This window comes from Populus alba, chromosome 10, assembly GCF_005239225.2.
Source record: "Populus alba chromosome 10, ASM523922v2, whole genome shotgun sequence".
Taxonomy (NCBI): Eukaryota; Viridiplantae; Streptophyta; class Magnoliopsida; order Malpighiales; family Salicaceae; genus Populus; species Populus alba.
The window spans coordinates 7,863,323-7,926,964 of NC_133293.1; the positions used below are offsets into that span (position 1 = coordinate 7,863,323).

At 34.4% G+C, this 63,642-nt stretch overlaps 7 protein-coding genes across 32 annotated transcripts; 4 read left to right on the top strand and 3 right to left on the bottom strand.

The window, feature by feature from the left end:
* Window positions 1-3,088: 3,088 nt before the first annotated feature.
* Window positions 3,089-6,294, top strand: LOC118048811 (uncharacterized). 3 transcript variants are annotated; one of them, XM_073411850.1, is made up of 4 exons: window positions 3,089-3,570; window positions 4,188-5,243; window positions 5,356-5,437; window positions 5,996-6,294. In XM_073411850.1, exons 2-4 carry the CDS (start codon window positions 4,423-4,425, stop codon window positions 6,203-6,205), a joined length of 1,113 nt encoding a protein of 370 aa, XP_073267951.1. In that variant the 5' UTR covers window positions 3,089-3,570; window positions 4,188-4,422; the 3' UTR covers window positions 6,206-6,294. The 3 variants fall into 3 exon arrangements, with proteins under 3 accessions (XP_073267951.1, XP_073267950.1, XP_034914521.1); XM_073411849.1 differs by having other exon boundaries at window positions 4,192-5,243; XM_035058630.2 differs by lacking the exon at window positions 3,089-3,570 and having other exon boundaries at window positions 3,590-5,243.
* Window positions 6,295-11,635: 5,341 nt separating this feature from the next.
* On the top strand, window positions 11,636-19,523 carry LOC118048809 (cyclin-dependent kinase G-2). 23 transcript variants are annotated; one of them, XR_012170799.1, is made up of 10 exons: window positions 11,637-13,916; window positions 14,497-14,632; window positions 14,773-14,861; window positions 15,054-15,165; window positions 15,271-15,377; window positions 15,473-15,895; window positions 16,071-16,143; window positions 17,009-17,202; window positions 18,922-19,037; window positions 19,210-19,523. XR_012170799.1 is itself a non-coding variant. In XM_035058628.2 (6 exons), exons 1-6 carry the CDS (start codon window positions 12,133-12,135, stop codon window positions 15,570-15,572), a joined length of 2,328 nt encoding a protein of 775 aa, XP_034914519.1. In that variant the 5' UTR covers window positions 11,637-12,132; the 3' UTR covers window positions 15,573-15,986. The 23 variants fall into 23 exon arrangements, 1 of the variants encoding a protein (XP_034914519.1); XR_004687530.2 differs by having other exon boundaries at window positions 17,009-19,037; XR_012170797.1 differs by having other exon boundaries at window positions 17,259-19,523.
* Window positions 19,524-22,404: 2,881 nt separating this feature from the next.
* LOC118048808 (4-coumarate--CoA ligase-like 9) lies at window positions 22,405-25,003 on the top strand. Its single transcript, XM_035058627.2, has 6 exons — window positions 22,405-23,558; window positions 23,757-23,946; window positions 24,101-24,246; window positions 24,406-24,473; window positions 24,582-24,684; window positions 24,786-25,003. Exons 1-6 carry the CDS (start codon window positions 22,533-22,535, stop codon window positions 24,909-24,911), a joined length of 1,659 nt encoding a protein of 552 aa, XP_034914518.1. The 5' UTR covers window positions 22,405-22,532; the 3' UTR covers window positions 24,912-25,003.
* A 201-nt stretch (window positions 25,004-25,204) lies between these two features.
* On the bottom strand, window positions 25,205-29,730 carry LOC118048807 (lipoxygenase 6, chloroplastic). The gene is made up of 9 exons (XM_035058626.2): window positions 29,095-29,730; window positions 28,356-28,633; window positions 28,027-28,264; window positions 27,596-27,928; window positions 27,404-27,489; window positions 27,203-27,310; window positions 26,674-26,975; window positions 26,324-26,590; window positions 25,205-26,169 (listed from the first exon to the last, which is right to left on the bottom strand). The coding sequence occupies exons 1-9, from the start codon at window positions 29,501-29,503 to the stop codon at window positions 25,410-25,412; spliced, it is 2,781 nt and encodes a 926-aa protein (XP_034914517.1). The 5' UTR covers window positions 29,504-29,730; the 3' UTR covers window positions 25,205-25,409.
* Window positions 29,731-33,815: 4,085 nt separating this feature from the next.
* LOC118048806 (probable pre-mRNA-splicing factor ATP-dependent RNA helicase DEAH4) lies at window positions 33,816-44,229 on the bottom strand. 2 transcript variants are annotated; one of them, XR_004687527.2, is made up of 17 exons: window positions 43,924-44,229; window positions 43,743-43,835; window positions 43,551-43,655; window positions 43,224-43,441; window positions 42,052-42,104; window positions 41,843-41,959; window positions 41,305-41,396; window positions 41,033-41,119; window positions 39,624-39,838; window positions 39,365-39,457; window positions 38,461-38,584; window positions 37,482-37,632; window positions 37,058-37,127; window positions 35,402-35,562; window positions 34,757-34,932; window positions 34,172-34,430; window positions 33,816-34,095 (listed from the first exon to the last, which is right to left on the bottom strand). XR_004687527.2 is itself a non-coding variant. In XM_035058625.2 (16 exons), exons 1-16 carry the CDS (start codon window positions 44,124-44,126, stop codon window positions 34,277-34,279), a joined length of 2,112 nt encoding a protein of 703 aa, XP_034914516.1. In that variant the 5' UTR covers window positions 44,127-44,229; the 3' UTR covers window positions 33,816-34,276. The 2 variants fall into 2 exon arrangements, 1 of the variants encoding a protein (XP_034914516.1); XM_035058625.2 differs by having other exon boundaries at window positions 33,816-34,430.
* A 1,101-nt stretch (window positions 44,230-45,330) lies between these two features.
* LOC118048805 (uncharacterized) lies at window positions 45,331-50,833 on the bottom strand. The gene is made up of 4 exons (XM_035058623.2): window positions 50,409-50,833; window positions 48,553-48,828; window positions 47,878-48,015; window positions 45,331-47,152 (listed from the first exon to the last, which is right to left on the bottom strand). The coding sequence occupies exons 1-4, from the start codon at window positions 50,730-50,732 to the stop codon at window positions 45,608-45,610; spliced, it is 2,283 nt and encodes a 760-aa protein (XP_034914514.1). The 5' UTR covers window positions 50,733-50,833; the 3' UTR covers window positions 45,331-45,607.
* Window positions 50,834-55,770: 4,937 nt separating this feature from the next.
* On the top strand, window positions 55,771-60,083 carry LOC118048804 (NADH dehydrogenase [ubiquinone] flavoprotein 1, mitochondrial). The gene is made up of 3 exons (XM_035058622.2): window positions 55,771-55,994; window positions 57,114-58,587; window positions 59,810-60,083. The coding sequence occupies exons 1-2, from the start codon at window positions 55,992-55,994 to the stop codon at window positions 58,572-58,574; spliced, it is 1,464 nt and encodes a 487-aa protein (XP_034914513.1). The 5' UTR covers window positions 55,771-55,991; the 3' UTR covers window positions 58,575-58,587; window positions 59,810-60,083.
* The last annotated feature ends 3,559 nt before the right edge of the window (window positions 60,084-63,642 follow it).

The window sequence follows — 63,642 nt, forward strand, 5'->3', positions numbered from 1 at the left end:
ACATATTACCACCACAGAAACTAATCTCCTGGCATCATTTTAGTTCTACAGCACCACCATTGTTAACAAGCTCTTCTTATCAAACTAGCTTTACTACCCTTTTCTTTATGCTCGAGTACAATATGAAAAACATTGAGGTCATTGTAAAATCTCGTCCAGAAGTCCATCTTAAATGAATTGTAAGTTGCCTCCTGGCTGAAATCTTCAGGGCTCTGCTGGGGTGCTAGAGATCATGAGCAACAAGGACCCCAATAGCTTCGGTATTGAAGATAAAGAACAACACTCTAGGTCTCTCATTGAGCAAGTATATATTGCCCAAGGTCTCTGCTTAAAAAATGAACACTGACGAGCTTTTGCAGGTCTTTTTCACCTCAGTCCGATGTATTCCGGGTGTTAGAGAATAATATAAATCATATTTTAAGATTTTACTTAATAGTTTAAACTATTGGATTGAATTGATTTTTTGACATAATATTAAAACTTTAATGACTAAGCAGTCATGAGTTTGAATCTCACCATCTCTATTTATTTGATAAAAAAAATCAAATACAAGGTAACATAGACATGTATAAATTTCAAATTCAAAAAATTTTCATTTAAAATGATATATTAAAAAATAATACAAATCATTATTTCTACAAGAATATTGCAGCTAATATTCCTCTATGTGTACTTCCCTTCCTTGAGATGAGAAGCAGTTACAGTTACAGATCGACCAATGGCACTGATCTTAACACACTCATGCCCCATTAATAATTCCCCATCCCTGAAGGGCTCGTCATCAAGGCCTTCAGGCTTACAGACATGGAAGTTGAGATCTTCTAGCTTCTTTAACAATACTCTAATTAATTTTAAAATGATATTTTTTATACTTTTAAATTTTTAATATTAGTGTTTTAAATTATTGAAAAACACTTAAAAATTAATTTAATATTTTTTTATATGAAAACAGTTTAAAAAACAGATTAAATTGCCAAAAAAATGCGTAAAAAATAAAAACTAAATACATATCATATAGGATTTGTATTGTAGTTCATAAGATTTTTTTTTTTAAAAAAATACAATAGTTATGGCTTGTTTTAAATGTTGTCTCTAGAACCTTAAAAATAATTAAAAAAAAACATAAAAATTAATTGTTAGCGAAGGGATATGAAAGTTATTTTATTAAATATCTAAAAAGTGTTTTTGTGTTTTAAAAATATTTAATTATTTTATATTTTAAATTATTTTTTTAATATTTTCAGATCATTTTAATATATTAATATTAATATAAAAAAATATTATTTAAATTTATTTTAAAATAAAAATTTCAGCATAGACTTTCATAATCCATCTTTTCCTGGAAAAAAAAAAAACCTTCTATAATTGTTTGGGCTCACTTTTGTGAAGCCCATTTAGTATGACACCCATGAAACTGGAACTCCTGATATGGGTCTGACAAGACCACCCTTTTTGTAGGCCCAAGACATCCCATGTGGTCCCACGAAGCAAATCACGGAGACCTGGTCCCCACTCGCTCCATGCCGACTTGGAGCTTCTAACGCCATGATAACAAGGACACGACATGATGGGAGACAGCGTCCTCTCCTTGCAGTGCTTCAATTCATACAATAAACCAAAAAAAGAAAAGGAAAAGACATACAAAATACTTTTGTAGAATACGATGGATACGTTACATGCATGATTGAGGGTTCTCAATTATTACGACTTCAATCTAACTTAGGTTATACAAGTATAATTTATCTTTAATTAAATCATAAAAATATATTCAGTTATGTAAAAATTGTATCATTAAATCTAATTTGAAAAGCAAATATATTTTCATTTAAAACAATAATTTTTTTTTTCTACATGTTAATCAAGTTTATATTGAACTTAGTTATAAATTTAATTAATGATGTTTAGAAAAGTAATAGCTTTTATTTTTAAGTGTGTTTTAAAAATTATTAAATTTATAATTATTTTAATGCTTTTCAATAATTTAACATGTTAATATAAAAAATAAAAAGAATTAGAGAAAAAATTTCTTTAATATATTTTTTAAAAAATTACTTTTACATGGTATTAGCTTTTAAACTCCAAACACACTTAGATCACTTCTCTAACTTTTCATGATACTTTTACTTTTAAAAAGGATATTTTAATATATTTTTAAATAAAAAATATTTTTTCATAATACTATGGGATACTAAAAACATATTTAAATTAATATTATCTAATTTTTCAACTTTCCATAACGTTTTTATTTGAAAAGAGAATGTCTTTGAAAAAGTGCTTTTAAATTTTTTAAAAATATATTTCAATACATATAAACTTATGCAAATTTCAAATTTAAAAGACTTTCATTTGAGGATGCGTGTTAAAGAATAATATAAATCATATCATGGGATATTACCTAACAATTTAAGCTTTTCAATTGAGATAGTTCCTTGATATGATATCAGAGTTTTGATGACTAAGTGATCTCGAGTTTAAATCTTATTATCTTCATTTATTTGATAAAAATAAAGCACAATGTAAGATGGATCTATACAAGTTTTAAGCTTAAAAAATTTTCACTCGATGGGATATGTTAAAAAATAATATATATTATATTCTAGAAACTCTTAAAATAGTTTAAGTTATTTGGTTTAATAATTTTAATTAGCTAAAATCAAAAATAATTTTTTTAAAATATTATTTTAAATGAAAAAAAAAAACTTTAAAAATGACAAAGCCGCATTCCTCTCAATCACCCTCTAAAAAACACCAGCCATGTAGTTCCGCCGCCCTGGTCAAACCGTACACAATTACAATTAATAAAAAAGAACAGTCAAATCATCTCATTAACCCAGAAACTGTAGCCCCACAGACCCAGCCCATCACAGTCACGTGAACAAGTCAGAAAACCCACATTCTTAATCTTAGCCCGACACCATCCTCCTCATCAGCTGGCACTTTAGTCAAATCTCTGCTGTCCACGTGTCCCCAGCACCCCCCCCCCACCTCACCATCCCGGTTACCGTTAGGAGGACAACCGTATTTTAAATGAAGCACTCACCAATAAGACAGTGTACACAAGAATCAATGCATTAATTATTACAATTTACGATCTTTCCTTTTGGATCACCACTACCAGTCCCCTAATTACAAAATACTCGAAAGAACATCACCAAGCTCTCACTGGTTATCCATGTTAGTCCTTCACAGGTATTTGCAACAGCGAAAGCTAACTTGTTCGTGTGAACAATAGGGAGTCTGGAGTTGTCTCTGTAGATGTGAAGACAACGACAGTTGTGTACATTGCTTAAATGAAAGATGCATTGTTTTCATTTTATACATGGAGGAATCCTTGGATGTATCCATGTTGAGATGTAACATGCTAGTTTTTGTAGTTAGAGGACTGGTTTGAGATGTAATTAAACGACTGGAAACCTCTTTGTAGTTAACCTTTTCTTACTATTACAGCCATACATTTCGAGTTTCAACCGTGCAGGTTAATTTTTATATTGTTTTTTTGGTGTGCAATGGATCTGAACTTTTCATGAATGACTCTGCCAGTCTCAAAAATTCATGGTTTCAACTTTCAAGGTATTATTCCCTGCCCTGCAGATGAGCTCTTCTTTCCCTGCAAAATCCAGTCCATCTCTGGTTTTCCTGTTGTTTTTGCATAACCAAGATGAATTCTCCGCTCCATCTTTTTGGTGGCTCCAGACAATTAACATGATAGTTTCTGATATTAGCTAGTCGACACACTAAACATAAAGTGCACCACTGCTATATGCTTTCCGCTTCTTGGGTTTTATAAGCTACCATTATTATTAGCTTTTCCTCTCTCTCTCTCTCTCTCTCTCTCTCTCTCATGTGTCGCTGATTTCAGATAGAGTTTTAGATGGGGAAGTAGTTATCCATTTGGATATCTTTAAATGGTCCCTAGCTGTGTAATGAAGGAAAGGAAGGTGAAGATATTTTGGACCCTGAGGGGTTCTGTCTGAGGTTTTATTTTTTTGATATGGCCATTTTGGCATCTGTGTTTTAATCACTTGTAAAAGTAGACCATACACAGCACAGGGTGGGTGGTTAGATTCAATGTCTTTTGTGTTTTAATCACTGAAAAATCTATTTATCAATCCTTGGATTAGCTAATGTCACGCAAATAATATTTCTAATTTTGCTATTAGCTAATGTTTCAATATATTTGTCCCAAGTCAGTACTGACTTGCTGTACAGGGTTAGAGATCTAATGCAGCCAGCGGTTTACATCTCCAGAGAGGATCTGGACCATTTTGCTGACTAAGGATCTACTGTTCAAAGATATGAATTAGACTTCTTGACTCGCATGGCAAGTTAAGTGGGACTTCTGTGCTTTTTAGTGGTACTCACGCGTCATATTTTTGCTTGTCCTTGTGAGTAACTGTGAGAGTGAGAAGATTTGTTGAGAGAATGAGATCTATGGAGGATAAAGGGTGTTACAATCATGGACCAACTCAGGAGATTCCAAGTAGTAAAGCAACTAGCTTTGAGTTTCATAAAGGCAATGGAGCTAGTCGCGGTGGTCATCACCGAACAGCTTTAGGCAAACCAACACCATCCAAATGGGATGATGCACAAAAATGGTTAGTGGGATTGTCAAGAGGAGGGGGAGGAGATAAAAAAGACAGCCAGCCACGAAACTCAAATGCCGACGATAGGAGACTTATAGCTCCAGTTCCTCAAATGGAACATGACTATTCAAGTGGAGAAGATGAAGTTGGAGGAGAAGCAGCAAATGGGTGTTCTATTTCAATCACAAATCAGTATGAAGTAGAAACAAAGAAGGTAGATTGTGATGAGTCAGTGTGGAGAGTTAATAAGCCTGCACAGAACTCAACAATGAGTGCTGTTAGATCAATCTGTGTTAGGGACATGGGGACTGAGATGACCCCTATTGCTAGCCAAGAGCCTTCAAGAACAACAACACCGATTAGAGCCACTACACCGGCGGCGAGGAGCCCTGTATGTTCAGGATCTTGCACCCCAGTGAGGGGCCTGAACGGGTTGCCGGGCAATGAAGGCTATCAAACAGGTTTAGCAATGGCTGAAAGTAGAGGTGAGGCCAGTTGTGCTTCCAGAGGGGTTAGTGCAACAAGGCATTACTATGGACAAGAATCCAGTGGTTCTAGGATACACGAGAATATGAAATCGGATCAGGCAAGAAAGGTGAGTACTCTAGAAACAAGAGCAATGGCTTGGGATGATGCAGAGCGAGCCAAATACATGGCGAGGTGATCCACAGTGACTCTTACCTCTGCACATTCTTTTAATCTCGATTAATTCAATATCTTTATATCTGAGTCTCATGCACTTAAGATTGGTCATTCGTTATGTAATATGTAGGTACAAGCGTGAAGAGGTGAAGATCCAAGCCTGGGAAAATCATGAGAAGAGGAAAGCAGAAATGGAAAAGAGGAAAATGGAGGTATGGTTACTGGTCCATTCAAGACAGAATTACTTTATTTTTGATCCGTTGCTTTCTGAAATGTTTCTGTTTGTACTTACAATTTTAACAAAAAGTAGGGTCCCAAAAAGTTGTGTTGCCCCTATCGCCACCTTGCTTGAAGAAATGAAGACCAACAAGTGGCTAATTGTAAACAAACACTTCCTCCAAATTCCAAACTGCAAGAAATTAGGGTGTAGTTGATTACACGTCCTAATTAACCTAACTCCAACTGCATCAATAGCTTTTATAGTTTTGCTTTTCTTCATATCAAGAACCCTACATCAGCACATATCTCAATTCTCATGGCCTGGGTTCCTATTGCCATGAAATGATGAATGTCTAAAATGCCCCTGAACAGTTAACCCAGGTTAGTCAAATGACAGTGAAATCCAGGCAAGGCCCTTTTACAGGCTTGAAAATATACAAATGGAGACTGAATCACAAAAGAAACGGCAATCTGGTAGTTTCACCTAGGTCTCTATCTCTATCTCTGTGATTTGGCTCGTCTGCTTACTGGTGCATAATCTTTATATACAGGTGAAGGCTGAGAGGCTGAAAGCTCGAGCACAAGAACGGTTGGCAAACAAACTGGCCTCGACGACGAGAATAGCTCAAGAGAAGCGTTCAAATGCGGAGGCCACACTGACTGAGAAAGCCGTGAAGACTTCTGAAACGGCGGATTATATAAGGAGGACCGGGAACTTGCCCTCTTCATTCTCCTTCAAGTTTCCTTCCCTGTGCTGGTAGCAGCACACCACTCTGTTTACATGTAACATATGCTAGCGTTCAAATGTGGATTCATTTTATATGTTAAATTCTGCGATTGATTGCATTCATAGTATAAAAAAACTTGAACTGCCCACTTGGAGTAATCCTTCTTTACAATAATTAGTTGCTTGGAAAATGGAAAAGGTGAAGACAATGGTTGATTAAATAGTTCAGGAAAGCAGAACAAATGCTATTACGCTTTTTGTTTTTCTTAAATTTGCTTCCATGGCTGTTCTATTTGTAGCTTAAAGCAAGGCTGCAGAGTCCCTTTTCTGCTCGTTTCAATTTAACAAGCTTTCTGTCACCAATCCATTGGCGTCTAGCTTTGTATCAGAATCAGAGGAAATTATTTTTAGAGGAAGACTTATAAACGATGATGAACGTCACATTCTTGTCATGAATTCAATTCTCAACTTCTTCTCTTGAGTTTTCGAACCCGACGATATCTTCAGCATAAATAAATTGGTTTTGAGAAGAACATTTTTGACATATCCTCCACGATTCTTAAAAAAGTTCTTCATGTGTGCCAAAAAAATCACTGCAACGCAGTGTATGCAGCCCGGCAGTGCGATAATAATAATTCTTTAGTTTTATGATTTATGTCAGTCATTGTGTTCAACAGAAGGATGGGAGGGGAGATGAAGAACAGTGGTGTGCCTGCATGTTCTTCTCTGTTCCCTTTGTCCTGGCCTGCGATCACTGGATAGGGATAGGTTTTATTATATTTCTTATAATATCTTAACAATGCGTATGAAAAACTGCTATCTATCTTCTTTTTTTATTTTTCTTAGAATAAAACTTTACAACACGCTTTGATTGTGTTTTTGGTAGTTTTTTTTAATTGAAAATTATTTTTTAAAATTCTTTTAATTTTTTATATCATGATATCAAAATTATTTAAAAATATTAATTTAATTTTATTTTTATATGAAAAATAATTTGAAAAAATAAGTTATAAGCTATCATAATGCAAAACAGGTGATTGATATTTATTTGTTTTGCAATTATAATTTGTTTTTGGTTTTTTAGCCTATAATATTTTTAAATTCTTTTATTAGAAAAAATTAAGGAATCACAACCGAAAAGTTTTATTCTCGTTGATTAGCACAGTACTTGAAAAGGAAATAGAGCACTTCCTAAACATTTTCTTATAAAAAAAAAATGATTTACATATAATTAAGAAGAACTATATTTTTCACTTTTATAAATAAATTAAGAAATCTAACCTGACTTCACGGGTCGATCCTGAGACCAGGAAACATAGAGTCTTAGCAAGGTTTTAAACCAAAAAAATTCAAAGATGTAATTTACTCAGTTATATCAAGGGTGACATTTCTGATTTTTTTTTAATATTATTACTTTTTTAATAAACTCTGAAAATATAAAATTAATTTATAAATATTTAGCCACATGTTTTTTTGTAGCTTGTATTTATATAAATTGTTTCTTAATTTTTTGATGCGGAATAATTATATATAACATGCATCCATATGAATTATTTCTTAATTATTTGACCTGGGATAACTATATTATACTTTCTGCCTCATATATTTTTTTTATAGGTTAAATAAATTGTTTCTTAACTTTTTGATGTGGGGTAAGCTATACCACACTCCATAACTTGCATTTCTTTATAATCTACATTCAAGTGGATTTTTTTTTTTTTATGTGAAATAATTATATTATACTTCATGCCTCACATTTGTTTTTTTTAACTTGCATCCACATGTATTATTTCAAAAACTGTTTTATTAAAATATTAAAACCTCAAATATATTTTTTTAAAAATTTCTCGAAGTTAATATAAGACAACATGTATGACACTCCAGGCTATATTTAATAATTATGTTTTTATGATCATAATTTTATTTGAATTTAATCAATATTTAAAATATAATGCATGAAAAAAAATATCTTGCAATCTCAAAAAAATTTTTACAAGTGAGAAAAATTAAATGCTCACAAAATTATAATGATTTTTTTTAAGCAAACAAACAAAAAAATAAAAAATAAAGAAAAACCATTCGAGAAGTAAGTTTTGAAAATGAAGGGAAACTTCCAATGGCTAAAAGTGCAAGGAAAAAGCCTGGCAACAAAGACCGGGTCAACAAGAGAAGGCCTAGAAAAACTAATATTTTTATTATAAAACTTCACTGTCCGGGAAAAAAAAAAACCCTAACATTATTTTATGGATTTTTTTTCCTCTTAGTTGTTGTTGATTTAGGATAATTAATTATAATTTAAAAATTATTTAAAAACATAAAAATTTTTTCTTTAGACTTTTTTTTAACATTTCTTGTAGGATTAAAAACTCCTTAAAATAAGCTAATTAACCTGTTATTAAATACCTCTAGTCTTTTTTTTTCTTGTGCAGCTATGATGAATAAAAAATCATTGTACGAAAAAAAATTTAAAACATTAATGAATTATTGTAATACTTGAAAATTATGTTACAATCCATTGAAGATCCTTAAATAACCAGGAGATTTCCACAACAAGCTGTGACATACTTGTAAAAAAAAAAATCACTACTAGATAGAAAGTCTACAAATCAAAAGGAACTAAATAACAAAACTCGTACAATCTGTTATCACCTGTATCGCAAGGCCTTCCAAACTCCAATTGACTTGAAAGTGTACCGTAACATAGCAAAATCTCTTTAAAATCTTTTGATAAAGTTTTAGCTTAATGCAACGGTTTAATTTTGAGTTATATTCTATAGTGTAAAGCTAGATAATAAAAAAAATTATGTCAAAATCTAAATTTAACCTTGGCTATTGGCTAAGATATATTTTTTTGGTTATGTTCAAAAGTTTTTTATTCAAGCCACAATGTAGTGCAAAACTTAGTACAATTATGTAAACTAGGGGATAGAACTGTTATATATGGAGTTAATTATAATGATTCGCTAAGGTATTTGAACCTTGATTCCAACATATATATCATAGTTTTTAAATCTGGTTTGGCCTAGTAGGTCGACTTGGCTAACCTGGGTTTGGAACCAGATTGAGTTTATGAAAAAATAGAGGTTGTTAAAAACCCGACTAACCCGAGAACCTGTCAAGATCCAGTCAAAAACCCGGTTGCAATTCATTGACTAATTTTTTTTTACCAAAATAATGTTGTTTTAATTTGTAAAAAAATAGAGTTAACCATGTCAAAACTCGTAACCCAAATCTTGAACCGGGTTAGGTTTAAAAACACTGATAAATATAGTGAGTATCATCACTAGTTTAATTGTAATTATTTCTAAAAATATCCTAAATTTTTTACTTGATGTAAGTGCGATGAGATTTTATTAGATATATAAAATGATGGTCATATAAATGCAATGCTTTCAGCTATAAAATTTGGAATAATTTACTTGTCTTTTCATTTTTTTTTCCAAGAAAAATAATTATCATTTTTTTACAAAATTAGACCCAACAATAAAAATTTGTTGTCCCTGCAAAACTAACATCCAACTCGCTAGGCATTCTAACAAACACACCAAAGTGCAAAATGCAGACGTCTATTCTTATATCAAATCAAAGCCCTGACATCAGTTTGTTAGAAAGTTGTCTGGTCAAATTTAACGTAAAGAAGAAAATATAAAGAAAAAAAAACACATAAATTTAATATTGTTCGAAAACTTCATACCCCGTTAAACAAAAATGAACGCCGATCTCACTATTATTAAAAAAAGAAACACATCAAATATAGTGATAGCAGTACTCTTTTATTTTTTGATTTTTTTAAAAAAATTATTTATTTTTAAAAATATTATATTAATATTTTTTAAATGTTTTTTTTATTTGTTGATATTAAAAATAAAAATTAATAAGAAACATATTTTATCACGATAATTTAATTAAACCCGTATTTCATGTAATTTCAATCAATTAAAAAATAATATAATATAAAAGGTGATCGATTATCAATAATATTTAAAAACATTATAATATAAAATAAAATTGATAAAATATCACTAGTTTTTTTTACGTGATAACTTACAATATTTTATAAAAACTCGAATCTCTTCATCTTAAAACTAACATCTTCCTATAAAATCAAGTCTTAAATGTTACATAAATAAAATATTTAGAAATATAATAACGGTTGTTTTTTTAAATAATTTTTATTTAAAATATATTAAATAATTTTTTATTTTTTAAAAATTTATTTTTGATATTAGTACTTTAAAATAACATGAAAATACTAAAAAAAATATTAATTTAAAATAAAATATAAAAAATTTATTTTTTTAAAAAATAATTTTAATACTAAAAAACAATTAAATAAAAAATAGGAAAAGACGTCCTCCCCGAACAATTAAGGACTTGGTTTGGTGCGAGAAGATCTACCATAAACTCCATGCATCCAACAATGAAAACTGGACACATCACCTTTCCAATTTATGCCTTAAAACCTAAAACTATGAATCCCCGCGAAAAGTTTCACAACCCCACCGCCACTCCCCACCACTCCGTCCTTTCAAATTCCAACATAACGAAGGGAGCATGACAATACATGATAATGGGAGAGTGTTTCAGGACACAGGAATTTTATCGACGACAGCGCTTATTAATTGTTTCATGTACAATTGTCTGATTCTGTAAAGTTTACAAATTTAGAGCGCAGGCTGCGCTCCTGGATGAATATATTTTTTTTATTTTGACAAAAAAATATATTGGTGGTAAAAAAAATATTTGATGATGTTATTCCATGTTAATTTTGAAATTTACTAATTTATTTTTATTTAATCTGAATTTAAAATTAAATAATATAAAAATTAGTCTGAAATAACTTTGTCAATTTAGACAATCTAAAAATAATCTGATTGACTAAAAAAGATATTTTTAAATGAAATTAAAAAAAATAAAATAAAATTAACAAAGAAAAACCCTTCTTACCCCAATTCTCACGCAGCTTAAAATTAAAATTTGTAGGAGTTGTCTAATATGATTTAATTGACTTAACATGTTTAAAAATAATTTAATTAACCAATAAAAAAATATAAGAATAAAATTGAAAAAATAGATAAAATTAACAAAAAAAAACCTTTTTACTTAACTCTTTACCTGATTCAAGTTTAAAATTAAATTATGTGAGAATTGTTTCTAAAAGTGATTTAATTGATTTTGTCCGTTTAAAAACAAACGATTATTAAAAAAAAAAAATGAAGTTAAAAAAGGAAATGATTTAAATTGAAATATAATTCATACCAAGATATGAATCTCGAATTTACATGATGTCGGGTTTAATTACAATGACTGCACAGATTAGAAATTTAGAAGAAGTTTATCAATTCATTATTGCACAATTTTCCAGCTACGAGGACCTAATTATAATATTGAAAAATTTATAAGGTCTAAAATGTAATTTACAGTTGAGAAATGTAAGGACTTTAAAAACACTTTTTCGCTATCACGTCTGGGCTCTCTCTTTTCCGATTGAGGAGTGTACTTTGCATCCTCGCTCCCTCTATCTCCACATAACAGAAACGGCGGCGTCCTCCTTTTCTCTTTCTCACCGGTAAGCCGTAATTTATCTCTTTCTGGCTGCTGCCAACTGCTCTATCTCCACTTCGAGATCGAGATTTTATCACTTGGCTCTCTCTCTTTCTCGTTTTTTAATTCCCAGGGTTTCGAATCTCTATCTTTTATATCCCTTTGATTTTCGAGCAAGTTTGGAACTTAATATATTATTTTTAGGGGATTCGAATTGATGTTTTTTACCTCTTTAATGCTTAGCTTTTGTGCTACTTTGGGGTTTCAAATTACTTGCCTTAGGGTTAGGTAATTTAGTTTTCGTGAATTTGGGATAGCTTGAAAAAAAGTGCCGGGGTTAGGGTTCTATAGGCGTGAATAAAGGGTAGTTGGATTGCAATTAGGGTTTTGTATTGTGAAGCTTTGAGTTTTGGATACATGGCCGCTGGGAGACACGGGGGTTATCACGATAATGAATTCAAGGACCGGGAGTCTGATTTTGAACTATTAAAAGAGGATTTTGCTTATTCCAAGGATCAATATGATAGAATTGGGAATGGTAATGCTGAAAATGATAGGGGTCAAGTTCATCACTTAAGAGATAGCGCTAGGGTTAGGCAGAAGGATATTAAGGAGACAGGTGTGACTAATGGTGGGTATCGGTCCTCTTCCAGCAGGAGTGATTCAGGAAGTAGTGGTGGTGGTGGTGCCCTAAGGTCACGGAGGTGTGGGTTTTCTGTCAGGGCCACTGATAAGGAGCCAGGTGAGTTGTCCAGTGAGAGTGGGTCTGATGATGCCATTGACCCCGATTCACATGCTCATAAAGATAGTGAGGTTTTGAAAGTAACACCAGTGGAGAAGAAAAGGAAGTTTTCTCCTGTAGTTTGGGATAGAGATGATAAAGCTACCAGTAGCTTATCAAAAAGTTGGAGTTCCCCTGCAGCGGCTGCTCTCCCTCCACCGCCACCCCTGCCTAAGGCATACCGCCAGTCACCTAATGTTATTCCAGATGGGGGTGTAGAGATTTCTCCTGTTATAAGCAGTAAAAACCTGACTCTGCAGTCTTCTTCACCACTGAAGGGTTCGGTGTTTAAAGGGTCTGTTGGCAATTCTGCATCTAACTCTCCAGTAGAGTTGGCTTTCTCGCTGGAGGGTTCGGTGGTTAAAGTGTCAGTTGGCAATTCTGCACCTGAGTCTTCGATAGAGTTGGCTTCCTCACCAGTGGAGGAGCAATGGGGTAATGACCAGGAAGCACAGCACATAGAAGATGAAGATTATGCTCCAATGAGGAATATATCATCTTCACGATGGGCAGATGGGAACAATTCTCCTGTTGATGAGGGTGAAATTGTGGAGGATCAAGCAGTTCCTAAAAGGAGGAAGAAGATGCCTCATATGGAGTCCTTGGATTTCAGAGTACGCAACAAGTCATCGACGCCTGATCCAGGGGATTTTAAAAGAGAAGGATATGACGCAGATAGAGGGAGGTCATCTGAATCTGATGAGCGAGGCACCTGTGCTAGGTCTTCAAGTGGGGATGATCATCCTGGTAATGATTCTAGGAGGGACGGCTACATGGAAATTGATGACGAACATGATAACAATGATTCTGATATAGATCCTGAGGATGAAGATGAAAATGATTCCCACGAAACACCAGAACCTGCTGGTCCACCTCAAAGAAGTATTAACATGCTTCAGGGATGTAGAAGTGTTGATGAGTTTGAGAGATTGAATAAAATAGATGAAGGCACTTACGGTGTTGTGTATAGAGCGAGGGACAAGAAAACTGGGGAAATTGTAGCACTGAAGAAGGTAAAGATGGAGAAAGAACGGGAAGGTTTTCCACTGACTTCTCTCAGGGAAATAAACGTTCTTCTTTCTTTTCATCATCCGTCAATTGTTGATGTTAAAGAAGTTGTGGTAGGGAGTAACCTTGATAGCATTTTTATGGTGATGGAGTACATGGAACATGACCTTAAAGGACTCATGGAGTCTATGAGACAGCCATTTAGTCAGAGTGAGGTTAAATGCTTAATGCTCCAGTTGTTGGAAGGTACGAAGTATCTTCATGATAATTGGGTGCTTCATCGAGATCTGAAGACGTCAAATCTGCTTTTGAACAATCGTGGTGAGTTGAAGATCTGTGACTTTGGGTTGGCTCGTCAATATGGGAGCCCATTGAAACCGTATACTCATTTGGTAGTTACCCTGTGGTACAGGTAAGCTGAACTTGCACATATAATACTCCCACTTGCATAGTTAATATCTTTGGCTAGCTGTTTTGTTTGATTTATTTTGTTTGTGTTAGGTATCCTCTGTGTTTTCTTGTTTGTATAGGCCTGGATTATTTCGAATTGATCTCTTACTGTTTTTGCAATAGGCTTGTGGTGTCTTTATTTTCAAAGTATTTCTGTGCTATTAGTGTTGAACTTTTTCTGTGGTGTCTGATATTGATGATTGTAAATTGACACTATTTGCAACTTTTTATCAGTTTGAATCATTTTTTTTCTATAACACTGGTCATATATAGTCATTCGAGTAAAGTGCTATTTGCTAGCAGTACAGTCAACTCCTCAGCTATTTATAAATGTATGATAGAAGGATGGCTTGTTTGTTTGTGGATGTAACCTTTATTGATTATTTGGCATTGAACATGTAGATTGTCTTGTTTCTGCAGCCAGTTATCATAGGAACCTTTTTGGCTGCTGCTGCTTCTATGTCTTTTGATGTTGACACGTAATATAGACATGCATCAACACCTTGGTGTCATGTGTTTGATGTTCTCTTCCATTTATCCAGGGCGCCAGAACTACTTTTGGGAGCCAAACAATATTCAACGGCAATTGACATGTGGTCACTTGGCTGCATTATGGCTGAATTGTTATCGAAGGACCCTCTGTTTAATGGCAAAACAGAAGTTGATCAGCTTGACAAGGTAAATTAAATTTCCAGAAAGATAATACAAGGTAGACTTATTCAGTTGGTTTCTACTTGTCTGTGATCACTAAAACTTCCACTGCTTTGCTTAGTGAGCAAGCAGTCTAATTAGTTTTCCACGGCCCTTTATTATTGCAGATTTTCCGAATCCTTGGTACACCTAATGAGACAATCTGGCCTGGGTTTTCCAAGTTACCTGGAGTGAAGGTCAATTTTGTCAAGCAGCAGTAAGTACTAATTTTGCATGAACTTATTTTTCAAGTTAATGATAACATGCAGTTGTTCTTATGTTTGCTGCTGTTTTCCCAGGCTTCCAGCTGGGTGATTCTGGTCTGGTTATCTGGCCTCCATTGGTGATACTTTTCTGTTACACGTCATTAATTCTTTTTATCATTAACCACCTTATATGTTCCTTTCAGGTATAACCTACTCCGTAAGAAATTTCCAGCAACATCCTTCACTGGATCACCTGTGCTTTCTGATTCTGGATTTGATTTGTTGAACAAGCTTCTAACCTATGACCCTGAGAAGGTAGATTTGCTTTACTGTTAGTTGATTGCTTTTATTTTTTTTAGCAGAAATAGTTTTGTTTATTGCTATAATGACTTAATAAGGCTCATTGTATTTTTCTTGTAGCGGATTACTGCTGAAGCTGCTCTTAACCATGATTGGTTTCGTGAAGTTCCTCTTCCAAAGTCTAAAGATTTTATGCCTACTTTTCCTGCTCAGCATGCTCAAGACAGGTATCTTAAATGAGAAACAGTTGAGTATTTATTTATCAATCCAGTCCTTGTATTTTATTTCTTTATTCATTTAGGTTATTTATTGTTATAATTAGGCGTCTCCGAAGAATAATGAAGAGTCCAGATCCTTTAGAAGAGCAGCGGAGAAAGGAGTTGCAACAAGGGGAGTTAGGGACTGGTGGTTTGTTTGGCTGAGAGATTAGTTTGTCAACCTTGACTCTGAGCTTAATTCTTCCATTTTGCATGCTACTGACACAAGATGAGGTTGAGGTGAGAGATATCCATTGAAAGGAAGTTGCGAACATTGTTTCTGAGACGATCATTTGTACTTTTCTTAGCAGGCCTCTGTGGTGATTTGTTGAAGAAAATATTTGCCTCCTGCCATCAACCAGTTATGTTTCAGGTTAACTCTGCTCTCCAGCTTTGTTAACATATAGATGTGCCTGGGGCCCTGCTTTCATCGCAAGGTGTGGCATAATGGCTTTTCATTTTAAAATATCAGTTCCAGCTGAAACCATGTATGTAACATATTTTCATTGGTACATTGTAAACTAAACATTATATTTAAATTTGGTTTTGGTGATTATAACAATATTGATTTATTGCCCACTGCCAGCTTTATTTTCTTCTTCTTCCTCGCGCTCTCTCTCTCTCTCTCTTTTTTAATATTGACATTGTGTTTGCAAGAAACAGTTGGTGTGAAGTCCTGGAGATGTTCTTAGCTTTTCATTGATGAAGAAATAGGCAATAACATAGAATGTCAAAGGTAATTTGTTGATTTGATTATCTTCGGAATGTTATCCAGAATCTGGATTGTGCTTCCCATCCATAATGTGAAAACTCATAAACAATTGATTCTTAGTCTGTCTATTGTTTTAATTTGTTTTACTGTAACCCTTCAATATTGCTGCCTGTGGATGGCCTCGTTATCTCGATATAAATATGCTATTGCATATTAAGTTTTCAGTCACAAGTGTGGCCCTGTGAACCACAGAATTTCAAGAAATAGCTCTTCTACTTTTTGAAGAAAAAGGAGAAACTAAAAAAAAAAGAAAGCAACTGTCAGTAATCTAAGGAAAGAATTGTGTAGTGCAAGCTTCTGTCTAATCTTGCTGATAGTTGCAGTTGCAGTGTGGTACTCTTTATCCTTTCCCTACTGTTGCTAGCCTTGTTTCCCTAGCAAAAAATGTAACTTAGTTTTCTATGTTATTAGTTGAAAATTTGTTGACTAATGGCAATGACTCATTTGTTGATGATTCGCTAACAATTTGGAAAATGCTGTTTTTAGTTTGATGTCTTTTAATAGCTAGAAGATTTGTTGTTTTCCTAAGCAATAGGTAGTAATTTCGAACTTCAGAGGAAGGGTGAAGCCATCGCATAAAAAATTGACTAGTTCTTCCCTCTACCTGCCTGATTTTCATTGATTGTGGAGAGGTCTTGTAGAACTTTTACTTTGTTAAAGGATATCAATTGTTTGATTTGTTTTTGTATGCTTCTCTCTAATTGAAGAATATATCATTTGGTGTATTCAAACAGTCATTTTGTCTTAGTTCATTGTTTTTTATGCTGCTATTAGTTGTTCCCCATCAAGTTTCTTAAATTGAAATTCTTGAGTATCAAAATTTGAGCAGCATGCGCGAGCAACTATGAAGCCTTTCATCCTGTTTTACATTTGATGATGTGAAAGATGAAGATTTGACCCATCAGAATGTTTTTATGACATTGTCTGTGGATGTCACTGCAGTATCAAAGCTAGCAGGTCGGGGAGGTTACCTGCTGTGGATTTTATAGAACTTTCAGTTAGTTGTCTTCAGGCTCAATAGAGGTACAACACAAACCTCAGATTCATCTGATTGATCTCTTAATATTTGATTCCTTCAGATGTCAATGTACTTCAGGTGATCTTATTCTTCACGGTTCTCCGTCAGTTTTGTTCCTGTGATGGTAATCTTCTGTAGGATTTGGCACTCCTAATCTTTAGGGCCTGCTTCTCAATTGGGTTGGATTTTATTTTATTGTTTTGACGCTGGGAGGAGGGGGGGTTTTACTCTTCTGATAATTCCATCCATATGGCATTTAGGCAAGGACTTGGGCACAACTTTGGCAGGGTTGCATTTTTGATCAATTAGCAATGCACTTCATCAATTGTTTGGAAATTCTTTCATTTATTACTGCAAGCTATGCAGGGGTCCTTTTCCACTTTTAAATCGCATCCTGTTTATGCTGACCCATTTAATAGTAAGAAAAGATGAAAGCTTCTATTAGGACATTTTATGTTTGTTACCACATGTTGATTTATTCATCTAGGACAAATTAAGTCAGTCTGAGATTATGGTACCTCTCATAAAATTTTATAGAAAGAATATGGTGTTGTTGGACCTTAACTATCATGAAGAAATTTAATGACATTTTAAATCAAGTGCAATTCTTTTGTTGGGTTTCAGTATTTGTTTTAGACCAAAATCCTAAACCCCTTAGCAACCCTCAATGCTCGTGCAATACACTTTCTACTATCTTCAAGATTTGGCAACTGATATTGTGGGACAAAGTACACATTTACCTTCAAGTAAAAAAATGGTAATTAGAACTGGCAAGCTTGTTCAGAAGGTAAGGAGTCCCACAACTTATTTGGGATTGTGGAGTTTTTTCTCCTTCAAGTAAATGTTCAAGCTTCTTTTAGATGAATTTTAATATAACTACTTTTATGGAGAATAAGGATCTTTTGGGACATCACGTAAACAAAATTTACATTACCTTTTAAGTGGCTGGTGAACTGTTTGCATTTATGCGTATTGGTTATGGAGTATCTGTTGCTTAAGAATAGCGACTGTAACCTCAACTGATTTGTCATCTTGGTTGACTAGTTGAATAGCTGATGTGGTGCTTGTCATATGCATAGTTTGTTCAAAGGGTCCCCAACTTTCATTCTTCCTTGCGTTATTTTCTTCTTAGCTGTTAGATGAGCTCAAGTTATGAAACTGATTAGTGGTTTAACTAATATTCCATGTGAAGCTTGTGATCAAACAGGTAGAACGTATACTGAGCCAGTGTATCTGTTACCTAAAGTATTTGTTTTGGTTTTTCTTTTTGGTTGCCAAACTTTTGGTGACCTTTTGAATCTAAGTGTTTAAAAAAACTTTCATGGTACAATGCATCTTCCTGCCCAATAATTTTGCATAATGTCAACTACAAAAGTATGTTCATGTTGATTTGGTTTTTATCATTTGTTGCGGCTGAACTGTGGTTCCTTCCACCAATCCATGCACACATAGAAAAGAGATTCATCCTAGTAGAGTTTTTTTGCTGTCTTCTTTGCTCACTGGTGCAGTTTTGTGTTGGAAGTACTAGTTATATTGTTATCCATGCCTAGATGCATGCATATAATAGATGACACAGGCAGAATGAATGATTTCAAAGCATCCACTTCTCATTCTGCAACTTTACCCCAAGCAACCTAACGGTCCTGCCTCTTCAAATGTTACCAGTTTTTTACTTTTTATTTGTGGACGTCGCATACATTTTACTACTGTTTGAGATGTCACAGGCAACAAGGATGTGATGGTCATCATAAGGATTTTCCAACCACCCATACAATTCTCCAAGGGGTTTGATCTGTTACGGTGCGTTTAGCATCTGATGATGCAGTTCAGTCCTTGAGGGGTATGGTATTTTGTTTCATTGCCTTTTGAAGTAAAATAAAGCCCGCCATTTGTATCTTTTCTGTTGAATTTATCTCTATGCAAGTAAAATTTAAATGATTAGAAGCAAATTGAACTTTGCATGATCTCTCCAAACTAACCGTAAACTGAATCTACATTTAATATATATGTAGACGGTGGTCATTGGGTGTGTATATGGTCAGAAATAAATGTCGAGGGACATCTTAAACTGAAATAAAGCCTAGTATAGCCTTAAAGAAACAAAGGAAGAACAAATGGGGAGCGATAATGGGAGAGCAGTAGAGGTCCTTATCCATGCGAATGAAGCGTGGATGATTGCATTAAAAAACATTCTGATCGCATGGTGGCAGTTGTTCATTGTTTTCCTTTAGCTCCAGTGGTAGGATTAAACTATATTTGAATCCCTTCAAGATTCTGTTCTTGTAGTGTAAACTCTTGCAAGTTAAACCTGCAACGTTTTAAATCATTGCCAAGTGCCTCGCAGGATGTTAATGTTATAAAAAGAATGTTACAGTCATGTATTAGATAATTGCATGCGCTGTGTGGATGTGTGTTATATTAATTTTTTTAATGTAAAAAAAATGTGTCTAGGTATTATTAACATGTTTTCTAGTAGAAAAAAATTTAAATTGAGTGGGGGTTGATCAGAGTTAACTCGTCTAAAGACAATTTTAAAAAACCATAAAGAACATAGTTTGATTAAAAAAATTAAGATATATATTTTTTTTAACATTAGAGATTTAAACATATTTGATTAATATGGGTTAATTCAGGTTAACTTGTCAAATGCACAAGCTAGATAATGAGATTGTGATATTCTATAGAAAATAAATCAAAATTAAATATGAAATCTAACTTTAAAAAAAAGGATAAAATTAAAAAAAAATTAATTAAAAAAAGAGATAATAAAAACAAAAAACTCTGAGTTAATTTGACTATTAATCTGGGTTAGTTCAGGTTAACCTGTCAAATGTGCAAGCTAAATCATGAGATTGTGATATTCCATAGAAAATTAAATATGAAATCTAAGAAGGATGAAATAATAATAAAAAAAAACAATAAAAAAAGAGATCAAAAAACAAACAACTCGAGTTAATTTGTTAAAAAATGTAACTTGGATCGTGTGGCTAGGACATCTCAATAGAAACAAATTATAAAGCTTAGAAAAAAAATACTAAAAAAAAAACCTTGGATTAACTCGGGTTAACTATCTAAAATGTGATATAATGTAATGAGATTAATATAACTTCATAGAAAGTAAAAAAAAAAAAAAAAAATTAAAGTATAATTCTAAGTCAATCAAATGTTGAAGAATGTAATTGAAAAAAAAAAAAACTAAAAAAGAACAAAAACAAATCCTGAGTTAATGCTCGAGTTGAGATAAACAAAAAATTTAATGTTAAAGGATAAAATTAAAACAAAGATAAAAAAAAAAAAATTTAAGTCAACTCAAGTTAATTCGCCAAATTCATGACACGAGTAATGAAATCGAGATAACTTTATGAAAAAAAAAATATAAAAAAAAATTATGAAGCTTAATCCCAAATTAGTTAAATATAAAAGGATGAAATTGAAAAAAAATAGATTAAAAAATTAGCAAAAAAATTGACTTGAGTTATCGTTTCAAACCCATGAACCGGGATAATGAAGATCATGATAACCTTGTAGAGAGTATATAAAAAACAATCTTAGTCAACCCAAATTAACTTGCCAAAGTCGCAACCAAGATTATGAGACTATAATAACCCAATTAAAAGCAAATTAAAATAAATTATAAACCTTGATTTTTAATTTACTCATTTTGAAGGTTGAAATTGAAAAAAAAAATCAATTTAAAAAATACAATAAAACAACATGAGTTGTTAATCTACAAAACATGTGACTTAAGTCATAAGATTCGGGACAACCTTAGAAAACAAATCAAAATAAATCTTAATTCATAATTAACTTAACGTTAAATAATGAAATTGAAAAAATATCAATTAAAAAAACATAAGAAAACTTAAGTCAATTGGATTAACCTATCAAACTTGCTACTCGAGTCATGCGATCGCGATAATTTCATAAAAATTAAATTAAAATAAATCATAAAGTCTAATTTTCAATCAACACAATAAAAGATAAAATTAAAAAAATATATTAATTAACAAAAAAAAAAAAACCCGATTCAATACGCCAAATCTATGCCTTACCAAGATAAAACCTACATCATTATTGTTGGTCCTCTTGTGCTGATCTCAAGGACAACAAAATCAAATATGAGGCAAAATAAGGTCAGTAAATGAAGTAACAGTTTAGGCAATTAGTTAGGTGCTTAGTTGGTATGCTATAGTCCCCTGCCTAACTGCTAGGAATATTTTTGTAGCAAGTATTCTATTCTGGAGAGATATAAATACAAAGAAAATAGAGAATTAAAAAAGTTTAGTCCAAGTTTGGTTGGAAATTTCAGGTACAGAGTCTCGGCGTGTTTGAATTCGATCAGTGAGAAGTTTAGTTTTTCCTTTTTTATACTGGAGAAACTTGGTACTCTTGTTCTCTTACAACGTTGTTGCTGTCGCAAATACAGTTGTTCAAAAAGCTTACAGATGTCAAAATCTCCAATTTAGAAAATGCAACCTCTTGTGTCCGTGGTTCAAGAGGAAAACGGTCCATGTCATCATGTTCCTAAGGCTTAGGCCTTGTCTTGATCCATGACAAAAATGATGGCTGCACGGTCATTTTTCACTTTGAAACGCAACCTTATTCGAAAACAAATCGAAATTCGCATAGTATTTAATAAAATAATATAAAAAAATTCTGATTAATTTATCCTAATAAATCGCAATCATTTCTATATTTGTTTTTTACAGAAAAACCATAGAATGAAGGGGAAATCTTAACTACGTTTACTCCTTAACTTTTATTTGTCTCTTTCCACATTTTATATAAAATACAAAATGGAATATTAAAATGCTTTTTCCCATCGAAGAGTCACGTGAGATAAAAAGCTGCCAAATTACACTATTTAGATGCTATATTGATAATTGGACTATTCCAAATGGCTTTTGTAATTGGAAATGCCTGATCTCCACAACTTTTATCAATAACTTTTCTTAAAAGCATTGTTTTCAAATTATATTTATATTATTTTAAAAAACTATATCTACAGTGGCTACATAACTTTGGTTACCGAAGGTGTTCTTAAATTGGCAATGCCGCTTGTCTCGGGCAGAGTGAATTAAGATTATTATTATTATTATTATTATTATTATTATCCCCGATGGCTATATGCAGTATAAAATGTCGAAATCAATGTCTCCGTAGATTCTCTCCCTTTGAGTTTGACCACTAGCTACTCGTCGTTTATTCCAATCCTTCACTGTAATTAATTAATTAACTATTAAGGCCTCCATTAATAACTTCATTGCGCTTCACCCTCCTTCAGTCCACGACTCCAACCAAACCAAACCAAACCAAACACTCATTTGAACTGAACATGGAGAATCAACCAGAAGCGGTAATCGATCCAAAAAGCGGCTTCTGCTCAAAGACCAACACCTACCACTCCCTCAGGCCTCACATCCAACTCCCTCCGATCACCACTCCTGTTTCCGCCACCGAATACGCAATCTCTCTCCTCCTACATCCCTCCCCTTCACCGCCACAAACCACCGCTCTCCTCGACGCTGTCACTGGCCGCCGCATTTCCTTCCCTGAACTCATTCACTTTACCGAAACCCTAGCCTCCTCTCTTCTCAACCGTTTTCGCCTCAAAAAAGGCGACACCGCTTTTATTCTCTCTCCAAACTCTATCCACATTCCGATCCTCTACCTCTCTCTCTTCTCTCTCGGCGTTGTTATCTCCCCTTCAAATCCGCTTTCCTCTGAACGGGAGATTCTCCACCAAACCAACCTCTCTAAACCTGTCATTGCTTTTGTCACATCACAGACTGCTCACAAAATCCCCGACTCGGTTAAGAAAACGATCCTCCTCGACTCGCCAGAGTTTGAATCGCTTATGACGAGTCAGACTCAAGGCACAGTTAATGGATTGGAACGAGTTAGGGTTTATCAATCGGACCCGGCAGCGATTCTCTACTCCTCGGGGACAACAGGGAGATTCAAAGGAGTGTTGCTGACACACCGGAACTTCATATCCATGCTGGCTGCTACTATTGCGACTCGTGGCGTGAAAAATAAGATCACTGCTGTCACTTTGTGTACGGTGCCATACTTCCACGCGTACGGTTTTGTATACTGTTTAAGATTTGCAGCGACGGGGGACACGCTGATGTCCATGGGGAGGTTTGATTTAAGTGCGATGCTGCGTGCGATTCAAGACTATAGGGTGAGCCACGTGGCATTGGCACCACCGGTGGTGGTGGCGATGGCTAAAAATGTTGGAGCAATGGATGGCTATGATTTGAGCTCTCTTGAAGTGGTGGCATGTGGGGGAGCTCCTCTAAGGAAAAGTGTCCTTGAGCTGTTTAAGGAAAGGTTTCCCAATGTGCATATTGCCCAGGTTATTATTATTGTTATTATTTTATTTGAATTTTGAATAGTATATATGCATGAAGAATTGAGATTGGATAATTAATGACTTAATGAACACAATTTTGTAATATTGCTGTTGATTTTTATTTTGTTAAGAGCTTATTGGAGCAGTAGTTTATGCTGGTGCTGATGATGTTAATTGTTGATTAACCTCAATGACATGAAGGGATATGGGCTGACAGAAACAACGGCCCGAATATTTGCAACAGTAGGGCCTAAAGAAAGTGAAGTCATTGGAGCAACAGGAAAGCTTATATCAAATTGCCAGGCAAAGATTGTTGATCCAGACACTGGTGTCTCTCTTCCCCCTTCTAGTCCCGGGGAGCTTTGGGTTAGAGGAGACACTATTATGAAAGGTAATCGTTCGTCTTCCTCATGACATTCGTTTTAGTGCATTAGATGCACAGAGCACCAATGTTAAGTCTATTTTGTCGTGATGGATGAAATTGCGAGAGATCAGGCCTGTAGTTTTCACCTTGGTTTGCATGAATTTGCATCCTTCTAGCGTAGGTTACATTGGCGATGACGAAGCAACTGCTGCAACTCTGGATTCCGGAGGATGGTTGAGAACTGGGGACCTTTGTTATATCGACAAGGAAGGCTTCTTGTTTTTCGTGGATCGTATTAAGGAACTGATCAAATGCAAAGGCTACCAGGTTTATACCTCTATCTTTGCTGTTGGGCTCATTACTATTACCGCTGCACATGAGATTCAGACGTCAAATGATAAGTTCAAGTGGTTTTTTTGTGTCTATAACTCGCATAACTTTGATCAATAGTTGTACGCTGCATGTGCAAATTTGTGATTGCATCAGGTTGCCCCAGCAGAACTTGAGCATCTGCTCCAATCGAATTCAGATATCATTGAGGCAGCTGTAATTCCGTAAGCCATTCATTTTCATCAGCTCCACAATATTCAAGGATTTACCGTTTACTTTTTGAAATTCATTTTTGTGTTAGGGCTGTTTAAGTTTCATCTTGTACATTGCAGGTATCCTGATGAGGAAGCAGGTCAAGTGCCTGTGGCCTTTGTGGTAAGACAAAATGGAAGCATTATTGACGAATCAAAAATCAAGGATTTTGTTGCCAGACAGGTACTTGCTAAAATCCCATACACGATGATGATACCAGAAGAATTAAAAACCCTGTTTCATGTTTTATCTTTCATCTGATCTTCCAAATAATTTTGTTGCAGGTTGCACCATACAAGAGATTACGACAAGTGACGTTCATTGAATCATTACCTAGGAATGCCACCGGTAAGGTGCTGAGAAGGGAACTAATCAATCTTGCGTTGTCGAATGCTACCCCTAAGCTGTAAATTTCATTATGTAATTGAAGATCCTTGCAATTATATCAAGGATCATTGTGCTGGTTTTGAAAAGTTATGGATTTAAGTGTTACCATCTTAAAGTCTAAAAAACTCCAATTATCCAAAAATGCCTAGCCTATTCCGCACGTAATCGCCTACTAATTTACATAAAAACAACTCTGGTGAAATCTACATACAGATAATTGTGTGTTCCAACCATCACCAAGCTCTGGGCATGCTAGGGACTTCCATTTTTAATTGACCATCGCACATCTAAAATCATTGATACCACACATTGCATATTGGTTCTCAAACTTTAAATATGAATCCCATAAGCTTCTAATTTGATATCATATCCTATCCTTGCAAAGCTCTAAACATGGATCCATAGAAATTGCTTCCATGCTTAACATTTTATTGCAGATGCTAACTAAACAAGCTCTTCGAGAAAGAAAATGGTATTTTTGCTAAGCCAAGGCTATAATGACTTCAAACCAGGCTAACCTTTTAGATAGAAATGCTATTGGGGATTCCTCGACCCGTTACTCCAGGGCCTGAAGTGGGAAGGAGCAGTTCATATGGCGGAACACCTGCACCACTTCTGTTCTTGAGGCGGACATCCTTATTTCTTAAATGTATCATCCCTTCAATCTCCTCCAATCGAGCAGAAAATCTGTTGAACAACTCTACTATGTGATGGTCATTTATCCAATGGCTGTGCAAATGGCTCACCTGACCCAAGTACTCTTCATCTGGGGAGTGCGTAGAAAGAGTGTCCTGAGTCGCCATTACTTTGGTGGCTTGAAGTTGAGTCGGCAAAGAAGACAGGAAAGTGAGCTGAGGATTTCGGATGAACTTTTCGTAATCATGCTCATTTTCTAGTGGGATGAGTTTTCGCATGAGGGTAGGACGATTAGGGACGTACCCTCCAAAGGGGTACTGCCCAAAGTTTATAGCAGCATGCTGCCCTGATGCAATCCAGATGATTGTTGCAAGTATGCCAGATAAATCTTCTTTGGTATTGAGTTTAGGCCACCATGGTTCGCTCCTCTTGTCAAAATGACCTTTATTTTTTATCTCATCCCACCAGGCTTGGAGCTCAATATCAGACTTGACGAAGTTAGGCTCGGAGTAGAAGTGATCAACATAAGATTCCACATGTTCTTTTATGGCTGACCAGATGAGAAGCCCGTCTGAAGCATAGGGGTAGTCTTCTATCACAAGTCTCACACCACAAGGCATTGAAGGATCCTCCACTGCCATTCCCCTGAAAGTTTCATCACAAGTAACATCTTTTTGATCATTTATTCTACAAGAAAGCTGGCAATAAGATCACGGCAAGTGATGTTTAGAAACAGTGATACACTAAATGCATGGAAAAACAAAAGGGTTTATGAAATTAAAATGCATTACAGTTTTACCTGCGAACAAGATCTGCTGGCAATGCCTCCATGTCAAACCGCCACATGTTCTGGTAAGCTGCAGAGCTAATCTCCATGGAATACTTTCCAGGACTGAAACAAGTCTCAATTATTCCTCCTCCATTTATTAAGCTTTGCCGTGCAATTGCATTAATTTCAAGAGTATAGCGCATGTGAGGATGGAGCAACTTGTAAATGGGGTGCATTGCACTAAGCTGTCTGTGAGTTGCAATTATATAAGTCTCCATGCAAGCATGAGTTCTCAACCTGAGAATTCAAAAAAACAGACAGGTAAGAGATGCGCATGCCTTGATTTTTAAAATTTCATCAAGTACAATCCATTCTTTTACCAGTGATTTACTAGCTGATGGACACCAGCATCATTTGAGCAGACATGAGCTTTGGCTAGTTTCCAAATCCAATGTGTTGTGGCATCATGCCCATGAGTGTAAACACGTTTTTCTCCAGGTGAAGAGGGTGATGGAGGAAGTGAAAGCTCAATAGCTATTGGCCTTAGCATATTAGCTCGGTCATGAAAGAAAACAGTCCTTGATGCATAAGCTTTTCTCCCTGGCAAGGAGTTCATCTTCTCCATAAATGGCAAAAGCATATCATGGTGATCGAGTATAAATAACCTATTCTCTTCAGTTGCCTGTATCATCAAGTATCAGAAACCAGAATTAGAGGAATCCAGTTTTTCAGCGCAAACTGGTTTCAATTTTATTTTTTTTAATTTTGTGGAATTTCAACCAGAAAAAAGAAGATGAAAATCGAAGGCATGAATCACCACATGTTTATTCTTTCTCCAGATTCAGAACAATGGAAACAGGTTTCTGTGAATGTAGTAGGAATGCAGCGAATAATGCATGATACAGGTACCTTTTCCACACTCATTCCATTAAGTTCTTGCTCTATTAATCTCTTTGTGAGTGCTGATTCCGGAGGGCCATAAACAGCAGGATCCAGTTTGCTGAGAATTGGAAACTCCTGTAAAATTCCAACAGCTTACAGAATAAGGGACATGGCAAAAAAGATTCAACCTGTAAAAAGTGACAAGTTGCGTGTGATTTGAAATACCACCTTTAAAATCTCAATGTTCACTGGATTCACCCCAGCCAAAGTCTGGCGTGCAAACTCACTGTCACGCAACCACGCAAATCTATCTCCTGGGCAGATATAACAGACAAGGTGAAAACGAGACGGTATAGAATTGAATTGAGACTACAAAGTGCTTTTCAGATGCAACTCTAAGACAACAGCCTCATCGCTTACGTTTTATAACAATTGGGGTTTCATATTTCAGCAACCTTTCACCAACGCTAAGAACCTGTTTCATAAGATTTCCCAAAAAGGGATTCTGAGCAATTTCATTTAGCTCGTCAGATTTCAAAACAAAACCATCATTATATAGCTTATCAATATCGGAGAAGCACGTGAAGGGAATGTCCGAACTAGACAATGTTGCAGAAATTGCTGGAATAAGATTGTGAAGCAGCGCTTTCAACCTTCCAGTAGAGAACGTGTTTTGCTTGATCTCCTCGAAGGTTTCATCCCTAGGCACATACACTGGATGTGGCTTTTCAACTCGAGTTTCACAATTCGGATCTAAATCAATTCATTCAAGGCAATGCATAACCAATCAGAATAGCATTGAAAAAATGTCAGGAAGTTGTTCAAATGAAATTCTCAGGAGAACACTATACCTTTCTTGGTTGGAGATCTACCAGTTCTACAGCGCCTAGGATAAGGCCACTTCTCACAGCCCAGGGCTGGTCTAGCAAGTTCTTCATCCTTGTCAGGATTACCCAAATCATTATAAAGAGCATAATCATAAATTCTATCATGAGGCTTTCTCTTGCCCTTTCCATTTCCACGAAGGCTGAGCAAGTCCTCACGCCGTAGATCTTTAATACCAGGTGGTGTCTGTGATGGTAGATATGCCTGTACACAACAACATGCACATCGCGTAAGCAGGATGAAACACAAAAATTTTGTAGAGAGAAAAAAAAAAACCCTGGTAAACAACACTCACTTGATTTTTGAAGATAATTCTGTCATCAGGGTTATCTTTGCACGAATGAATCCATGTATTTGCAGGGAAGTAAATGGGACCTTCATCAAAACCATGAACTACAATCTCCATCAAGTATACCTCCTTGCCATGAAGATTGGAAACAAGAATTGCTCCAGGATTCCCAAAATCGAAGGGAACAGTAAAATCAGCTGCATATTCAAAGATATGCTCGTTATTTGATGGCTTTGGTAACCACCCCCTGACAAATGCCCTTACACTCTTCCCTGAATTGGTTTCTGCAAGAACAACAAAGCCATAAACACTTAGAAAGTTAAAAACATGACATATTATAACATGGTCATAAATCCTTTTATACCCAAATCTAATAAAACAAAGAAAAAAAACAGATCATGATCTGTCCTTTAGTTACACAGACAGGCTTTTTCGCTTTGTCTAACCATATGAATAAAAAAAATATATAAAAATTTTTGATCCCTGTTCACTGAAAATAAGTAACAACCACTCAACATTAAAAAAAATCCCAAAAACAGTACTTCAAAGCAAGAACTTCAGCGATGTAATGAAACTGCAAAGCAAAGTTTGAAATGCACCCCAGAATCCCACAGCTCATGTACTTGCCTTTCAAAAATATCCAATCTTTTAACTTTTTAGCACACAAATAACATTAAAACAAACAAAAATCACAAAAAAAAAAAAAAGAGTTCTTTCAAGTAATAGAATATGTACTACCAATTACCAGGATCAATCTCCTCACTGATAAGTTGAATCGAGATCCCTCTACCAATCCCATTAATGAAATATTCCCATTGATCCTCAATCTTTTCATTGATCTTCTCTTTCATCTTCTTTCTTATAGTGATCACTGCCTTCACATCTATCCCTCCTCTCCCTAATTTATCACTAGTACTCGATACCACAGTCCTATTGACTTCTTTATTATCAGCTTCCTTGTTAGGTTGCTCCAAAGCCTTGTCACCATTACTTATCACTGCCCGGATGGAACCGGGCGTACAAATGACCTTTGATCCAGATGGAACCCGGGTTTGCCAGAAAATCCCATGTTTCCAGGTCCTGGATGCCGGTGTAGATCGCCGGAAAGTGAGCTCTGGCTTGAAAGGAGAATATACTTGTTTCACTGCATACATAGTGATGAGAAAAAAGTTGACAGACAACTATTAAGGCAAAAAAATGATGTTGCTTGGTGCTGGAAGAACTGATGGAGCTGCCCTGCCTGGGACAGGGAGGGAGGGAGAGATTTCTGCCTGTATAAACTGCGTGGACTGAGTAAGTGTCCGAGTGAGAGAGCTAGTCTATAATTATAAGGTCTACTACGTACTATGGCTCCTCTCTTTCAATCCTAGGATGTCTTCATTAATAATGTTTGTGAAGATGAAGTTGAGTTGCACACTCTCAGGCTCAGTTAATTTAGCGTGGAGACACGTGCCAATGATGTAGCTGGAGTGTGAGAGGCTTCCAAGTCACTTTCTGATAGGGACACTACAAGCAGAACAAATAGTATAATACTGCAAGATCTCGGGACTTGCTATATTTTTTAATCATATAATATATATATATATATATATAGCCACATGTTTTTTTAGATAAAAAAATTCTAAATATAAATAAATAAATAAATAATATATATACATGTAATTGAATAAATTAAAAATTATGTATTAAATAAAAACTAGAAAAATCAAGATACATGTGATAATCAAAATATTTAATTTTATAAGATGAAATATTTATTCAGTTGTATTTACAGAATTTATTTATTAAAATAAGTTTTTTATTCAACCATATAATAATAACAATAAACATGCACATTGATCAATTAAATGGAAGGAAATGAAAGAAAAAACATAATGCAATAATATATATATATATTTAAAAAATTATTTGAAAATAAATAATTTTTTTTATTTTCAAGAATAAATTTCATCTATATATAATAAAAAATATATAAATGAATAAGAATAATATCTTCAAGAATTAAACACACACAAAATAATTAAAGAAATTCCCCATTAAAAAAAGTTAAACAAGCAAAAACAAATTCTAAGATGAGAAATATTAATTGAAAAATATTTTAAAAAAAGATATATTTAAAAAGAAGGTTAAGTAAGCAAAAGAAAAATTCAAATATGAGAAATATTAATTGAAATATAAATTTAAAAAATATTTTAAAAAGGAAAAGAATAGGAAATTTGTAGGATTGTTATATATCTTTGTTTTCTTTTCTTTCTTCCTATATATATATATATATATATATATATATATAGATCGCTATCCTTCTGAAAAGAGGCACACACTACACCTTTCTCTTTCTATTTCTTTTTCTAGTTTTGGTATGCTATGAAATGCTAGTATTTTTCTCTTTGGGATATGTTTGAGAAAGGTATAGTTTTTTTATATCATGAGAGATGTCAAGTAGGGTTAAGTTATATCTATATATTGATTGAATAAAAGAGTAAAAGGGCTAGGTTTTCATTTGGGTAGTGCCGTGTGATTCTCTCTTTCTTGGCGCCCATTGCCGCATTGCCCAGCAGAATATGCCTCGTGATAAATTAATATATACACACACATGACTTGAAGTTAATCTGATTATCTGATAAACTAATCTACGATTATTATTATAAAACATGGCTTGAAGTATTAACCCGGGTGACTCGAGACCTTGTCCGGGTTTCAACCTCCAAGACTTAAAGTTTTAATTGGTCTAGTTAAGGTTATGTTTATTTTTTGGAAAGTGATTTTTAGAAAACCACTTTCCAAACTTTCTTATATTTGTTTGCTATTGAAAAGTTAGTCAACGGAAAATATTTTTTAGTCAAAAAAAATTTGACTTAGTTTTCAAGAAAGTGTTTTCTTAGAAAATTTGGAAGGAAAATATTTTTTAAAAGTTGTAAAAAATTTAGAAATATCATATTATTTGTTGATTATATCAAATTTAATCCTCAAATTTTTGATTGCTAGATATATTTTGTTTTGAATATTTATTTTTTAATTTCATCTTTTTAAAATTTAATTTTTATATTAACTGTGGTCCTTATTTTTATAATTATTATTTTGTTTTTCCTTATTATATTTTTATTGAAATTTTTTATTTATCAAATTTGATCCTTAATTCTTTTGATTGTTATTTATTTTATTTGAAACAATTTATGAAATGTTAATTATTATTATTTTAATTTCTTCATCTTTTATTTTTTTATTTTTTAGATTTGATCTCTATTATTTTGATTATTATTTATTTTATTTAAGATAGTTTATGAAATTATATTTTTTTTTTCAATTTCATTTTCATTTAACATTTTAATTTGTAAGATTTGTTCCTTATTATTTTAATAAACTTGAGAAAAATAAAATATTAATAAGTTATTTTCCAGTTTATTTTTCATGACATAACCAAACACTAGAAAGTGTTTTCCAATTTATTTTTCATTACACTATCAAACATCAGAGAATAGTTCACTTTAAAAAAAAAAACTACTTTGCAGCAAACAAACATGGCCTAAATCCAAGAAATACCCTTCACCCCGAAACGCAGGTGACCTGACATAACCCGGATGAAACCTAGATTTTTTTTAAAATATTTTTATTTTAATAAGCCTTAAAATTTTAAAATTAATTTATAAATACTTTGCTTCACATCTCTTTTTTTTATATAACATATATCTATATAAATTATTTCTTAACTTTTAATATGTGATAATTATATTACATTCCATATCTTACATTTTTTTTTTTATAGCCCAAGTTTCAAAACTTTTTTATATTAAATATTAAAACCTTAAATATAATTTTTTTAGATAATTGTTGACCGAGATTGGTACATATTTTGTGCCACCTCAAGTAACTATACTCCAGCGAAGCAATGTATGGCATTCAATCTATATTTTAAAGCCTGAATAGCACGAATTAAATATAGAGCACGAGGTGCTACTTTATACCCAAAACACCAAGCTTCTCAATTAGTGATGGTGGAAGATGATTGGTCTCATGCCCTCCTCTTCAACAATCAACAGCGCGTGGGTGTGCTCGTCCCAACACTTGTTTCACACTTCACTTGAATATTGCTCTACTTGACTACTTGCATGCAATAACTTAATTAAGAGTTAAGACCATGGGCATAACTTGCATGTGGAACACGAAAATAATTAATTCATGAGATCTTCGACTTTCGTATCATATTCCATCTATAATTTTATTTTTAATTATTATTAATATAAATATTTAAACTAGTTCCTGCGTACCTCAACTAATCTCACGAACTCTTAAGTTAACGACCATGTAAATCTCTAATAGCCCTCAAGTTTGTAAAATTCAAATTGATAATCTTTAAAAAGCAAATTTAGACTTTGATTAATTGAGCTATACCCCTCAGGGTTCCACCTATAATTTGTTTTTGATGAGGAGGATGTCGTTTGTGATTGTTTGTTTTTTCTTTTTCATTGTAAAAATATTTTTTTATTTTAAATTTTTAGTATTTTTAAATTATTTTAACGTATTAATATAAAAAATAATTTTTAAAAAAATAATTATTATTATCCAATTAAACACACATGAAACCCACGCTTATCATAACTAATAGTAGAAGATTGCTCTCCTTGGTATCCAAACTGTTTGAAAGTGACCATTTAATGAACTCCTATTGGGAATCCAACCTCTTGTGCTTGATTCAATGATCCAGTTGTGAGCCTCATCTCCTAGCTGGCAGGGCAACTTCTATAATTGCTAAAAATATAAAAGTAATTGTGTTCATCAGTCTCACATGCTCAAAGAAATAATAATAAAAAAAAAACTTCAGGGGCATTAATTTAGTTTCTACCTCCATTTCCATAATTAGAAACAATGGCATGTTGCTAACACACTATTATAATGGAAAAAATTAGCCTGGGTGGGGTGCACTTCAACCATATATTAAAAAAATTTAATTTTGCTTTAAATTTTTTTTTTTTTGTATTTTTAGATGTTTTAATATGATAATGTTAAAAATAATTTTTTAATTTTTTTAATAAATTAATAAAATAAATAAATGTTACAAAGCAATGTCTATTATTTTTCCAAACACCCTCTTATCCCAGGCACCTACCAGCATGGATGGAACCATATGTCGTTCTGCGTGTCCTGATTGATATGGTATTGTTGTAGATGGAGTGTTGCTTTTTTCCCCCCCTGAAACTAGTTAAATTTCAAGATTCTCATCGTTTATGCACCAACTCCATGATTTTGAAATCAATACATTTTGAAAATTCTCAACGTTTAATAGAATATAATACAGTTGATTTAATCAAAAAAATTTCCCAATAATTCTTGAGTCTCTAAAGAAATATTATTAGGTTTCTTTCTTTCTTTCTTTTTTTCTTTTTTTTTTTTTTTTGGGGGGGGGGGATGAATAATTTTGTAATTGTAACATACCGTATTAAATTCTAATATTGGATGGAACTAGGTCTCTTTCAGCTTTGAATATCTATTATTAGAAATCAAACATAACATGCAAGTAGTTTGGATCTCTCAATTTTCAAGATTTATATCTGCTTCTAGAGAACCACTAGAAACTTCCTCCGTGGTGATATTGTGAACGGATGAGGAACACAAAAATGGCTGACACAGTATTTAAGCCACGACAATGAATATAGCATGGGTGAGAAAATGAGCTACTTGAAGACCAAAATAACGGGTCATTGGTGCATAACTCCAGTTTGTAAGCGTGCAGTATCTCATCTCCAAGGGCCTGTTGATCATAAATCTGAAAATGTTGACAAGAGGCCGCTGAAAATGAGAGGGGAGGGTGCGGGAGAGTCACTGACCTGAAGTGTCCCCATCAGTATTTTCATTTGGCAGGCCCCACAACCGACGGGGAGAACCCAGGAGCAGTATTTTATGCCAATCCTACTCTATCTGCATTGCTTAGCTCATTTCTTTCCTTTACGAGCAAGAAAGCGATCCCTAGCTGCCTGAATTCTACTTTCACGGTCGTCTGGAACTCCAGTAACAGCCTCCTCTTTCTTTGGCAAGGAGGAGACCTTTGTCTCACTTTCCTCTCTAATACTATGACCAGATCCCCCACTGCAAAAAAAAAAAAAAAAACTCAATATTGTCAGCACTATTGTCTTCTGTCCTTGCTTGCTGGCTTGAGGGATTGGTAAAAACAATTTGCAATATTACTAAGAAAGAGGGGTTAATGGAAGGAGACCAGATAAGAATTATCTTTTCTTGGCTTATGGTGAAAGGCCATGGGGAGATACTGTCTGTGATCCATGGATCTCAGATTGGAGAAAGGAACATGAAAAATGAAAGGAAAAGATATAGGGATACTTTACTTGGAGAATGAGGTTGGAACTAGAACTACGCCCACCCTCTTATTATAAAAATTGCATATTTATCAAATTTACCTTAGCTTGTCGATATTCAGTTTCTCAAGCTTCTTCAAAATGGGGTTGACCCATGGCATCTCTACAGCACATACATTGCGCATATATGGACGGGAGGTGGCAATGAGTTCATGATACACAACATAGTTTGGAAACATTCCATCTTCATCTGTTTTCAGGGTGGAGGATGGGTGCACCTGAAACCACAATTTTCAATTGAAATGGAAGCTGACTTCAAATATCACAAATAGTAGATGTGATATAAATAAATTTACAGATCAACTTTACTATTATCTTGTTGTTTTTTTCCTTTTTCAGAATAGACATGCAATTGTTGCAAAAAACATGCATCTACATCTCGAAGAGAGGAACTTCGGACCTTTAGTTTCTTTTTTCTTTTCTTTTTATTTATCATGAGGACCTTTAGTTTCATACCAAATGCCTCAACCAACAATTCACCTTCCTTCTCCTTTTAACATAAACCAAATAAAGCTTTTATAAATCTCTTTTCATGAATTAAATACAAGGTATCAAACATGATTGCACTAAACTCTGAAGTTCAGTCATGCAACATGTGGAATCAAATTGACCAAATTCATTATTATGCCCATATGAACAACAGCTGGGATTCAGAATATAATAACTAACATATAAGAGCTTCAATACCTGAACTAGTTGGGGCTTGAAACCTATAGTTCTATAGCCATTGTGTTGTACCATTCTCTCAGCAAGCTTATTTGCAAAGCCAACACACAAAGCCTTCCTCAAATTCTTGTAATCCCGTTGTCTTTCTTTATATCTTTCATTTGTTCGTACATTTAATGAACCTGCTTCCATATAAACATAATTTCAGTTCAAAATACACACACACAGCATAAACATAATCCATTAGGATAGTGAAGCAGAAAAATGTACATGGAAGAATACCTCCCAACTAACTAGACAGAAAATTCAAAGTGTAAAATGCAGAAGATATTCCACAAGTTCTCTTATTCCACACAGATGAAGAATGATCAAGTTCATTTGTGTTTAACTTATGCTAAAAATACATAAGATGATTAAGAAAATGTAGGCAACTACAGAGTGGTTAAAAGTGCAAGGCACTTTAGGTTGCTAAATGCTTCATCACAAAATGTGTCAGCCTGGACTCTTACCGGGATGAAGCTAGGAGCTAGTTTACTGATATGTATATATAGACAGACATTATAGATGTTCACACACGCACTTGAAAAAAATTAAGCAACTACAGAAACACTAATATCATCATCAAATAGAAGCATTTGTTCAACATATAAGTTTAACACTGTCATCCTTGTAAACCCATTATGAAGTGAACAAAATTCATTTTAATATCACACCACAAACACTATTTAAATATCACCATATCAATATCATATGAAGTGCAGGGTAGGGTAGAGAGTTGTGGTTAATCCCGAATGTGGCTGCTAATTGGTGGTTAGGCAAAACCCCAAGGGGTTAATTTCATCAGCATCCACTGCATCATCATCATCAACATCTATTCTCTCCTCTCCTCCATCACTAGATTCATAGCCTTCAATCTCATCCTTTGTTTCCTCTGGAATCAGCCTCTTCCTTTTCAACATTTGCTATGAACTTGACTACTTTGCACTTGTATTTGTGCTTGTTTGTTTCCTTCTGTATCTCCATCTCCTCATTTATGAAGCCCCAAATTTTCTTACCAGTTATCATATCACTTCATGTCAAATTGTCCTCACTAAATACCAAACATCTTCTGTGACTGTATTTGAAGTGTCAACACCAGTGATGTCACCAGGTGCTTGCAGAGGTACCAGGTTGAGGCACACTGCTAGCACCTCAAATGCCTATAGGCAAGGCAGTTTGCTAAGGTATTGCAGGCCTGCACTTCTCATGGAGCATTGGGCATGGGAGGTGCTTGCCTAGCTAATTTGTCTCTTACAAAATTCCTTGTGTTTATTTTGCATTGTTCTCCCATCTGATAGCCTTTCTACCTTACACTGAAGGACTTATTTTACAGGAGGTCAATCATCTTCTATTTGTAACTTCAATTAAATATTGAGCTCAAAAATTGAGTTGCTATAAATATGAAGGAAAAAATAAATTAATTCCCCTAAAAAAGAAAAACCAGCAACCAGCAGAGCATCTATAACCATGCCCCAACAATTTCAATGTTACTGGACAACAAAACTAGAACATGAAAATGACATCTTGCCAACGAAAGCAATTTAGACATGTGAAATAAAGGGTCTCTTTTGAAAAAACATCTGTATGATACCATATCACAATATAGGTGTCAATGTTCCTAAAAATAGAAGTACGAACCCTTTGCTATTTTTTGCATTAACTGGGACAACTGTCGTCGTACATCTTTGACGAACTTCATCCCTCGCACCTACAGATGGTAAACCACATACATTATTAAAGCTAAATACCAGACTGACTTTGCTGGTATCTATAAATGAATTCTGCAAAAAACTAGGTGCCTTGACTTCTTTTTATTGCCAAAAGGCCCAGGCATTTGCAAGAAAATGAGGCAGATATGGATAATCTGTAGCATAGACAGTGCATATTCCTCTGCCTTTCATCCCAATAAAGAAATAAATACTTGAAAAAACAACTTGATTTAGAAGTAACTTTTTATCAGATAGGAAAACATGTAATTGTATGACTTAACCTTAGTCTAGCAAAGATGATATGGAAGTTGGTCAAAATATACCAAGGTTTTACATGCAGAAGAAAAAATTACCTGCAAACCTTTGTCTTTGCACCAGCCAATATCAAATTCGTTTTGATCCCATTGCTCAAAAATCTGTAGCAACTGAACATGATCACCCCAACCAGAACCATCTGGAAGGTCAGGGGGAGGGTGTTTCCTCTTCTTTTCATTACTCTTGCTACTGCAGAGTCAAAACCTTAATTAAGCTTTGAGGCGTATGTACACTTTGTTACTGTGAGTCAAAGGCACATAAATACACATCATAACTGTGAGTCAAAAGACACGCGCACGCACATCATTACTGTGAGTCAAAAGTGAAACTCAAGTTCATTCTGCAGTTAATTAAAGTGGATCAATTAATTATCAATGCAGGTTTTCAGCCTTCAATAATTTAGGTATTTAAGAATGCAACTTTTGAATACAAAAAATGGTATTTTTTTTAGCAACAGAAAAGCACAGATAGGTGCCACACCCAACATTGAACGTTGATTCGAGTAACTGTTTAGCATGTAGAAAAATTATTAACATCTTGACTTTTCTAGACACCAACAGAAACCTATGACTATCCACAGGCGATGTTCCTTAGGTTAAACAAATTAGCATCGGCACATGGTTCTTGAACAATTTTTAGATGCAGATCACTGATATTAGGATCCAGCATCTTTAGTGATGCAAGATAGTATCTCAAAGTAGGAATAAGAAAGACAAGCATAATTTAGGTTATTAGTAGCACAAAAAATGCAAAAGGCAATGGGGTCACAAAACATGCAGCTCAACAAAAGATCAGGAGACAAGCAAATAAACATATAAAGGAAAATAAACAGCAGCTATATTATTTTACTCATTTAGCTTTTCCTTTTCATTTTTCTCTATTTTTTTTTGGCTTTGCAAAGTTGATATGTTACCTTTATTGACATTAGTCAATTCCAAAATAAAAGACATGATTTGAAATAATAACAGCTTCGTAAAAGCCAAAAAAGGACCATCTAGTGCATAGATACAAACTAACCTTTGTCCAGCAAGTAACGTGGTTTCTGCTGACAACATGGCAACAACAGTCAAAGCCTGGGATAAGCAACCATTCTCATTTGCCTCCATCAAGGTTCTTGAAAGTGAGGGTTCTAGTGGAAGTTCTGAATCAAAAGAAGATAATATTGTCAGCAAACTTGTGACATAAATTTTTATTTTATACATATCAAAAGCATGTAAAATTTTAAAACTGCTTAGAATAACAAAATTTTTGCTAATGAGTGAGCATTAGAAGTCAAGAAAAATAAAAGGATTAGCTAGCATTAGAAGTTTATGGAACTCATGGCAGTAGATATCCCAACATTTTTGTTGTGGATGCTCATGGTAATTGGGCATCAAGACGCTGGTTGTGTGGAAATTTGTGTTGGTAGTTCTGAATGTCTTTCCTTTCCACTCTTACATAACTGTAACTCGTGAAAAAAGAAAAAGAAAAGTGCAATTGCAGATTTCCCACCAGAACTTCAATAAGACCGAGAATTAACTCCAAAGCTATTCAGTTTGTAGTTGATGGGAGGAGATTCAATCCTTTCCAAATAACTGCATGTGGAAAAAGTAAACACTACCACTAATAAGTGGACCTTGACCACCACCACAAGATGGTAAGTGATATGACGAATATAGTTCACTCAAACAAGAGAAGGTCTAACAAGATGATGAGTAGGCAGCTGTTGATAGCAAGAAGATTAATGCAATACTTACTGGAATGGAAAAAAATGGATATAACAGAAAAGATGGAAGGCTGTGATGCATTAGAGCAACTGATATTGGTTCAACTTTTCAAAGCAAATTTGACGAAACCCCAATAAAGCATTCTAAATTATGGGCACACTCACAAATTTAGTGAACAGGAGGAGCAAATAATGAGAGGGATTAAAATCCATTACCAGCCATCGTTTGTCCAACACTTGTGATCAAACCAGTATCATCTATGGCATCGATGAGATATAGTTGCTTTAAAGCATCTTCTAGTGACTCAACTGAAACAAAGATAATCAGATTTAGGTTCCACATACTAGATAGAAGAAAACACAAATGGTTCACTTATGCTCTCTAGGGTCTAGTTTTTTCTTAGCAGAAGGAAGAAGGGATATAGATGTTGGTTGAGAACTCGAATTTTAGACCAGGAACATGTTAATTGCTTACATGAAGGGGGATCGAGAAAATCAAACTTGAGAATGTCAATATCTGGCAGATCTAATGATTTCAAGTAAAGAACACTCCCAGCAAGAGAAGACCGCTGTATTTCAGGAACTGTTACATCAAGGAATTCTTCTTGGTAAACCTCAGAGGAATATAGCCGATAGCACTTTCCAGGTCGTGTTCTTCCAGCTCGTCCTGCACGCTGATTTGCCTGCACTCTGCAATCAAGTAAGCCAGAAAAGTTACCTTATTGCCGAAGGAAAAATATTTGCAGAATTAGTATGTTTGGTGATGCGTCTCCAGTATGTTTGCAAAAGTCTTTTGGGTGAAAAGGCATCATGCATTTGACATCTTCATATCAAAACCATCCAAAAGCACCCAAAAAACATCAATTTGTTGGTTTTTCAACCCAGAAGCACTTGAAACAACCAAACAACCCTTAGCATTTACAAAAAGATAACTGGGAGGGTAAAGTGAAGCATGGGTGCTATGATATCTCAACGACTTTGTTCCTTTTCTTTTGGAAGTAAATAAAATAATATGGGAAAAAAATCCTAGAGAAGAGGTGGAGAAACCTTTAGGTACTTTTCTTGCTGTATTGCTGGTCAGTGATGAAATGCAGGCTTAAATCCATTGCACTAATGTAATAGAACTATCGTAATATTGCTGCTTTTAAGCGGCATAAACAGACACAAAAAATAGATGATTTTCAACTTATTAGCCATATCTAACACTAAAAATAAGCATTCCCTGCAAAGTATGGGAATCAGGTGCCCAGAATACTCTGAATCCAATTTCTCATGGCACAAGCATGCCTATAAAAAGATTGAGAATCTACTAAGTAATAACCAGAATACTTATATAAACACTTTGTGTCAGCTTAGTGGTCATGTAATGTATGTCTCAAAACATAAAATAAAGAATGATGACAAGAGGTTGTTGTAAGGACACAGCTTTGTTGATAATGAAAAGCCATGGTCTTGTAACAAAAAAGGTTTCTAGATACATTTTTCCAATTCATCCCCAACTTCTTTGGATATAGTTAAAAGCAAACAAAGACAAATAAAGAAAAAGAAAAAAGGAAACAGTAAGAATGCAAAACCATAGTTACCAATTTGAGCAAACAAATTTATAGCAAAATGCATTTGCTCAGATATATGACATTGAGTGAGGCTGGCAGAACAAATCTCTTCTTTACCTTCTCATCAATCTCAATGACCACCACTCAACACAAATAAAATTGTATTGCACAATGGGATGAATTGTATTGCACAATGAGAAAGAGAGCCTTAGAACAAGATTTTGTGGTTAGAAACAAGACTGTCTCATGCATGGAAAACAAAAGAGTACAAATATTTTCAAGTATAAGGTCAAAACTAAATAAATAAATAAAATTCAATTAGACTGCTTACTTGCTAATTTGAATAATATCTAGAGAATACATGCCGGTTGATGGGTTGTATTGCCGTTGCTTAACATATCCAGAATCAATAACGTATCTGTCATTGAAACATAATTTGCAACCAAAATAACAGATTAGAGTAAAGATAGCAAATGAATCAGTGAAAGAACAACAATCTTGACATGAAAACCGCATTAAACAAAATAAGCATGCACAAATTGCATAAAGAATACAACTAAAACTAAAGGCACTTGTACATGATAAGTGTCTGATTGTCCTTACACAACGCCATCAACAGTCAAAGAAGTTTCAGCAATATTTGTTGCAACGATAAATCGCCTACAGTTTGGAGGTGGAGGACTAAATACACGCACCTGAAGAGTCATGGGAAACACATGGCTGTTAAACACAGAAGTATAATGAAATCTCAAGCCTCGTGATCTACATCTCAAGAAATTAAAATGGACTCCAGCTTGACTTTCAGATAGTTGAGAGAGAAAGTTGCGCATGTAAGTGAGAATGAGAAGACAATGACATCTCAAAAGGAAAATACACACTTTGGGATTATTTCTACCGCACAAGAACAACAGGAATTGCTGGGTAAGATTCCTGTTAGGCTTGCTAATTCATTAGTTTCTTTTGCGCTTGATTAAATGGTGTGAATGACTCAGAATTTTAGTTCAAAGACAGAAAAATCTAAAAGGTATCAATATGAAATGGAATGATCCCAAAAGGGATCCCTACGATTGCAGGCATAGAGTTCAATAAATAAGCTCACTCGGTTTCATTTGTGGACAAAAAGCAAAAATGAAAGACCTGCCTGCAGTTCAGGTGGTAAAGAACCATGAAGTGGAAGGATAATTGCATCCATGCAGGAGCCTTCCTCTAGGCTTTGAACTCTATCCTCCAACTTTGAAACCAGCTTATCTATATCATCCTGCACAAGGTCAAAAGTGACTTTTTACAATCAATAGCAACACAAAACTTTTAATCATCAAAGCAGAAGGGTAGAGCCAAATTCAACATCACCTGTCCGGTCATGAAAATTAAGACATCACCTTCTGGTTCCCGAACATGTATATCTGAGAGGAACAATTGGCAGAAAAACCTCATCAACAAGCTAACTTATCAAACAAAAAATATAATTGACAAAACATTGCAGGTCACTGCCCTTTTCAATTTATTGAAACCAGAGAGGAGCATACGGTTACTAGGAATGTGAGGTATTTCAGATATATTTAGCAAGAAGCACTAAAATAATACACCACTATCATTTCCTATATAGTATATGTAGATATTGGCATCATTAGCTGCCAGCAGAAAACGAAGCAGACAGCTAAAAACAAATTCTACCAACCTACTTATCTACCCAAACAGCTTTACTGCAGATTTACTCAACTCAATTAGATCCCAAGCCCAATATATTTAGGGTCAGCTATTCATTTCCTTCATTGTTTGATCCATGTCAGATAAGATGTAACTAACTTAATGCTGCTGTCAACCAATGACAACACTCCTGTATCTGAGCTTCAGAACGGCAGTGCTGGATGCAGCATAATGTCTACAGCTAATTGAATATGAAAATAACAAAATAAGCACTGAAAATGAAAATACCCTCAATTTCACTGAAACTTTTCATTGAAGGTAGCTTAAACTTCCTTTAGTACTCTGAACAGAAGATTGCAACCCACTTTGTAATTTAAATTTGTATTATTGACATCCTATGTTAAGGCGCAAGAGATGTTAAAGTTAATTTATACTGTAGCAAAACAAAGCACAATAAAGATTGAAAACCTGATTGGTGGTGGTGAATGATAAGCATCTGGAAACGAGTGGAAGAATAGCTACAAAATCTTGAAATATGCTCATTTTTGCTATTTGAACAAAATTTCAATCAATATCAGTGCTAAGATTGTTAAAACTTACACTCCATAAATGTCAATCCTGGACCTATATCGGCTGCAGTTATCAAATTAATCCATATCGGCTGCAGCTACCTAATTCATACCCAGTTTGTTTAAAGAATTGGCAAAAAGGAGATATTTTTTGATGATAAACGCCAGAAACATCTCCAATTAACGATTTCCCACTATGTACTATGGATGAATATTAAATGATAGGGATGTATAGTAGGAATCTCTAGGGGAATGAAACATGGCATTAATTAAAGCCAAACACAAAGGAATATTGTCTTTTCATACCCATAGCTGTTCTTAAAGAAGATTCGATATAGCTTTTAGGACGCTCCTCACTGTACAATATTTCCACCGGGTATAACTTTCCAGGGACATTCAATACAGGGCAATCCGAAAAGAATTCTGATACTTTTTCACCATCGAGAGTAGCTGAAGTGATGAGAACCTTCAATTTGGAGGCACGCATTTTAACCAAACGTTTCACCAGTCCCAGCAAAATATCCCTAAGGGAGGATCAATTGATAAACATACTGGACATATGATTAAGAAAAACAAGAAAAGAAAAAAGAAGCAATATTACCAAACAAAGCATATTTCAAAGGCCTTCCTTACGTGTTCAAACTCCTCTCATGAGCTTCATCCAATATGATTACTGAATACTGATTAAGCTCCGGGTTAGACAGACTTTCGCGAAGGAGCACTCCATCAGTAAGGTACCTGCGCAGTTCACCATGCTATAACTAATAAGACATGACAAACGAAGAAATCAATATATATATATATAGTAGGATTGAGCTCCATTACTTGATCCGGGTCAAATCTGAAGTTCTATCTTCAAATCGAATGGCATAACCCACTTCCTCCCCAAGAGTAACGCCAAGCTCCTGCGCAACGCGTCTGTTAAAGAACCATACGTACAAGTTTAGTCAGCAGCAACAAAGTTAGCAAACACACGAAGAAGTTTGTTGGAAGCTGTTGTTGAGACCTTGCAACGGAGACGGCGGCGACTCGACGGGGCTGAGTGACGGCAATAATTCCGGATTTGGTGTAGCCTCTGCGGTGAAGCATCTGAGAGAGTTGAGTACTCTTTCCTGAACCAGTCTCTCCAATTATCACTACCACAGCATTATCTTCCACGGTTTTCATTATTTTGTCTTCGAATTGCACTATAGGCAGATGACTCGCCATTTGATAGAAAACAAGAAGAAATTGACCTACAGCTTGACAGGAAGAGACTGCCCTCTTCTGTAACCTCAACTCTGTCTGCTGCTTGGTACTTTTCAAAACATGCCCCTTCTCGTTTTTGGAATGTCGTTTAAGATATCTGGGACCGACTCGTCGTCTCCTTAATAGCGGTCTAATTGCCTTCTTAACGACGTGTCACCTTTTCCCTACCGGTTAATATTGCGTCTAGCTTCTTATAAAGAGTAGATTGTTACTTATTTAGTCCCTGGTTTATGAATATATTGTAGGTTAGTCCTTATGGTTTTGAAAATGGTTAAAACAATCAAGATGTCCAAAATGCTTTTCTAAAACACCCTTTAGATTTTGTTTTATATTGGTAAATTTGGAAAAATTGACAAATAAATAGGTAATAGGAAAACAAGTAATTAATTGTAGCGGATAACTAAGTTATAAAAATACAAAAACATTAGGGATTAGATATGGAGGTTTTACAACCAAAGGGATTTGACTGATTATTTGCTACAACACAGGGCTAAATAATAGTTCTCTTTTAAGTTTCACCAAACTGTTGAGACCACCATTTCTCACCCCCCAAAAAAAACAAGAAAAAAAAAAACTGTTGTGAGTATTCATGTGTTAATCAATTTTTTTTTAATTTAGATATATTGGGTTAGTTTTCACTCACTAAATTAAGATTAGCAAAGATAAAATTGTATTTTATATTGTTAAATTTGATTTGATTTGATAACAAATTTATTTTAATAAAATAATAAATTAAGGTATCGTTTTAATTTTTATTGTATGTTTTAGATTGTTTTAATGTTCTGATCTCAAAAAATAATTTTTACAGAATAAAAAATATCATTTCAATAAAAACATGATTTCAGTATGAAAAATATTTTGAAAAACAAATACAATTATATTGCGAAAGAGACTCTAAATATGATCATGTATCTTCTTCTTTTATATATATATATAAGTAGGCTAACAACTCAAGTTATAAATTGAGCATTTGAATTCAAAATAATATAGTTTTAAAAAATATTAATCAGGTTTTAATATATTACCTCTTATTTAATTTAATTTAATTTAAAATTAATGAATTTTGCAATTAGACTCGGACGAATTTAAAAACACGCCAAACCCAGTAAGGCGAAGCAGCTTCTTGTTTGTTTGTTTTTTTAAAAAAAAAAAACGCTTAGCAGTTTCATATTTACACCCAGTTACATTATCAGTGAAATTCCCATGGTGAAAAGCCGTGCATCATTGGAAGCTAGCTTCCTCAAAACACCTGTTTTCCCTCTGCCAGGGTACCGGTAGCCCTCGAAGGCAAAGCAAATTTCGTGGAGCAACTGGAGACCAAAAGCTTTACAGTGCCAAGGTGCAGAGGAATTACTATAGAAATTACTAGGAGAAGAAGCATTAATTTTTCAAATTCGCGTAAATATGCAGCAAAGCATTTCATTTTATTTACGATCCAAAGGTCACTCTGTTTTCTTGCCAAAAATGGCTTCTCTGGTGATCAGCTTGATTCCCCTCACCCACAGTTCGGCCATTTCAACCCCACCTTCACACACAAAGTGCACCTCCCTGTTCTTTGTGGTTATCACATGGAACATTCCTGGGTCCTCAACATCAAGCTTTTTACGACGACTCCATCGGAATTTTGTGCTCGGACCAAGCTCAGCACCCTTGCAAACTACGTTTCTCTTGCTTGACTTTCCCCATCGCAGAGCCCCGGAAGCATCTACCATCCTCAATGATTTGTAATGAGGAGCCCCTTTTCCACACTTTATGTGCTTCTTGACACGATTCCCCTCCAGAACAAGTTGTCGAGAAAGCTCATCCAGTATCACATGCTCTGCCTCGTTTTTATAACCATTCTTCATTGCAAGAGACAGTGCAGTTTCACATCTCTCGTTCTCAATATCGCATTGAGCCCCACGAGAGATTAGAAGCTCACACACCTTACCATGCCCTTCCCTTGCAGCTAGCATTAGTGGAGTGTATCCATCGCCGTCCGATGCGTTGACATCGTAACCCTCTCTAGCTAACATGCAAACCAAATCCAAGTCTCCCCTGCGTGCTGCACGATGTAGAGCATGAATGCTGGCGGAGTAGTTATATCCCTCTTTGAGTGCGTACTCTATCATCACCTTTTCAATTGCCTCGCCATGTTGGTTTGACTCTGATAAGCTGATTGCCGTGTCACCAAATCTGTTCTGAAGCTTTATATTAGCTCCGGCATGGACAAGCAACCGGAAAGCCTCGACGTAACCATTAGCTGCTGCAGTCATGGCAGCAGAGAATCCATCATCATCTTGTTCATCAAGATCAATATAGGACTGCTCAATTAGTTTTTTCAGGGCCTCAACAGCATTTGCTTGAACCACACACTTTAAAGGGGAAAACACTGCAGCATTGCTTGACTTGGCACTCTTCCCGTCTCGAATCACATCTACCACAGCTTGCTGAAAGCCAAGAGCCCATCTAGCTGACCTTGCTATTGAGCTAGCAGACAGACCAGCTGAATTAACCAGACCAAGATCAGCACCAGCTGAGACAAGAACTTTTAGGCACTCTTCTTGCCTGTACCTAGCACATATCATTAAGGCAGTTTCTCCGGAATCTGTTCTTGAGTTGAGATCACAGCTAGCAAAGACCAGCTGTTCAAGAACTTTCGGCGTTCCAAGCCGTGCAGCTAAATGCACAGGACGTAAATCATTTTTCAAAGTTGTTCTCACTGGAAGTTCTTTATCTGCACCGCAATTTAGTAACACTTCTGCTGCTCGTGCATTACTGCAAAGAATGGCATGGTGGATGAGAGTTCTCCCAAAGTGAGGGATGTTAGGAGAGAGGTGCTGAAGGAGCATGCGCAATATAGCACCACTGGCTTCAAAATACTCTACAGCACACCAGGTGATTGAATACGCTTCAGCTAGTCCTGCACCAACTCGGAATTCTTCCCCGGTATCCATGTCCCAAGACCAGGCTCCCAGTCTCACCTTCATGTCCGTCCCAACTCCAACCTGTTCCAGTTTCCAAAAGTTAAAAACCATGGCAAATGATCAGCAGTACTTGTGCTAAAATAAGAATGTTTAATCTATAAATTACTTTCTCTAATACACCGACAAAGTAAGGTCATGTCAGAAAATGGCAAACATGAGGACCACCATAAAAGTATATTGATCTCTTTCATATATAGCACATTTCACTGACACATACCTAAGGACCCCATACTCCGCACCCACCCATACAAATACTTGGGAACAGAACCTTTGTTGTTGTAAAAATGCATGACCAGATTAAATTCTCAAAAAATGACACCATTCAAGCAACAGAATAATTTTAAATATCTTGCACACCCTCATGCGTCAAGAAGAAACCAGACTAATCTTCAAAAGCGATAAAACTAAGGACTTGCTAAGCACATACACAAAGCAGAGCGTGGTTCTTCAGTGGCTATAGAATTTTTCATGTATGGACAAAATTAAATGCATTAGATCTAGTTAGGGGAGGTAAATGCTCCGACTGATGGTTCAATTCTTCCATTAATAACTCCATTTTATGAAAATATTCTGACAAGGCACAATTCACACTTCAAGCAACAATATCAGGTTGCATAGCTTCACTGGTCCTACACTACGAACTTGTTGCTATCCTTGATATATGCCATTTTGACTAGGATCGCTAGAAGATCCATCTTTTATGATGAGCTTCCTGAATTGTGATAGTTAGGAACCAAAATGTTTACCTGCAGCAGCAATCTAACAACAGAGATCTGTCTACTAACAATGGCAGCAGCAAGTGCATTACAGTCAACATTAGCATGAAGTGGTGGCTTAGAAGATCGAAGCAGAGCCCTGTCGATTGCACTGGCATCTACTCCACACTGTCACAACTTTAGAGTCTCAGTGTAAATTCGCAATATCAAATTGGTGCGCTTAAATTCAACACTGTTATGCAAACCAAAGTCAGAACAATCTTTTAATCAGAAATATTGCTCTTGGATAAAAATTTGAAGCGATTTTCTCATAACAATAATACAGCGGACCATAAATGCTCTCACTGTTGTGTTATTTTACTATTTCTCTTCACAGATAAAAGCGAGTCAAATTGACAAGTGACATACTTGTTGGAAGAAAAGGTGAATCGATGTCTAAAATGCAGCAACTTATATCAAACATTCATTAGAAACAAAGTAAAAATCTGGTAAAGGTGCATTATTTTGATCCGTTAAAAGGGTTGTCAAGGAATCTAAAATCCTTCAGAATCCTCCCATAGTTTCTCAACTCGTCAAACCCTTGAAATCAGTACCAGTTTCTAGTGTGAAATTGATCAACTCAAAGTTTTGAAGCACTGAAGTTATACCGTTTCAGAAATCTACAAGTCTACTATGCGAAGCTTTTGAAGTGACATGAGTGGTTACCTTGACGAGTGTGTCGACTACACTGGCAAACCCTCTACAGCATGCAGATACAAGTGCATGAACAGCAACTTGTGGACGTATCAAGTCAGACCCCATGAGCAGCTCTGCAGGCCTGGCCTGCCCAAGGTAGCTTGCCTCTAACAAAGCCTCCTCGCATGCCTCCTGAAATGCCCCAGATTTCACTAGAATGTCTAATACATCCAAATGCCCCTCCCTTATCGCTGCTGTTGTGGCATAGCCTCGAAACAGTTTCTGATTTACGTTGGCTCCAAGACTCTGTCACGCAGCAAGAAAGTATTTTATATATATCATCATTAAATTGAAACGGCATCATCAATTACTAAGTTAATATATAGTCCATTCAGTGCCAGAATATAACAAGTCAGAAATATAATTCAGCAAGCAAGAAAGTATTACACACACACACACACACACACACAATTCTTCTTCTTCTTCTTTTTTGTTTTTTGAACATGAATACAGAAAGGTTCTGGTAACGTAAAAGTAATATGTGCAAGGTGTAATAGTATAGAGTGGTAAAAGTCATCACAGAAACTACCAGCAGAAGGGGGGGAAAAGTCCTGGCCCCGATTTCCCAAACGAATCAAATCTATGATCTGACCTCACTCTCTGCAGTTAACAGGACAGTGTAGTTACTGTAGTAGATGGATGGAATATTATAAAGGGAAAAGCTATGTTTGCTTGAGCCCGGATTTTAGATAAGCTCTCTGCAGGATTTTGGTGAGCAGGATTGTACTTGCATTTGTTACGTTGAAGATTCCGAGTATCCAAAGCAGGCGGTTGTTGAAATAGCTTTCAGACTTCTGTATGGTGGAGTGAAATTATTCTCTAGTATTTGGATTTTGAACACAATTATAACTTAGTCCTTTATATTTGAAAACCTATAACTTAGTCCCTTAACTCTTGTTGACTCTTAACTTTCTAAAACATCTTGGTTTTCTCTAAACCTCTGTCATGTTTGTTATTGCGGCAAAAACTTCGGTTGCCTAAAATTTAAAGATTTTTTTGCTTAAAATTAATTTTTTTAATGTTTTTAGATTGTTTTGATGAGCTAATATCAAAAATAAATTTTAAGATATATATGAACGAAAAGCATATTTAAAGGCAACTTCTACCACATTCTGACAAGCACTAAAATCCAAGGGCCTAAGTTGTAGGTTTATAGATATGAGGGGCTAATTATAGTTTTCTTCAAAATCAGGGACTAGAGAATAATTTACTTGTAGTGAATGTTGAGAAGATCATAAAATCCGCAGCATACGTCACGTGATCTCTCAGAGGCTTATTTGTCAGGTTTTTGTTCCTAGATATTTCTCAGTGCACGCGTTATGCTGAATTGAAGTGGAAAAAAAAAAAATTAAAATAAATTTATACACATCCTTACGGATTTATCCCTGTTACACGTTTTTACACCCACATCCCCAAATCATTCCTCATTATGGCAAACCTCAAGTAATTTGTGAGGATTAATTTTTCTTAGATTTTTACCGTTACTAATTTAAGGAATTTGTTGATGCTATTGCCCTATTGCTAGCTGGAATCACAATTATCAAAGTTCAAATTTTTTTAAAAACAAAAACAAAATCTCCATAATCAAAATGTTTTATCATCTACATGCGAAAAAAGTATACATCGAGATGATTTATTTCGTCAGGAAAATAAAAATAAAAATAAAAAGAGCAGTGATAATGTCTAAATTCTAAAACATGTTAAACAACTTTTTTTTTTTGTTTTTGTCTAGCACGAAAAACGAATCAAGCTCTGTTTTGTCTGGAAATGAAGTGAAGGTCTAGCACCAGGAAAAAAAAATGAGGGAGGGGCAGTGAGTTTATTACCAGTAGCTTTCTGACAAGTGTTAAATTCCCGGCATGAGCAGCGAGGAAGAGAGCAGAAACGTCGGTCTTGAACTCCTCGTATTCAACATGAACTTCATTTGCCGACTCATCGTGCAACGAGACTTCAGTCTTCTTTGACTTCAAGCTGACAGTTCCGATGAAGTTGACGTCCACAAAAGGATCTTCTAGACACTGAAGTGCCTGTTTTAAATCATTATTATGCGAAGCATCGACGAGTTTCTGTGAAACCTCTGCCTGGTAATCAACTGGAAACACCTGTTTTCCGGCTAGAAATACGGCGCCGGAGTTCCCAAATACTGTCATTTCTCTCGCTTTTCTGTGTGAAAGACTCCACGTCTCGATCTCGCCTGCGTGCGGGAGAAGAGAGGAGAGGAGAGGGTGGTCAAGGAGGAAAAGGAGGGAAAGGAAGCGTTTTATTTATTTTTGGGAGTGGCTTAACCGTGGTTAAATGCTTCGCTAGGACCACGTCGTCACCTGATTGTGGGACCTTCTTGAGTGGGGTCCGGTAATTAATTCTAGCATACATGTTCTTCTCTCTATTCGACGAGGGGAAAATATTTTTTTAGAAAAAAGTTTTCATAGCATTGTTTGGTGCCATTTGGATGATTGCTCGTTTTTTTTTTTTTTTTTTTTTTTGTCTACTGTAAGTGTGTTTATAATTTTTTTTATAAGATATGTTGACCAGAAATTATTTGGTAATTGAATTGGAGAATTTATTTAGGATCATTTTGATCACATGAAAGAGATTGTTATTGTTATTGTTATTGTTATTGTTATTAATAAGGGAATACTAAGCCTAATGGGTAGGAAATATTTAACTGGTGTTTGGAAATGTAGTAGCGGTTGCTTTTTAAATAGCTTTTCGTGTTGAAAAGTATGCCAATAATATTTTTTTATTTTTTAAAAATCATTTTTAATATCAACACATCAAAACGATCCAGAAAGTACAAACCGAACTTAATTTTAACAAAAAAAAAAATTTGAAATTTTTCAAAAATCTGTTTGAACCGCAGTGCCAAACAGCCTTTTAAAATCCCAAGCTCGACACCCTTCTCTCGAGTTCAAAAACAAAGGAATAAAAATAACAATAAATTAAACCAATAAACAAAAATTAAAAAGACAAAACAGTGCCAGCTTCCTTCCCTTGAAATGTTAGATTATGAGCGATATATGCATGCAGTTATTTAAAAATCACAATCATGGATATATTCAATGATATATTTAAATTGCTGAATGTATGTGGATTTCTTGGATTCTGTTCCATCATATATCAATTTGAGGGGGAAAAAGAGGTTCAATTTGAGATTAAAACTTCTTGAGATAGTTACATTGAAAGAGTTAAAATTCAGCCCAGCTAAATGACTTGAATTCCGCTGATCTGGAAATGGAGCCAAACCAGATTTAGAAAAAGAAGTTAAAAGCTCACCTAACCTGACATGTTAATCTAGTGACCCAGTAAGATCCGGTCAAAAATCCAAGTATAAACTGTTGATTATTTATTTTTTTAATCAAAATAGTATTGTTTTGATTTATAAAAATAATAAAAAACAATTAACCTGGTGATTCGATCAAAACCTGGTAATTCAGACAAAACTCATGACCTTGGTTTTGGACTAAGTCGATCACTTGATCGAATTTAAAATTTTTGGTTATATTTGTTGAAATAATTAAGATTAAACACACAAAAAAATGCTAGAATTCTGAATAATCTGTTTATTATGAGTTCATTGACTTAATTTAAATACAAATAAAATATATATAAATTAAACTAAAAATATTATTTTATTTTTAATAAATAAAACTATATAAATATTATTTAACACAGTCAGTGATGGTCGAAAATAATATCTTACTGGTCTGCTCATAAAATGCTTACAAAGGGCATTTGTTAATCGATAGCAGAGATTGATTACAGCTACTTGATGAAGTTTTAGATTTCAAAGTTCATGTCTTGCTTAAAGTTTGTGCTGCTTTTTTATTTCTTTTTCGATTAGTACAGTTTAATTTGTATTTCTTGAACACGTTGCTGACAAAGGGCCATGAATAGACAGCAGTAGCGACAAAAAAAAAATAAGTCGGGCCATTGCAAATAGAAAAATTTATGTATTTTATTCAAACCTCCACAAACTGCCGGATGTGGCCTGCATGTTTTGCTTGCAATGGACTTTGTGCGCATCACAAGACAGATCGTATAAGAATGTTTGTTTGCATGGATGATGACAATCAACTGGCCAAAATATTTAGAGCAAAACTTTTACGGGTAGTGTCAAATTTATTTGAACATAAATTCAAACATTCAAGCATTGTTAGTTTTTTTCTAGAAAAAAAATAAATAAATTGTGTTGGAGTTGATATTACCCAATCAATTTAGTGAATTCAAAAGTTATTTGAATAATTGGTTAAAATATAATTTGATTTGAAAAAATTTAAAATGACATCTATTTTTAAAAAAATTATTAAGACGATAATATGTTATATCGATTCGAGTCAATCTAGGTTAACTTATCAAATTCATATCTCATGTCATAAGACCATGATAACCCTATATAAAACAAATCGAAATAAATTATGAAGCTTAAATTTAAATAAACTCAACGTTGAAAGATAAAATTGAAAAATAAATCAATTAAAAATTATTAAAAATATGACTTAAGTTAACCCGGGTCAACCTACCAAATCCATAACTCAGGTCATGAGAATAAGATAATCTTATAAAAAGTAAACTAAGATAAATTAAGAAGCCTAATTTTCAATAAACTCGATATTTAAAGATGAAATTGAAATAAAATAAAATAAAATAAAAACAAGTTGAGTCAACTTAAGTTACCCCGTGAAATCTATAACCCGGGTCATGAAAGCAGGATAACCTCATATAAAATGAATTAAAAAAACAACTCAGGCTAACTTGTCAAACCAGTGACTCAGATAATGAGATTTGGACAATCTTATAAAAAGTAGGTCGAAACAATTGATGAAGCTCAATTTTCAACAACTAGTTGTTGGGTGATGAAATTATATATAAACAAATCAATCTAAAAAAAACACAGTAAAGCAACAAAGTTTATCAATGTTAACTCAAAACCTGATCACGAGACCGAGATATCTTTAAAATAAACCAAAATAAATCACGAAACCTGATTCCAAATCAATTCAATGTTTAAGATAACTAAAGACTAGATTAGATAAATCAATAGATAAATATAGTTTAAGATATCTGATCTCACAACATGGGTTATATGTTGTATTTAATAATGTTTTTATCATATTTATTTTCTTATTTAATCAGACAATAATATAAATAGACATACACATGAAAACAATTGAATAAAATTAAAGAAAAAAAATTCATCCCCTGTATGAAACTTGCATTTCATACACATGAAAGTGATTGAATAATGCAAAAAGAAAATTTCATCGAGCCCAATTAAATTCTTTATTCGAGTAATGAATTTAACAGTTAATCCATAACATCTAAATTATTATTTTTTTTTTTCTTGTTTAATGCCTTTTATATCTCTTATTTTTTTAAAAAAATTAATTTAATTATTTATTACCGATGATCTATTATTTTATTTAAATCAAAAGTAACATTGTTTGCTGTAACATACGGCGCGCTATTGGCTATCACAAAAAGGCATGTTCTTTGCTATTTTTTTTTATATAAAAAAAACAAAATTAACCATTCAACATTTTAAGAAAAAAAATATGGATAGCCTTGAGCACGAAGGCTATGATAGAAGGCCTAAGCACACAGGTTGGGCTAAAAGGCCCACATGTTTAGGTTGGTTTTTGGAATTGATAAAGACTTTTTTTAAAAAAAATATCATGACAAGTTATCTATCATAAAAAATAATTTAATTGCTACCGAAGAAAATTGAAGCCAGGACATCGCAGGTCAACCAACGAGCTACAATACAAATTTATTAATTAAATGTTTAAAATAACATATCAAGTAGGTTTTTTGTTCATGTAAATATTTTTGCTCATGTAAATATTTAAACTGACCCTATATTTTTTAGTTGTAACAATAATAATAATAATAAACCATGTGTGAAACAATGGACATCCTTTCCGTTTCAAAATAAATAGTAAATAAAAAAGACTCGAATAATAAAGAAGGTTTTGATTGATTTGCACGCAGATGAATGCGAATGCAAAAAAAAAAAAAAATCAAAATTATACATACTATTATCACTTCGGTATCTTAACAATCAATACACTTCCAAACACACACTTAAAAAACAATACAATCAAAACAACATCGAGAGACATTTCAAAAAAAGGTTAAACTTATTTAACTTCGAGTACCAAAATGTACTTTTACTTGTGTGTGATGAGTCGCGTCACCGGTTGAATGAATGCCATTTTCCTAAGAATTATTGAACTGCAGATGGTGTGTCGCACAACTTGAGAGAGGAAGGTGAGCTGGACATCGTACCCTTTGTTGTTTTTTCGTGGGATTCGTTTCGCATGTTAGCTATCATAGCTTCCGTGACTTTGATTCTAGCTATAATTAATAAAATGGATAGGCTAATAAAAATATTATATATATATTTTTTTTTTATTATTTATAATTAAACAAGGCCAAAGGTCCTCAAAATAACAAGAATTGCCTTTTAAACATTTTTTAAAGCTAAAAGCAATAACATGATTTATTTACGCTTGTATCCTAGAAATACTTGAAGACAACGTTCAAAGCCAAACTCTCTAGGATCAATACCTGGAAAAATTAATAAATTCTTTTCAAAAGAACCTGATCAAAGAGATGTCCACCCTTGATATCATCGAGGAAGGAATTTTAGTTTTAGTTGAGACACGAATTGACTTAAATATTTTTTAACTGTCAAATAAAAAAATAGTTAGAGCTAAGAAATCAAATTAAAATAAACAAAAAGTAAAAAGAGAAAACGAGGAAAGAAATGAAGAAGCCAACGTCTATAAGATGAAATAATTTCGGTTGGTGGTAAAGAAAATACGGAAAAAATATTATTTATAATTTAAGTTTTTAATGTGTTAAAATGAGGCCTTAATTACCTGGGCTTGGATCCAAACTATTTTGGGATAAAAGGTAACTGAGCCTGGGCTTATGTTTCGAACAAAACTCGAGCTTTGCAGACAGTGATTCGGACCCAGGTCGAATCCCAAAAGCTAGGCAGATTACAAACGATCCAAGAAACAGAACCGTCTAGTTTGGCGACTATTTAGGCCGTAGTTTGTGTTTTTTAAATTAAAGATTTTAAATTATTTTAATATATTAATATCAAAAAATTAATTTTTAAATAAAAAATTTATTTTAATATATTTTTAAAATTAACATCTCACGCAACCCATAACAAACACCACCTTGCAGTCACAGACTCACAGCGGTCGGGTGTCTCTGCTACGTGTTACCCGTGGTCATCACAAGCACCCCATTAAGATCGAAAATCATAGCCGTCCATCTTGCATACTTAGCGACAGTCGGATTTCGATATATATTCTCTTAATAGTCCATTTCTCATCTGGACTTGTTGCAGCTGAATCGACTCGAATCATCAAAGCTTACCTGCCACATTTCTTGCCATGGTATTAAGCTCTCGCTGTCCTCTTTTTTTTTCCTTCTTAAATTCATTTCTCACCGTCCTAGGGTTTCACTTAATCTTTCTGATTTTTTTTCTTAATTACAGTAGATAATCATGTTTCAGCGGACTGTATGAACGATTATCGAACGCATGTTTGTGTTAGATCCAGTTTTTTTTTTTTTTAAAAAAAGCTTTAATTAAAGCTTACTAAGGATATTCTGTGATAATTTGTTTTTGAGTGCGTGTTTAGCGTTTAGTTAATTGTGTTATTTGTACGTCTTAGTCAAAATTTCAAGAATTTTGTAAAACGGAATTGCTGAATTCATGATCCTGGCCGAAATTTATGCTGCCTTTGGAAGTTAAGTTTTGGTTGTGTTTGTGGTAGAATTTGTAGTTTTTGGTTTTTGCCGGCCTTTTTTTGGATGAAATGTTACTGGCCTTGTTGTAGCTCTGGAATGGGCATCGACCTGGGTTTGACTGGTATATTTGAGTTATATTATTGGACTGGCGTGTTTAAATCTATCATATTTCGTTGATGATGGTTTTGCATCTGTACTCGTTAGAGCGCACAAGTTCTGTGTTTGTTTTTGTTGTTTGTTAGAAGCTTTAATTAAAGCTTATCAGGGCTATTCTGTGATAAACTGTTTTTGAGTGTGTGCTTAGTGTTTTGGTAATTCTCTGTTAGTCTAAATTTCAAGAATTTTGTAAAATGAAATTACTGAATTCATGATCTTGAAAAAAATTTATGCTGCTTTTGAAAGTTAAATTTTGCTTGTGTTTGTGGTAGAATTTGTTAATTTTGGATGAAATTTTACCTGCCTTTTTCTTTTGGATGAAATGTTACTGGCCTTTCCTTGTTGTTCTGGAATGGACATCAGCCCGGGTTTGACTGGTATATTTGAGCTCTATTCTTGGACTGGCGTATTTAGATTTATCATATTTCATTGATGACGGTTTTTCAGCTGTACTTGTTAGTTTGCACAAGTTCTATGTTTGTTTTGTTCTGAATCTCGAGTTCTTAAGAAATGTACTGGACAGGGATGTTAAATTTCGTATTTGAATGAACCTGTGAACTTCATAATGCTATGGCATATCCTAATATATATATATTTGTTTTGCATAGGCACCCATTAGGGGTATATTTTCTTTGCAAAGAACAGCTTTGGTGCGTCAAAGTGAGAGGTTGGGAGTTGGCTTCAGGTCATTCAGTACCCAAGCTCCAACAAATGCTGGTGCTCCTCAGCCTCAGCCTCCGCCACCTCCCCCACCTCCAGAGAAAACTCATTTTGGAGGCCTCAAAGATGAGGACCGAATTTTTACTAACGTGTATGGATTGCATGACCCTTTCCTCAAAGGTGCCATGAAACGGGGTGACTGGTATAGAACTAAGGACTTGGTGCTCAAAGGTACTGACTGGATTGTTAATGAAGTTAAGAAGTCTGGCCTCCGAGGACGAGGTGGTGCTGGTTTCCCATCTGGTCTCAAATGGTCATTTATGCCAAAAACATCTGATGGTCGCCCTTCCTATCTTGTCGTCAATGCTGATGAAAGTGAACCTGGAACCTGCAAAGACAGGGAAATCATGCGGCATGATCCACACAAGCTCTTAGAGGGATGCTTGATTGCTGGGGTAGGAATGAGAGCTTCTGCTGCATATATCTACATTAGGGGTGAATACGTGAATGAACGAATAAATCTGGAAAGGGCCAGAAAAGAAGCTTATGAAGCTGGGCTGTTGGGCAAGAATGCATGTGGATCTGGTTATGATTTTGATGTCCATATCCACTACGGTGCTGGTGCTTATATTTGTGGTGAAGAGACGGCGCTTTTGGAAAGCCTTGAAGGAAAACAAGGGAAACCAAGATTGAAGCCTCCTTTCCCAGCTAATGCTGGGCTGTATGGTTGCCCCACCACTGTTACAAATGTGGAAACAGTGGCTGTCTCTCCCACCATTTTAAGGCGTGGTCCAGAGTGGTTTGCAAGTTTTGGCCGAAAGAACAACTCCGGGACAAAATTATTTTGCGTGTCAGGTCATGTGAACAAGCCTTGCACAGTTGAAGAGGAGATGAGCATACCACTGAAGGAGTTAATAGAGAGGCACTGTGGAGGTGTACGAGGTGGATGGGACAATTTACTTGCTGTGATACCAGGGGGTTCTTCTGTCCCACTGCTTCCCAAGCACATATGTGATGACGTGCTAATGGATTATGATGCACTTAAAGCTGTCACATCAGGATTGGGGACTGCAGCGGTGATTGTGATGGATAAATCTACTGATGTCGTGGATGCAATTGCAAGGCTGTCTTACTTCTACAAGCATGAGAGCTGTGGACAGTGCACCCCATGCAGGGAGGGAACAGGATGGCTTTGGATGATCATGGAAAGGTTGAAGGTTGGGAATGCAAAGTTGGAAGAGATAGATATGCTTCAGGAGGTGACCAAACAGATTGAAGGCCACACCATCTGTGCATTGGGTGATGCTGCAGCTTGGCCTGTACAGGGTCTCATAAGGCATTTTAGGCCAGAGCTTGAGAGAAGGATTAAGGAGCGTGCAGAAAGGGAATTGCTGGAGGCTGCTGCTTAAGAATTTTATACAGGTTTCTACTTACATCTTATTCTTCTCAAGTAGACTTTAAAAAGAAAATATACTATGATGTCCTATATGGTCAGTTAATGTACATGGGTTGTTGTGATTATTTGCACAAAGTTAGGAGTGTCGTGGATAAAAGCTCATAAAGTTTGGGCAGATTGATGGTCAAGGTTTTGCTTGTTTATTCAAATTAGGCAGTAATTTCCCACCAGAAAAAAAAAAAAAAAAACAAAAACAAAAAAGAAAAGAAAAGAAGCTTGATTTATGCTCGGCATGTTGGAAGGTGATCACTACAATGCTGTCTCGTTTTCCTGTTTGGAGGATGTTATAACTGTTTTTATTCTTGAAGAAGAACAACCGAAATAGGGAAGGCATGCCAGAAATGAAGGAAAGGAAATTTTTTCTTAACAGCCTCTTGCACTATGTATAGGATTTTTTTTTCCTTTAAGGGGATTGGGGGGAAGAGGGGAATAAACCATTCAATCTTTATCGGAACCTTTTACTAAGAGGATTGGAGGGTTTTTCACTGTGATAAATTCCCACCAACTAGTACAAAACCTTGACAACCCATTTATGCATTGATAAGGAAGGAAGTATAAGGGTTACCATCAATAACAATAATGGACGATGCATTTTGTATTATAAGGGGAAAACACAGGATAACAATGCAGAAATAGTGTTTGAGGATTATCAAGAGCTACTGACCTTTTTAAAGGAATCCAAGGTGGATTTGTCAGTGAAGTAGATACTCTATATACTTTTGCCTAAAATAGTACCTATATGCATATGCATCAACACATGTTCTGTTTCAGGTGATGTTTGTTGCAGCAATAAATTTCAACAGCATTAGAATATGTGGCATATAATTTTTGGAAGAACAACTTTCCAAGACATCTGATTACAACTCTGCAGGATGAATGCCCTTAAACATAAGGATCTTGATACATTTTTTAATTTGTTTTCTCAATTTTGTCCTTTCTAGCACCTGAAAGATAAAATCATCGAGAGGCTAAATAATTTTGGGTTGTGTAGTCTGATAGTGAAAAACATCCAGCACTACATCGAGTAGACCCACCCAGGCATTACAAGCACGCTTTTTGGGAGGTGGAGAATGCATTTAGATACTGACTTGTTTTCTAGGTTTCTCTTTAGCTATTTCTAATTCTAAGTGCTATGAATTTCCAAGGTTTTTTACCCGAGCTATAATGAGTTTTCTTTCTTCTGTGTAGGGAATGCTTAATTGGTGAACATGAAATAAATGAAGAAACTACCGAAATATTGTGGGTGGTTAGTGACCTAAAGGCACCAGCAGTCCTGTTAGTTTTTTTTCTTTTTCAAAGCTGTATCAACTGAGATTCACTGTCCCATAGAGATTATGATTCTTCTGGGAAGGATAATTCGATGTTTGCTCATGTGCTTTTAACATGTCTTTGGACACTTGTGGAAAATGCTGTCAATAATCCGTGTTTCATTTATAGTACTTTCATTTATTGATTATCATCACCACTCGATCTCTTTTCTTTATTTAGCAGTCTCTCGTCTGGGCTGTTTAGTTAATGGCCAGAGGAGTGCCAATGGTGGTGATTGCAGCGGAGGAGGAGGTGGTGAAGACTTGATTCCCTTTTCTGATATTTTTTCGCCATCTTGTTCATTTGTCGAGCCAATAAACAGTACGAGGGGGTTATCTTGCAACTACTACCATTCAAAACGTGATATGTTAATTGCTAGGAGATATATTTTACGGTACAAATGATTTCCTGGACGTCAAAGATTTGATGCACAAGGAAGATGTTCTCGAGTATTACTCAAAGGAAACGATCATGGGGTCGTTCGAGAAGAGACCGTCCGGTTGGTTCTCTCTATTACCCGATCTACTTCAAGTTCTTTAACTTGAACATCCACCACCACCAAGTATCTAGATTTCCATTGCCCTCTTTTTATATATATATATGTGTGTGTGTGTGTGTGTCTAGATAGATATAGAAGTTGAATGCTTGTTTATATAATTTTTTATTTATTTAGAAATATATTAAAATAATATTTTTTATTTTTAATATAACCATATCAAATCAATTTAAAAAAATATATAAAAAATTAATTTTAAATAAAAAAAAAATCAAATTTTAACCACTCTGTTTCTTAACTATAAGCAATTCCAGCGGAAAGAGTAGGTGGGGCCTCCAGAGTGTTGTACAACACGAGACCCCATGTATTTAAACCAATGGTCATAACAACAAGCTTGTTTATAGACAATATCTATAGGCTATAGCCATGCTTATACCAAGGAAGCCCCAACCCCATAACTGATAACTGTGTACCGGTTAATGGTTATTGTTAGCGCACTTCCACCAAAGATGTTGGATTAGCCATGTCTTCAACAATGGCCATGGCGGAGGCGAAGCTAGAATAATTTTTTAGGGGGACTATCCCCCCCCCACAAATAACTTACTACAATTCTAGAAGAATCTTTGTTTCGAAAAAGGGAGGAGCTTAGGATAATTTTTTAGGAGGGTTAAAACTAATATAATAAAATATAATTTTTTTTTCTAACTTACCATACATAAGTTGTAAACACAAAATGACTATATAATTTAGTTTTGTGTAAATAACTTGCTACAAATATAGAATAACCTGAAGTGTCTAAAAATAAATATCAAATTGAATTAAAACTATAAAATTAGTTTCATCTTCATAAAAGTATCCATCACTTTAATTTTATTGGTATTTATTCTTATCAAATATGAACAACAATACAAGATTTATAAGAAATATTAATTAAAACGAAACATTATTTATATTTGATAAATTTTTTAAAATAAAATAAAATAATAAAAAAATATTTTTACATATTTATTTGAATTGTGCTTGCCTATTCTTTCATGAAATCAATTATCATATTTAGTGTGAATCTTCCATCAAATTCTTTTTCTATATAAACAACAAGATAATCTGAAAAAAAAAACATCATTTATTTAATTGTAAAATTTTATTTTAACAATCTTCATTGATGAAAAAACTTGTTCAGTAATTAACATCAAAACAAAGATGAGTCAAAATAAACCAAATTAATCTATCAAGTAATAGATAAATAGTTAATTTTTCAATTTCTACCAATCCTTGCATAAATCAATAATCAATGACAAATTTTTTTACCTCTTGTTGGGTGTGTCAAGCACATAATGTTGCAACTAGACTCTCGTAGGTATTTTTAGAATCCAAAGCTATGTTCAACATAAAAATCTTGATCACTTGCTCATAAAATCTATTATTTAACTTACACTTGTTAACAATAGTAGCTGTAAATATATTAATTTAAAATAATACTAAATTATTATTGATTTTTTTTTTATGGCAACATCATTCATCAAAAAGTTAAAAAATCAAAATATCATAAATTTTTAAGAGCAAAAATTTAAATTAAATGTCAATCAAAATCTGAAAAATTAATCTATTTATCAAAAAGTTAAAAATTAATCTAGAAATAAATATCTACAATTATCTGAAAGTAAATCTGTATAAAGTTTAGAGAAAAATACCTTAGATTTTAAAATGTAGCATTTTAATCACCAACCCATCATTAAAGTACAATCAATTCTCATAAAAATAACCACAAAGTCAACTTCAAAGTTCAAATTCACACTCCACGCAAAACACATCATTCTATATGGTAGAATAATACACGCAAAAATCACATCTGGTAAATCAAGGTGGCAGAATTACAAGTCATCACTTAAACTACTTCTTCCTTAAAAATTGAAAATTTCTGTTTTTTTTCTTCATGTTAAGTTTCCTACTCTACAATTATTAAGTTTTCATATTACAACAAATTAAAATTCACAAAATGGAAATTTTGAAAGAACATTATATATCAAGCAAAACCCACAAATTGAATTCAATTACTAATTAGACATCAAAATTTGCTTCAAAGGAATAAACGAAAGACCAAAATGAATGCAGATGACGATAACAACAAATTAGTTTTATTTATTTGCTCAATTTCATAGAAAAATTTAAGCCTTTACATTTCGGGCCCTCACTAGCCCTCTGGTTCTTCCTGGCCATTGCTGGTGTGGAAACAAGGTCTTTATCATGATAAATTTTTAGAGAATAATATAAATTATATCCTGAGATCTTATTTAATAGTTTAAACTTTTAGGTTAAAATGGTTTTTTGACATGATATCAGAACTTTGATGATCAAGCGATCACGAGTTCGAATCTTACCATCCTTATTTATTTGATAAAAAAAATTAAACACAAAATAATATAAATCTATGTAAATTTCAAACTTAAAAAGCTTTACCTTGACTCACGAACGAAAGACAATGAAGTTATCAACATTAGCATGCAGTAAGAGCTCACTGTTGGTAAAGAGTGACAGGTAGAACATAATGGCTAGAGGTACGAACCGCCACATGGTCAAAAGGTTGAGCGAGTCATGCTCTAGAAACTTGCACCATCCACAAACAGGTACACCTGCAACGCTAGTGAAATACTGTAATGCAGTTAGTGCCCACTTGTTGATGATTGAGAGCAGGGATGCTGAGATGCAATATCCAACAGCTACAGCATAGATGGATGTTTGCTTGAGAAAGCCAGTATACCATGTTGCTGGGATTTCATCTGCAGGAGAGGGTGTTTTTTTTTGGAACTTAGCATAGCTAAAACAAAAAATTTATAGAAATAAATATAGTTTGTAAAATATTTTTAAAAATAGCACAGTTAATAAATTTATATATATATATATATATATATATATATGTGTGTGTGTGTGTGTGTGTGTGTGTGTGAGACTCGTGAGTAGAAAATATTATACCCGACTCTCTTGAATTGTTAAATGACTGTAAAAAATTACAATAAGGAAGCAAAGAGAAATTACAAAAAAAAAAAAATAGACTTTAGAAATACTCTAAACTTTAATAATAACACCACTCTATCATAAAAAAGGATTTTAATGAGATAAATTCAATAACATCAAAAAATATCATTAACAGTGATTGGAGTGGATCATACAAGTAGTCTAAAGACAAATAAACTCCTTCACCTTTAAAAAACTCGTGTGA

What these genes read in the sequence shown, in the direction of transcription:
- LOC118048811 (XM_073411850.1), top strand. Translation starts at nt 4,423, where the DNA reads ATGAGATCTATGGAGGATAAAGGGTGTTACAATCATGGACCAACTCAG. An exon ending in CGAGCCAAATACATGGCGAG is followed by an intron (nt 5,244 to 5,355) that starts GTGATCCACAGT and finishes TGTAATATGTAG; the next exon opens with GTACAAGCGTGAAGAGGTGA. An exon ending in TGGAAAAGAGGAAAATGGAG is followed by an intron (nt 5,438 to 5,995) that starts GTATGGTTACTG and finishes CTTTATATACAG; the next exon opens with GTGAAGGCTGAGAGGCTGAA.
- LOC118048809 (XM_035058628.2), top strand. Translation starts at nt 12,133, where the DNA reads ATGGCCGCTGGGAGACACGGGGGTTATCACGATAATGAATTCAAGGAC. An exon ending in GTAGTTACCCTGTGGTACAG is followed by an intron (nt 13,917 to 14,496) that starts GTAAGCTGAACT and finishes CCATTTATCCAG; the next exon opens with GGCGCCAGAACTACTTTTGG. An exon ending in AAGTTGATCAGCTTGACAAG is followed by an intron (nt 14,633 to 14,772) that starts GTAAATTAAATT and finishes TTATTATTGCAG; the next exon opens with ATTTTCCGAATCCTTGGTAC.
- LOC118048808 (XM_035058627.2), top strand. Translation starts at nt 22,533, where the DNA reads ATGGAGAATCAACCAGAAGCGGTAATCGATCCAAAAAGCGGCTTCTGC. An exon ending in ATTGAGGCAGCTGTAATTCC is followed by an intron (nt 24,474 to 24,581) that starts GTAAGCCATTCA and finishes TGTACATTGCAG; the next exon opens with GTATCCTGATGAGGAAGCAG. An exon ending in AGGATTTTGTTGCCAGACAG is followed by an intron (nt 24,685 to 24,785) that starts GTACTTGCTAAA and finishes ATTTTGTTGCAG; the next exon opens with GTTGCACCATACAAGAGATT.
- LOC118048807 (XM_035058626.2), bottom strand. Translation starts at nt 29,503, where the DNA reads ATGTATGCAGTGAAACAAGTATATTCTCCTTTCAAGCCAGAGCTCACT. An exon ending in AACCCCAATTGTTATAAAAC is followed by an intron (nt 27,490 to 27,595) that starts GTAAGCGATGAG and finishes ATATCTGCCCAG; the next exon opens with GAGATAGATTTGCGTGGTTG. An exon ending in CCAGCAGATCTTGTTCGCAG is followed by an intron (nt 26,170 to 26,323) that starts GTAAAACTGTAA and finishes TGAAACTTTCAG; the next exon opens with GGGAATGGCAGTGGAGGATC.
- LOC118048806 (XM_035058625.2), bottom strand. Translation starts at nt 44,126, where the DNA reads ATGGCGAGTCATCTGCCTATAGTGCAATTCGAAGACAAAATAATGAAA. An exon ending in TTTTCTCGATCCCCCTTCAT is followed by an intron (nt 39,458 to 39,623) that starts GTAAGCAATTAA and finishes TCTTTGTTTCAG; the next exon opens with TTGAGTCACTAGAAGATGCT. An exon ending in GCAAAGACAAAGGTTTGCAG is followed by an intron (nt 37,128 to 37,481) that starts GTAATTTTTTCT and finishes TACCATCTGTAG; the next exon opens with GTGCGAGGGATGAAGTTCGT.
- LOC118048805 (XM_035058623.2), bottom strand. Translation starts at nt 50,732, where the DNA reads ATGACAGTATTTGGGAACTCCGGCGCCGTATTTCTAGCCGGAAAACAG. An exon ending in CACTTGTCAGAAAGCTACTG is followed by an intron (nt 48,829 to 50,408) that starts GTAATAAACTCA and finishes GCTGCGTGACAG; the next exon opens with AGTCTTGGAGCCAACGTAAA. An exon ending in TTGTTAGATTGCTGCTGCAG is followed by an intron (nt 47,153 to 47,877) that starts GTAAACATTTTG and finishes AAACTGGAACAG; the next exon opens with GTTGGAGTTGGGACGGACAT.